This window comes from Nicotiana tabacum, chromosome 17 (genome assembly GCF_000715075.1).
Source record: "Nicotiana tabacum cultivar K326 chromosome 17, ASM71507v2, whole genome shotgun sequence".
NCBI classification, from domain to species: Eukaryota; Viridiplantae; Streptophyta; class Magnoliopsida; order Solanales; family Solanaceae; genus Nicotiana; species Nicotiana tabacum.
The window spans coordinates 97,309,223-97,381,311 of NC_134096.1; the positions used below are offsets into that span (position 1 = coordinate 97,309,223).

The window sequence follows — 72,089 nt, forward strand, 5'->3', positions numbered from 1 at the left end:
TATGGAGCCGAGACCCCGAAAGCCATATTTGGAGAGTAGTATTGGCCATCATAAGCATGAGATGGTGGCTCGTTGATTGGCCTCGTCACAGGAGGTGGAGGCGGGATTGTGTATGCCGGTGCGCCAGACACGACTAGAGGAGTGTTCCTGACCGGTGCGACTGGAGGTCGCACATTAGAGGTACCAGGAGCAACGTGGAGGCTGTAGTTTGGCACATACCCTGGTGGTAGGATGTGGTCGCTCGTTGCATGGAGCGGTGGTTGAGTAGCCAGGGGTACAGTGGAAGTTCCCTCTGAGGGACCACGGGGTGGAGGCTGACCAGACACCCAAGCTTGATATACATCAGACAATTGTTGTCTCAATTTTCTTATTTCCTCCGACTCTTGTTCAACTGATTGACCCTGGGGGTCGTCACTGATCAGCTCGATCTCATCATCGTTGGCCATTACTACTGCTCCCTTAGATCTAGTGAAGTAATGGTGTATTGCCAGTTTCACCACAAACCAACCACCTTAAGCTTACTAAGGTAAGAGACAACAAACGTATTAGGGTTAAGCATTTTATAGATATGAATCACACATAATGTGCCATGCTCCTATCATTGTCACTATTTCTAACATGCTTTTGGAGGCTTCATGTTTCATTCTGGCTTATGAGGTTGCTTCTTATTGACGCTCTTATTTTCTTCTCTCTATTTTTTTTTTTTACTCACGCCTCATTTTGATCCCTCATCTTAGAATCATTAAAAAATATTTTGATCGAACCTTTTGTGGGATGCCTACGTATCATGTCGCCGCATGAATCAGATCATTACGTAATACAGGGGGATTGGGAATAGACAGACCCATTTGTCTTTTTCTTTTTTCTTTTTTTTTATATATAAAGATTTTTAAATATATTTTTGGAGTTTTTTTTCTTTTTATGAAATTTTGAATTGTTTTTTTTAAATGAAGGAATTCTAAAGAAGGAAGAAAATATTTTGGACTTTGATTTGAAGATTGTTTTAGTTCTTCTTCTTTTTTTCGAATGAAAGGCTTCGGAAAAGAAGGAAAATATTTTTGGATTTAATTTCTTTTTGGATTTTCTAAGGAAAGAATTCTAGAGAGGGAATCCAGGAAAGGGAAACTATTTTTGAATTTTTCTTTTTTTTTTAAAATTGGGGCCAGAACCGATGAGGTTTGCCTACGTATCTCATATCCGGTGAGAATCAGACCTGCGTAGTTCGGTTGATGAGAAATAAAATAGATAAACTAACTCTTTTTTTTCATATACAATTAATCCAACAAAATCTCCTAGCAAAGAAAATATTTTCAATTTTTGTTTTCGATTTTTTTTTTTTTTGGAATTGGTGAAAGAAAAACTTCTAAAGAAGAAAAAAAAGATTTTTTTTGAATTTTGATTTTTTTTAAAAAAAATTCGAAAGAAAGAAAATATTTCTTTTTGGATTTTGGGTGAAAGACTTTTTTTTTTTTTAAAAGGAAGAAAATATTTTTGGATTTTTGGTCTCAAAAAAAGAAATTTCTAAAGAAGCAATTAAAGAAAAATATCTTTTTGGATTTTTGAAAATTGGGGGCCGGAACCGATGAGGTTTGCCTACGTATCTCACATCCGGTGAGAATCAGACCCGCGTAGTTCGGTCAAAACCGACTATGTTCTTCTTTTTGTTTTTTGATTTTTATGAAAGTTAATCTTTAAAAATCATATGCACTAGACCACATTATTTTTTTTCTCTGTTCGTTCAAGCCTCTGAAATAATGCAACAAGTAGCACATAACATGACATAATGGTCTCAACAAGGTACCTGTCCTAAAACGGAACTCGGCCCCTGTGTCGAGCGCTTGCTAAGTCAAATACACATGATGCAAATAAAGCGTAGCCTACTAGGGATATTCATTGCTTGTGGCTTGTTCTTCTAAGTTGTCAAATCCTAAAGGAGATGGTATCTAGACCTGGCTTACCCGGGCGGACAACCTGAGTCGAGGAGCGTCAAGCGTCACCAGTAGTAGAATAACACTGGCTAGCTAACGGCTCTCCCGCCTAAACATGTGTGACTAAATCTTTCACCAGAAGCTGGTAGGCTAAGCTGGCTTTATCTCAAGACAGAAATTTTGTGATGCTGGTAGGCAAACACAACATAACTAACTATCAAAAGACTCAGAGGGAAGAAGGGTTTTGTAACAGTTCTATGTACAGTTCAAGCAATATCAAAGCGGCATTTAGCACATTAGGCTCAAATACGTAAAAAAATTAGATAATAAACAAAAGCCAGGTATAACAGTTATTCTAAGCTCGAATTCTGAACCCTGAACTAGAGATTCTGGGTTCTTGTCCACAGCAGAGTCGCCAAAGCTGTCACACCTCTTTTTTCCCAAAGGGATAGAGGAGTTTTTCCAATCAAAGTGACATTAATCGGAATGAGATAATTTAGGTATTCAGATTCGCCACTTAGGATAATTTATGGTGTCCCAAGTCACCGATTTATTTTAAATCCCAAATCGAAGAAATTTGACTCCGTTTAAAGTCCGCGAAACCAGAAGACCGGGTAAGAAATTCTGTTAACTCGGGAGAAGGTGTGAGGCACTCCCGAGTTCCGTGGTTTTAGCACGGTCGCTCAACTATTAATAATTGGCCTAATTATCTGATTTATTACATGTTTAAAACCTATTGTGTATTTTTAACTTTTATCACTTTTAATTATTTATTTAACCGCTTTTGTATTTATGGAATTTATTTGAACACGTCGCGATGTCGCGCACTCGTTGTTACTGTACATATTGCGAATCGCGTCACGTGAAACACACTCGCGACCTACAACATGTTGATTTTTATTATTAATTGATTTGGAGTTATGGTCGAGTCACGTGAAAGGTACACTCGAATTGGGATTTACGTATCGTGACCATACCACGGGAACTGTACCCATGACCACGATGATTTATTAATTGTGCCTAAAGCTATTTACTCTTCCTGTCTCAAGATATTAGTCACTTTATGCTAGTTCATCACATTTATATCCCAAATACCAGTCAGTTGCTCTTACCAACGTTTGGTACAAGTCCCGACACTAAGGTTTATACATATTTTACTCCTACACCGTACAATCATATCACCAACTCGTCAAAGTTAACACCACTTTTATTTGTGCTGCTTTGATTCTTCATATCAAATCAAGCAACAAAAGGTGTAGAATAAGATGTATAAATACAACATAGGTAAGACAAAAAGGTCAAATGCATTAGGTTTCCAACAGCAATAAGAACTAGAATCTAGGAATAAGCTACCCATTAGCAGATTTAAACAAAAATCAGCAACGAACTTCTCATAAACAAACACATATATTTAAATAAAAATCATCACCATTCATCCAAATCTTATAGCAAAAACTACACACGAATTTAAAAAGGAGCAAAATAACAGAGGAAGGATTGAGAATGCACCTCAATACGATATTTTCTTCAATTTATAATGAAACTTCACGTACAAAATCAATAGATATTAGCCATGCCTGTTTAGAACACATCAATACCAAACTTACATGATCGGAACCGTGAACCTCGAACAAGACCTCGATCGAACCGGAATCAACCTCGGCTCAAACGAAACTCCATCATTTGAGAAAAGCAGGAAAGAAAAAAAAAAAAAGGCCAGCAAATGCAACAAGGGTTCTCCAAAAGAGGAAAACAAATTCAATCCATTTATAACAACAAGAATTGGGACTCCTATGCTTGTAGTGGTAATATTTCTGCTTTTTTACCGAAAAAAAAAAGAAAGGAAACCAACGGCGAAGTGGAAAATGGATTGGTCCAATCTTGTTTTCCTAAATTCCTCCGTCGTTTTCTTGTTGTTCTTGTGTGTATGTGGTTCCTTTTATTCTTTTCTTGTGTAGATTTCGACCGATTTCTTTTGAAGGGAATGGGGGTCAGACGGCAGAAAAAGGGATGAGTGCTGGGCCGTTCTTTCTCTTTTTGGGAGGTGCGGCTCCTGTCTTTTGGAAATGAGAGTGAGCTCCTTTTGTAGGGAGTAGGAATTAGGTTAGGTCAAATGGGGAGTGGGTATGAGCTTGAGCGAGTTGGGCCTTTAGTAGCCAAGTTTGTGCTCAAAATTTGGGATTTTAACTCTTAAAGTGCAAACTATATGAAACTTTTTTTTTTTTTGTATTTTTCAATTTTTGAGCTTTAAAACTAGAATTAAAATTAATAATAAAGTGAAATCATATAGAAATAAACTTAAATAAATATTCTAAAAATACTAAGACTATTAAAGATAATTCTGATGTGCAGGTCAAAAATTACGTGCTTACAAGAGCATTCTGGATGATCCTGAATATATTAGTTGATATACTGTGGGCAATTTCAGCTAATTCCCCATTTGTTAAGTGAACTGAACCACCTTTACTTAATGAACTTGCATTGTGTAGTAAATCCAATCTTGGAGTCATATGATTGGATGCTACATATCTACAATCCAAACACCTTGATTCAAACAAGTCATTAAGGATGTAATAGCACCCGTTTCCAGCTCTGCTGCATTAGCTGCAACTTCTGTGGGCTTGCTGTTGAGCAATTGCAAGATTTGTTGGTATTGTCATGGTGTGAAAGTTGGTGCAGTGGGAGTGGAAGTGAAGGTTGTTGGTGTAGGTTGTTGAGTCACCAACTTAGTTGTTCCTTGAGAGTTGTATTTCTTCTTGAACTTATGGTCATTTGGATATCCTACTAGCTTGTAGCATGTATCCCTAGTAAGACCTTTTAATTTGCAGTAATCACAGTAGACATTATAGTTCTTCTTTGGCTTTTGCTGATTTCCAATCCTATTTGTCAACAAGGCAGCCATTTCACCAGCATTTAGATTAGCATAAGCATTTTTCATAGTCTTTTGGCTTTCACGTTCCATTAGCATAGAATACACCTTATTTACTGATGGTACTGAGACCATCATCAAGAGCTGACTCTGAGCCTATAAGTACGACTCATTTAGCCCCATCAGAAACTGTAGAAGCATTTGGGGCTCCATAAATTGAACGAGTTCGCGAGATTTGGCACAGCCATAGCCAGGTATTGGTGCCAAACTATACAATTCTGGCCAAATCACTCTCAATTTTGAGAAGTAAGTTGAAATTGAGCTAGTGACCTGACTAGCAAAGTTGAAGTTGAGCTAGTGCCCTGACTAGCATTAGCAATTTCTTTGTGGATCTAAAAAATCCTAGAACACTCCACCTTATCAAAATACTCTTTCAAATCATCCAATACCGCACTAGCATTTGAGGAATACACCATTTCACTCAGTAATTCCGGAGAAACACAGTTCATCAACCAAGACAATACAATCGCATTATAACGTTCCCAGAGGTCAACAAGATTCGTACTGTAATTCTCCCTTTTGCATGTGTCGTCTATGAAACTTAGCTTGTTTCGACCTAGGATTACAATCCTCTTCGCCAGGCTCCACACAGAGTAATTTTTCGGTCCTCTCAATTGTAACGAAATCAATATAACTCCGGAATTATCATTTGAATTCAGGAAGAGCGGATGATTGTGATTTAGTTTCTCCGGTTCGGTGTTATCGGCTGTCGCCATTGACGATCTTCCTTCCAAGCTTCGAGAAAATGAAAATTGAAGACAATATGACCATATTAATGGTCGTGTGGCTCTGATACGATGTTGAATTTAGCTATCCATGGACATCTGTCATGGTGATTGAGCTGAATTACTCTATTAGCCGGAGAAGGAGGAGGTCGTAGAGAATGAATCTTAGGGAATATTCTAGAAGAGGAGAGAGAATTGTAATATTTCATTCCAAATGTAAAATATATTTGTACATGTGTATATATAATGTGGGAAAACTAATCTAACTGTAGTTAGTACTAAAGCTAACTCAAGTTACTCTAACTCTAGTATAGTGTAAGTTAGTTATAACTAACTAATGGATAACTAACAAAGCTAACCACCACTAGCACTACAGGTCCATATCTATTCTTCAATCTTATATTTGTCTCTGGTCACTGGTGAACATATCGTGTATGTTACAGTAGAGAACAATTATTTTTCTCTCCAGAGACTAGAAGTATATAATAAGGATGAAATAGAAGGAATTGTTTGTTTTTGTTGTTATTAGCATACATAAACTTCTTGACACTCAAAAGTTGATGTTTGGTTAGTTTAGAAGAATATTTTTGACTGGCTCAACTCTCATTGAAAAATTATGGGACTTTTATAGGACTACTAGGCGATGTAAACAATTAGCCACATATATACGTTTAGAGAATTCATCCATTAATAAATTACATAACACAATTTTATTCAATTCACATAATTATACTCTGAAGGTGTACAATAGTAAAAATAGTTGAATCACAGTGTTGTATACTATTAAGGTATACAACATGTGAATTGTATACTGCAAAACTATAGAACATACGTATTTCTTTTGGGTATTTTGTAAAAAGTTTTCTAGGTATGAATTATAATACTTTTTAAAACATATACTTTCGGATAATTAATTATTTTATCCTGAAAATTTAAACTAAAAATTTTAATTTTAGGACAATTTAGAACATTTATGTCCCAAAAAAGGTAAACTGAAAAACTAAAATTCATTACAGATTGGCTAATTCCTAAATAGCAACCTTTTAGAGTGGTTACCTTGTGTCATTTCTACTAACTTCTTGGACTACTTCAATGAATATGAAGCTTGGGCCAATGGGGCTTCAAGCTTTGGGCAGAAAAGGAAAAGGAAATGGAGCACACCTAACAAGCCCACGGGGCCCTTTTGTACAAGGCTCTAGATCTCCTGTATGAACTGCTGGCAATACCAATATTTTTTACGAAAAAGGTTCAAATATGTCCTTGTACTATACGAAATTGAGCACATTTGCCCTTCGTTAATACTTTAGCTCAAGAATGCCCTTATCGTCACATAGTTGGTCCATATATGTCCTTAGAGTCACACAGTTGGCTCATATATGCCCTTTTCGAAACGGAATCCACCCAAACTAATTATCTCTTTCGCTAATTGTATTAAAATATATTACAAACACTATTTCCTTTTTATTAGTACTTTTTTTCTTTACCTTTCTCTTTTCTTTCTTCTTTTTTCTTTTCTTCTCTTTTTTTCCCTTTTTCTTTCTCCCTTATCCGATTTCCTCCATTGCTGGATGACTTCTCCATTTTCGTCACCAATTTCACTTGACAAAACTCATGAATTCCAATTACTAAGAAAATTCTCCCAAAAAAATATTTTAATAGATCATATGTTTGTCAATTTTTTAATTTTACAGAACATATATTTAGTTATAAAAAATTTAACAAAGTAAGATTGAAATACTATTTATGTAACAAAAAACCCGAAAAATCTAACAAAATCGAACCATTGGTTTGGTTTGGTTTGATAAAATCGAACCAACCCCGTCTATATACACCTCTAATTTACATAGTTAATATAAAAATAGAAAAAAGATGAAAAAAGACTAACAACTCAAATTTATAACACTAGAACTTGACCTCTGGGCTTTTAATCATTAAATTATCATTCTGAAAATAATTTAAATATTTTGATCTTTTGAGTATTGTTAAAGGTTGAGATATTTTTATTATTTTAAAGTTTAAACCATAATTTTTGGAACAATTTTATTTTATTTAGAGGGCCAGTGATATTGGAATTTGATTACCATATGGGAGAATTTTCTTAGTAATTAAAATTCATGAGTTTTGTCAAGTGAAATTGGTGACGAAAATGGAGAAGACATCAGCAATGAAGGAAATCGAATAAGGGAGAAAGGAAAGGAAAAAAAAAAGAGAAGAAAAGGAAAAAGAAGAATAAAAGAGAAAGCTAAAGAAAAAACAAATACTAATAAAAAGAAAATAGTGTTTGTAATACGTTTTAATACAATTAACGAAATAGATAATTAGTTTGGGTGGATTCCGTTTCGAAAAGGACATATATGGGCCAACTATGTGACTCTAAGGGCATATATGGACTAACTATGTGACGGTAAGGGCATTCTTGAGCTAAACTATTAACGAAGAGCAAATGTGCTTAATTTCGTATAGTACAAGGGCATATTTGGACCTTTTCCGTATTTTTTATTTATTTTTGGCTTCTTTTTTTTTCTTTGGTCAAATGGTAAAAATAGTTACACTCTGCTGGAAAACAACACCATCAGACATTAGTAGAGGTAACACCTCATTTGAATTGGGCAAAATACAAACCTTGCAAATCACAACATTTGAATCTAAAACAATTTGATCCACATTATTTCCACCTAGTTTGTTCAACTTACTATGTTAATAAAATAAAAGAATGCAGCTTTTCCCTATGTTAATATTCCTCCCAATTTTTATTTTATTTTTTCAAATTCTGGCTCCATATTGAGCCAACATCAAACAGTTCTAATAGTTCTGTAAAAAAAACCAAAGGCTAACAATACCATACTCACTAACAAAACTATTCTGAGGATAATAAGTTAATAACCTATAGTCTTGCTCTTCTATTTATAAAGTTCATGGGTTCATTGAAATACAATATATATCGTCTCGTTAGGTTAACACTCCTCAATCTATGATCATTTTATTGATATTGTTCAATTTGTTTAGCTTCACTTTAAATGCTATAAAAGGGTCTGTTTTCGTAAAGTTAAAACTTGTGACATGATTTTCAGAATTACCCCAATGCATGATTAGAACTAAGCAATTCAGTTTACGAACTAGTGGTCGATGAACACTCTTTACTCAAATTATACCCCCTCTGTCTTCATCTTTATTGTTATGATGATAGTGAAGGATTTAAACTTCCTAGAAAATGAATGGTAACTCAACTAAATAACCATAGATGTAAAAACAAAAGCAAAAAAACCATAGATGTTCAAATTTGTTTTAACATTATATTAGAATCGACAATCTATTAAGGAACTCAATATTATAAGATTCCGCCAAAGTTTTACAAATCCTCAAGTCCTTACTCCATCCCTCACAGGTTCATTGGAGATTTAATGTTTGTACTCATTGTTTTGTAATATATTATTTTTTTAAAACATTTGAATAGATTGTATCACTTGATGTAGTTTAATAATATTTTGTTTCTTGATTTATTTGTATAGTATTGTACGATATCAAATAACTTTACTAATACCCTATTTAATACTTCTTAATTTATCACAAATTATGCCTCGTAAATAGTTTAAGATATTAAATTCACCAAAATCCTAACGAAATCAATCAAAGGCATAAAAAAGGGTTGGATAAAAAGGGGTCTTAGCATAAAAAAGGTAGGTGAGAATGCTAAAAGGGATAAATAAAAAAATGAAGCTGCAAACATACTAGATGTCTAATATTGATTAGTAGATTTAGATGTTATTTTGGTGATTTGATTGTGCGAGCAAGTTCGTATGATATTATTACACTTGTGTGCATGTTTGGTTTGGAGCCTTAGGTAAGGTGAAGTTAAACAGAAAAATAAAACTATGAAATAATAAGTAACATAGCTGGAAAAAAAAGAACGTAACAATAGAATCACACCAAATGAGTATTTTACATAAAATGGGTCTTTTCGTTATTACATACCAACAAATTTAACAATACAATACTAAAATAGCAGATTAACGAGAAATCATTTATGTCTTCAACAACTAGTATACATGACATATTCACATGCTTGCTTACCAAACACTAGAAAATATGAGAGAAACTCTCATTTTCCCATAGGAAACATTTTTTTGAAGATGTTTTTCTTCATACTAAACACACCCTACATGGCTACATCCCTTCAGGAAATGGGATGGATTCACAGCAATGGTAATAGCCATCGTCACCATACACATACATTTGTGAAAGATGAGCTTCACGTAAAAGACACTCTCCCCATTCTTCCGAGCCATACTGACCAAAAATTGCTCGTGCATCAAAGGAATCAGCATTTCCTGATCTATTTTTGCTACCAATTAGAGAACAGTAAGTCAGTGGCAACCATAACAACAAAGAGAGTTATGCAACCGGTAGCATCATGCTAGAGACTTTAAGCTGACTAATAAACAAGACTATGCAATGAAAGAATTAAAAATGGCACCTTCTCCTGTGTCCCGCATTCATTATAGTGGCATGTAACTGTATTAGAAGGGGCAGAAAAGGCTGATCAGGAACATTTCAAAACATAAAAATAGCCCCCCCAAAAAAAATCATGGATAAGCTATACAAGCATTCTGGTATCAAATCTAAAAAGGAAAAAGGCCACCAGAGACTATAGAATACATCTTGATAAGTAACAGTATCAAATGCAAGTCTAAAAACAGTTTTACGGGGACAAGCATAATGAGCATTTCTCGAAAGTAACCATAAAAGTGAAAATATAATTGAATAAGATGAAGCATAATGTTCAAGTATTTAATACTTGATGCCAGAGCAGAAAAAGAAACGAACACCACAAGAAAGCACCAGCAAGCAAAATGCAACTGAAGAAACAAGTTCCAGGCATATAAAGTTGGAATGCAGGAGGTGAGAAATGAGTTACGGTTCGAGAGTTCTGAATTCAGCCATATTGACTCTTGGTGGTGAATGAACTGCTTCCATTTCCAAAATAGGGTCGAACCATTTCTGGTTGTATTAAGAGATCCTCTACCGGGTGCCTTATGATTTTAGGCCCTTGCTTTTTAGGATAGCCAAGAAATCCCCGGGGGCCAAGTGGTGCAAAGTTCGAAAATCAGTAGATAATGAGCCCGCCCCTCAATCCTTCTCCGCTTAAATATCTGGCTTTTGTACCACTAGACCAAAGCCCTGGGGAGCCTTTAGACGCTTGCGATGAATAAATTGCTTTTATGAGAAAAGAAAGTGGAAGGGAGGAAAAGCAAGGAAGAAGCAGCACTAGATTGAATGGTCAAAGTATTTGAACACAGCATCAACAGAAATAGAGTCCTAATGGACAAACAATAAAGGCACTGCCAACCAAATCAACCAGACTACAGAATTAACACCTTGAAAGCTATACCTTTAACTTCCGGTTTGCATCTTTTTCAAGAACAAGACCAGCTTCAGTGAACGCATCAATGATGACCTCTAGAAAGGCTAAGGAATGACAATTGCAGGTAGTAATTTCCCTTAGAAATGACACATGCAGAGAAATTAAAATCAGTGGGTACAGTGAAGAAGATGCCAGAAATTGTGGATACGACAAGCACGTAAAAGTCGGGCTTCACCACCAATTACTTCCACAGGAGCATATACAACATAAGCTTTTGCCGGAGACCCTCTCATGCACTCCTGCAGAGTAAGAACAAATCTGAGTTCCGGCCAAGAAAAATTGAGACCTTGTGAAATCTCATTAGAAGCGACAGCCCAGAAACATCCAGCATCTAAAATCTATATGATATGTAGTCTCTCACTCTCACTCTCTCTGACACACACATACACAAACCAACAATTGAAGAAGCAAAAAGAAAAAGAGATTGGTGTCGCATGAAAAGGTAAATGAATTCTCTAGATACAATATAAGTGGGTCAACATTGCTACCAGTGGCACAGTTGAAGGCTCTAATACACATTTACCAATTGTTTAGTTTGGAGTTAAAAAATTACAGAAGTCTATTTGCTAATTCACATTTCCACTCTCATGCGTTGTCTATTTTTTTTTTTTTTTTGTAATACTTTTAACTTTTAAGCATATAAACTCAAGGCAGGCCTGATCTATGTTTCTTCATCAATTCGCACTGTTTCGCTACAAAATATTACTACAACTGTAATATCACTACTAATTCTTGTATCCTGTTTGGAGATGTTTTCTTTCTTGTTTTAGTGTTTCCCCAAGCCATTAACTTATTAGCCCATGAGAGAAAATCATCAAACCACAAGAAAATATTCCAAACTAGCAAACTGCTATAGCACAACAAATAGACATCAGAATCCATAAAATAAAATCTGAGTGGACCGTATGCATTTTTTTGATAAACACATACTGCAAGCCCGGCAATTACTCTCCAAAAAGGAAAAAGCCAAAGAAAAAGTCACTAGCGAAGTACAACTAAATTGATTAAGTTAACTCGTGTTATTTTACTTTGCACAACAAAATATCGAAATTTTGTGGTGCATGGAAAAATTACATCACATTCAACACATGTATAGTTATAAAAGGAAAAAAGGAACAAACACGTCAGGTGGCAACTTAAATTTATTCGAAACTTATAGTTGGACATTTCAAGTATCTCTAGTATGAGATCTATCATTTTGTTTTTGAAGTAAAAGATAAAGTGCAAGTTAAATTCAGATAATATTTAATACTGAAAAAACAAAATATAGATGATCTACATGCATATGAACCTAAACAATATAAGAACATTAGTTTCTGTAATACAATATGAAAATTTCCAATTTGACAGTTGCAATAATCTTAGGCTCAAGATGCTAAAAGTTGTGAATACTGAAAGGTGACTAGCTCTTAGATGTCTTCCCTCAATGTTCATTCGAGAACTTTGAGCCGAGTGATCCTTTCCTACTTTGCTCTTTTGGTGACTTAAACCAACAATCTTACGGTAGGTGGAGATTCCTCACCACTAGTCTATCCATCCATTGTTTCCTTTCACTCCTCTCTTACTTTGTTCAATGAATCCTAGATCCTTTGCTGCATCAAGATAGCCATTAATAGTGAAGTGCATTTGCTACAGCAAGAAAACCATTAATCACCTTCTGCTCAATCTACAACATCTTTCCATGTTTCTTCGTTATTGGACACTACTTACATGAGATGGGATGAGTGGTGGCAGACGGTGTTTTGATCATTTTTCTTACGGAAAAGGGCCAAAACTACCCCTATTGCTTGGTAAATGGTCTGAAATTACCCTCCATCCATCTTTTGGTCCATAAATACACACGATGTTATTTCTAGGCTTAAAATTACCCCTCCCGGTAATGGTGCAATATGTGTGGACCCATTTAATGCGTTGGCAACATATTAATAGGCCACGTGGCTATTTATTGTAGTCATTACATCCGGGTGTAATATACCCGCCCCATTATTTAACCCGCCCCAATAATAGGTTATCCACTTCTTGTGCGTTAACCTATACCTTTTTATGCAGACGATTAGCAACAGATGATTCACCCAAAGATTGATTGCAAGTAGATAAGCAAATACGAACTCCACGGATAAATTTCAAAGGAAAGGGTTATGATGCCAGTTAAATTGTGTTAACTAAACCAGCTGTGTACAAAAAAAGAATTAGCTTTAATAAGGAGATGATATAACTTACGCGGATAAGAATTAACATGTAATGATTATCAACTATAGCAGCCTGAAGTGCATAATTGTATAACTTGGATAAATACTTACCAAACCCTTCAGTCTTATAGACACAGGTCGGTTCTCCAAAGCATCAAGTACTTTTGGTGAGACACTCTGGTTTATTTTGAGAAGTTAGACAGAAAAAGATATTACAAAGGGACAAAATAGCCATTCAAGTAGAAATGTTTACCCGCAAAACCTGAGCAGCAGCTTCAAAACGGTCCTTATTCCAAAGCTTCAGTATGAGCACAGTCAAGTGGAATGTTTCTGGATTAATAAAGATGGACTTCTCAATTCCCAACTCTGTTTGAGTGGAAAAACATTGGTGAATTTTGTCAGAGATTAAGAACTAGAAGCACCGAGTCCCCATGCTAGGTTGAAAGATAGGGATAGATATTATAATAAACATAAGGAAATGAAGAGAGAACAATTTTCATCTTTTACAACAACATTAGAACATGAATCCTTTCAGAATACCTAATAACCCATAAACTTGGCACGAATTATTAGTAGCACATCTGAACTATTCGTAATCTTAATTACTCCTCGACTTGGCTATTTGATAGTCCTTATCCCCTAAGATGCTGACATGGCAAACAGCTTAGGTGCGTGCAAGTGACTAGAAATTGAAGAATCAGCTAGAGGTGGGGTATTTTCCACCCGTTACTTGACAGTCATATACAATGGTTTATTTATTCCAATTGTTTAATTCCCCTAAGATGCTGACATGCAAGAGCGTAGCAAGAGCATGTATGTCACTTCCTGGAGATGAGATCATCCAGGGGTTAAATGCTGTCAAATATCCAAGTGCATAGGGTAATTTATACTATGTGCAACTAATAACCCGTGCCAAGTTTACGGGGATTTTAGCTAACCTGTCCTTAAGAAAAGAAACACAGTACGTAGATCTTATACCAAATAGTTCTGAAGCCTTTGATTCTGAGGTAGGGGACTTAGACACTTCAGTAATTCCAAGAACTGAGTTCTGAAAGTTGATGAGTTTGTTTACCAGTTCAGGATATATGGCTAATGGAAGCGATACAAAGTGAGAGTAGTCCGGATATTGGCTTTCAACTGCCTACAGGAAACAAAGAGGCACAAATAAGACTTGGAGGACTAACTCAACTTTAATCCTGAAAGAGTTCCTCGACAAAAAACAGAAGTCAAATAAAGTGGCCTTATTTAGACGTAATGCTATATTTTAAACAAATTACTGGCTAAAATATGGCTGTTTAGTCAAAATTTTATCCTTAATAGAATCAATGGAAGCAAAATAGACAGAATAGCCTTAGTAAAGACTCAGTTGATTAATAACTTTGCAGCACTGAATGTTCAAGCAGAAATGAGATCAACTATAGAGATATAAGAGCAATTCAGGCAGCATAGACATGAGATTATTCCTAACTGCAAAGCGGAGACCTATAAATCAGTATATGCACTTTCAATAAATTAGGCGTCTGGGCATATGCTTCTGCTGCCGCAGATCCTACTTCCGGGTGCTTTTTCTACATAAAAAAGTACTACGAACTATAAAATCCAGATGAAAAGATGCAAAGAATTCACTCCAAACCTACCCCCTCCTATGAACGCCGCAGCTCTTGTATTCTTATGAAAAGGGAACCCTAAGTATTTATCGACTACTCTTGGTTGGGAAGGATGGTCTAATTCCATTTACCGAAAAAGAAAATGGGCCTGAATGATCAACGAACATAATATATACCATTTTTTCACAGGCTGTCGATCCATTTGATGGATAGGACCTATAAAAGCAGAACAGTGAATATCAGAATCACAAATCCAATGTAAAAATAAAACATTTAGGAGCCATATTCAAAAGAATCCAAAAATAAAATAAAAACACGGTCTGAACCAAAAAACAGTGTTTGCAATAGGCACTCCAAAACCTCAAACTATGCCAACACAGGATCAAGGTCGTGGAGAACAATAGAGAAATGATCAAATGGACATTTATAAGGAGTCGAAAACTTCCAAACGCCACGTATAAAGGGACTTCAGATCAAGTTGATTTAAAATTCTTGTACTTATGCAGACATAAAATGTAAAAACAACCATGTAAGGGTATGAGTTAATACCAGAAGACTGAGAAGGACTAGAGCCTGAAGGTGCACCCCTAGAACGAACATTTGATGCTCCTGATCTACTCGGTTCCACATCCCGTTGCAGCTGGTTTCCACAGCCGCCGCCACCACCATGTTGCTGAGGCTGCTGTGGCGGTGCCCGTATCCAAGCAGTACCACTGCCGCTACTAACATCTTGTTGTCGCTGCTTCGGTGGTGGTCGCGTCCAAGCAGTACCACCGCCACTACTACCATGTTGCTGTGGCTGCTGCTGCGGTGGTGGCCGGGGCCAAGCAGTACCACCGCCACCACGACTGACCCAAGCAGTACCACCACGACCCGGATTCTGACCAGCTGTATGGTGCTGACCCGTACCCTGCTGATTATAAGGAGCCCCACGACCCTGATATTGACCCGGACCAGATGCCCTTGGCTGGTTACCCCATTGTTGTGGAGGCTGAAATGGTGGCTGCTCATTGTATGAACCCATCCTGGGGCCCACCCCTTCCGCCTCCACAGCCTTGCTCCTGTTCGGAGTTACCACCGCCACGGCCTCGGCCTCGGCCACGACCACGGTTACCTCCACCGCCACCACGTCGGTAATTTCCACGGTCCATTTTCCAACTTCACTAAATAAAACAACTGTATCTTTTCAAAAAACAAATTATATACTCCTTTTTAGTTGTCATATTTTGCTTCGAGTGTGAAAGTAAAGTTTGATCAAACATTTAAACTTTTTGACATAATAAAAATTATATTTTTAGTATTTTTATTAGAATTTTTAAGAATGTAAATTTTAATTTTATCTCTAATTTTACTTTAAAAATTAATTAAATTAACTCTCGAGAAGAAAATATTACAACAATTTTAAACTTGAGAGAGTAGAAATGACGCAAAAGAAAAAGCTCATAATGATTTGCAACTGCGAGGATCTAGTTGTGTACTTGTGGAGAGTAAAAGACTAAATATGGTATATAGAGTAGAAACAAAGGAATATTAAATGGAATAAGGCCGAATAGCTTAGTAGACTGAGCTCCTCTACTTATTTCAATTAGACATCTTGCCCTCGTACATCACTTGTTTTCGTCCAGACAATTCTACTTTATAAAAAACTTATTGTCTTAATTCAAGTTATGTGATATTTATTTTGTTGAATGAGATAATGTGTGTGGCTCCATGCTTTTAAAAGAGAGTTAATGCAATAATTTTGATTAAAAAATATTAAAATCAAAAGAAAACTAACAAAGAAAAGCAAAAGGAAATAATTTAAAATATTCCCCTAACTTTTTCGCACCTACATCTTCTTTCCCGAAGCTTCGCCCTTCCGAACCAACCAACCCCCTAAACCCCGGGGTTCTACTCTACTCTATTACATTTGGCTCCAATAAACATCAATACACTTGCAGATTGATGCCACGTGTTCATATAATTATGAAGGGCTGAGATTGCTTTTAATTTATTCTTATATTTTTTGTTATTCTCCATCTTTTGCGAACCGAAACAAGAACAGTAATAGTTCCAATTGACTATTACTTTGAGTATGACAAAACATGTACCTAATGCACTGATTTTTTATTTTATAATTAATGGCATTAATTACTGATTTTCTACATATAAAAAGCTAACCAAATTTTATTCTATTAAACAATTAATTCATATATATAAATTTTTATAAGAATACAATACATTCGGTAACCTTTTGTTTTGTGGCACACTTTGCTATGTTTGTGCTTTCATGGAAGGGAATGATTGGTTGGGTATTGGCATGAGATAAGTACATTAGAAGGATAAAAATTTTGACGCCGACAAGTTCCTTCTTGTTCCGGTCCGCAAAAGATGGAGAATGACCAAAAATACAAGAATAAATTATAAAGCAATCTCAACCCTTCATAGTTATATAGACACGTGTCATCCATCTACAGGTGTATTGATATTTATTGGAGCCAAAAGTAATGGAGCAGAGCTGAACCCCAAACTCAGCTTCTTCTTTCCCTCCCCTCCCTCCTCTGGTCACGAACCCTCAACCTTCCAACCTAGCTCCGCAATGGTAAAGAAGAATCAAAAGAATATAGATGAGTAGGAATGGCGATTGGGTAGGATAGGGCAAGGTGTGTGACCTGCTAAGCTTTTGATCTGCCCTATCCTGTCCTATTTAATATTTTTCAAGTTGTTGTCGTGCCTTGCCCGCCCTATTAGATCCTGCCTTGCCCTATTTAGACTTTCCTTTATTTTTTAACTTTTTTCATTTTGTAAGAATTATTCAAGTTTTTATAACTTTTGACCTTTTTAATAAAGCTAAAACTCCTTACATATCATGTCTTTCCCTATTCAAAATTTTCTTAAAAAGTGTTTTGACCTGCCTTTATCCTGCCTTGTCCCGTTTAAGTATTGCCATGCCCTATTGCCATCCAATACATGAGGTTTAACAAATATACCTAAAATTTAACAAACAAAAATACCGAAGTCTTCTCTTTAATTTCTCTCTAAGATGAATTAGTACCAAATAAAGAGTGAGTGGAGGTGCGTTTATCTGTATTTTATGAGCTTCTAAGACGAGTTCTATGCCATTGGAAAAATACCAAGTTAAGAAGATTTTTTTGGCAAAGACCATGATCTGATTCAGTAATTTTAATTTGTACACACTCTCTCAACCATCAAATTGGGCTGGTGCCTCTTTTGATTGGTACTAGTTATTTTCTTTAGGCAAAAATCTCAAGAACAGCCAGATCAAATTGGGTCGTGACACTCACAATCACCAATTGCATGTACACAAACTCATACAGTAATCAAGATTCTCTTCTTTAATTAATCTAGAAAATAAAAAAATCAAAGAGCTTGCAATCAAATGCACACACCATATATAAATAGTCATATTTTAAAACGTGGAAAATTTGAGAGTGTAGTGCAATATATAATAGGATGATTATCCCAAGGCACAAGCATCAGAAGTCCAATTAAGGGCTAACGATCAAGTGAATGGTGGCCCATTTTAATTCTACAGAGCCAACTTAACTTTTATTTCATAATATCTCAAAATTCTAAACCTGAGAAGCTAGAATAAGCGTACTCGTATAAACTTTAAGAAACAATTAACATCCGAATACTTACCTGCAAGTATAAGGTCAAATATTGAAGAGAGATCACGAACAGGAAACCCTACGTTCTCGGATGAAAGACAAAAGTGAGAGTAAAGTGGCTATTCGTTTGTGTGAAAATGGTCATGCATAATTTTCTTATTTATTGTCTCGCTGGTATGAGATCAAATATCACATATAAGCAGTTGTCCCGCTATTTTTTAACCTTATTTACCCTGCTAAAATCAATGTTCAAGAACCGATTCAGAAAAGCAATAGTAATGAAGGAATGAATTTAACTTTTATATATTGATAACGTGATTTATTTGTTAGCCATGTTAGTGATATTTCACCTATAATGCATAAATTGTACAGTGCTAAATTATGAGGGCGTTTGGACATAAGAATTGTAAAATTCTAAAATAGGGAGAAAATAAATTTCAAGTGAAAATGGTATTTGAAATTTAGAGTTGTGTTTGGATATGAATATAATTTTGGGTTGTTTTTAAAGTTTTGTGAGTGATTTGAGTGAAAATTTTAAAAAATAACTTTTTGGAGTTTTTCAAATTTCCGAAAATTTTCAAAATACATATTCAAGTGAAAATTGAAAATTTTATGAACAAATACTGATTTCGAAAAAAAGTGATTTGTTTTTGGAAAAAAGAAAATATTTCTTATGTCCAAATGAGACGTATCATATTTTTTAGGTTACTCATACTTCCACTTATTATAATAAGGCAAAATATATAAGTTGACAACCGAACTATGGACTAAATCCCTGTTACGCATTTTTTGTGGGCGAAAATAATATTACACACTCAACCTTTTAAAAGTGTGTCTAAGATACGCCGCTTTTTTCTTGACCACTTCACCTAAATATGGGTAATGTCACGCACCTATAAGTCGTGACATTTGTCATTAACATAAATAAAAAAAAATATAAAATTACACATATACCCCCATCTTCTTGAACCCAGTCTCTTCCACCTCCATCTCCATCTCCTCCTCCATGGACCACCCAAAAAATTAGAACACACAATTCAACACAATAATTAGGATCCCAAGTGATTTAATACCAGAAAGAAATAAAAGCATCAAAAGCCAATAAGCCATGGCTCACACAACCGTATCATCTCCACAACAAGGCAATTGTTAAAAGAAAAATGCAACAATGGCAAGGGTAGATCGAAAATAGAATAAGAACGACCTTCTCTCTATAACTCCTTGGGTACCATATCTACTGAAACTTATTTGCATCAACAAAGATATAAACTGGCTATTTTTATTTATAGCTCTCTTCCAAAATTTTGTTTGTCATTCCCATGGCTGCCGTCATCACCACAAACTTTCAGAATAAAAAATCCAGCCTTCTCTTCAACTTCAGATGCTAAGAATCCTAAATTTGAGATAGATAACCGCAAAATCAAAGGAAAAAGTAAATGCACACGATAGATGTAGCCGAAATTACTCACAGGAAAAAAAAGCTATATTAATTAAAAATTTTGCGATGATGGCAAAAATTTATTAAGTGGGAATGAAATCAACCATATAAAAAAGGAGGCTAGAGAATGAAAGATATTGGAAGCTTGAGATTAATGCAAAATATTTATATTTAAGAGGGTAGTGATTTTGAGAAAGAAAAAGAAAAGAAGGGATTTTGGGGTGGGGTGGCTGGTGGAAGAGAGAGACATAGGAAGGGTGGAGAAGATGAGGGAATTGCTGACACGTGGCATTAAATAAATAATTATACAGTATTTTTATTGGTAGATGCACTTCTATCGTAGTGTTTTACACATGCTGAGTCCTGGTCAAAGAAGGTATGTATTAGACACACTTTTAAAAGTTTGAGTGTGTAATATTATTTTCGCTCACACAAAGTGTGTAACATGAATTTGGTGCATTGTTCAGGTGCCAACTTATATATTTTGTCTTATAATAACAATAACAACATACCCACTTTATTCTCATACTTGGGGTCTGGGGAGTGTGTACGGAGACCGGTGTGTACGGAGACCTTACCCCTACCTAGTGAAGGTAGAGAGATAGTTTTTAATAGACCTTTGGCTTAGAAAAGTAGGGAGGAGAGGAAGAATAATAATAAGAAAAAACAGATGGAGAGAGGGAAGAAGAAAAGAAAAAAGAGATGGGAGAAAAGGAGGGGGAGGGGGAGAACAGAGTAACTAGCACCAAAATAGTGAGAATAGAGTAAGTAAAACCAAAAGAATACTATAACTAAAATCTGAGAGATAGGAGAGTACATGCGTGCTACTAGAACTATCGGTAAGAAAAGAAAAAACTCTCAACTACCTGCTAATCTTCTACCCTAATTCTCGACTTCCACTTATTATAATATGATTGTATAGTAATTCTCTCACTGTCGGAGGGGTTAAATTCTAAAGAAATACTATTAAGTGTCTTTCTTATAGTTTCATTTAGTGGTACCGACGGTACAACAATACTTGAAAAAAAAAAAAGAGCAAGAGTACATTATTTTTTTATTAGCCGGTCGTTTCGAGAGTTATAGCCTTGTTTCCCCTATTTTTATTTCTTTTGAGCTTTACAACTGTATTATATCCTACCGGGTTGGTTGGTTCAGGTCCGGAGTGGTTTCAGAGTGAATTGAGACACTTAGTCTCTTAATTGGAAGCTTAAGTTGAAAAAGACGACTGGATGTCGACTTGTAGGAAAACGACATCGGATTTGAATTTTTATGATTCTGTTAGCCCCGTTAGGTGATTGTGGACTTAGGAGCGTGTCCGAAATTTGATTTGGAGGTCCGTAGTAGAATTAGGCTTGAATTGGCTAAAGTTGGAATTTTGGCGATTTTGACCGGTAGTGAAAATTTTGATATTGGGTTGGATTTACAAAAGTTGTAATAGGTTCGTGGTGTCATTTTTGACTTGTGTGTAAAATTTAAGGTCAATCGGACATGGTTTGGTAGGTTTCAGCGTCGTTTGTGGAATTAAGAAGTTTAGAAGTTCTATAGGCTTGAATCCGGATGTAATTTGGTGTTTTGGTGTTGATTGGAGTGATTCGAATATTCGACTAAGTTCGCATTAGGTTTCATGACTTGGTAGTATGATCGGTTGAAGTCCTGGAGGCCTCGGGGTGATTTCGGGTGGTTAACGGCTTGATGTGAGTTAAGGAAATGCAGCTCGAGCTGCTGCTACGGGTGTAACCGCACCTACGGAGTGGGAATCGCAGGTGCGGGTCCACAGAAGCAAAGAAGGAGTCACAGATACGGACAAGAAAGAGCTGGGCATGAACTGCAGGTGCGAAGATTTCCCCGCACCTGCGAGGGTCGCAGATGCGGGTAGTTGGGCATAGGTGCGAAGGATGGCCGCAAGTGCGATGGATTCCCGCACCTGCGATAGGCGCATATACGGTCTCGGGGCCGCATGAGCGAGATCAAGATTTTTAAGTGAAATTCGCACCTGCGATAGAATTTCCGTAGATGTGGCATCGTAAAAGCGACACGAGGACAGCATGTGCGGTATTTCTGGGCAGAAAAATGCCAGCTCGAGGGTTGGACTTTCATTTTCGATTTTGGACTTGAGAAGCTTAGGAGAGAGGCGATTGTTCGAGGATTTTCAAGGAAAATGTTGGGGGTAAGTAATTCTAACCCGGATTGGTCTAAATTTCGTGAATCTGTGGCTTTCTCCATCATCTAATTAGGGATTTATGTTATAAATTTGGGGGGAAATGGTGGAAACTTCATAGGCTAAAATTTTGAGTTTTGGAAGTTGATTCGAGGTTGGATTCGAGTAATTCTTGTATGGTTGGACTCGTGAGTGGATGGGTGTTCAGAACCAGATTTCAAACAATTAGTTACCTCAAATGCGCAAAAATCCTACTCCGCAATGCCTTTGCCCCTCGAATCAATCTCCAAACACTCTTTTTGAAATCTGGTTTTGAGAGTATGAAACCCCGAGGATTGGTATGATGTGAGTGTTTGGAGGTGACGCACATGCTAGGTGACAGGCGTGTGAGCGTGCACCGTGAGGGATTGTGACTTGGTTCGTCTCGTGAGACTGTAAAGTCGAATAGCCATTGTTATTACTTGTTTTTCCTTGCCTTTGAACAATTGACTGCCTTTCATGTTAGAAACCAAGCTTATGCCTTATGATATCACTGTTGGGACCCATAACAGTCGTATACTTGTTGAATTGACTGCTAATAGATATCTTGTACTCAGTCATAGTCTTACTTGTGTGTTATATCTCTGTTCCCTCTCATTTCTTGTTGATACTTGTTGTATTCTCTGTTTGGGCCGATTATTATGATATATTGTGAGCCCGGAGGGCTGGAGAGGTTAGTGACTAAGATAGAACCTGAGTGCCGAGCTGTGAACTATGTGAGGATATATGAATCGGGTTGCACGCTGCAACGAGCCTTATAGCTATTTATGGACTGTGGATCGGGTTGTACACTGCAAACGAGCCTTATGGCTACTTATATGATTGGGTCGGGCTGCATGCCGCAATGATATAGCGCTTGGGCTGGAAGGAGTCTCTTCGGAGTCTGTACACCCCTAGTGAGCGGAGGTACCTATTGAGAGTGTGTATTGAGGGCTGAGAGTCGAGAGTATGAGTTGATGAGATGAGTTGAGTGACTACTGCCTTGAGAGGTTGTACTTGCTTTTATTTATTGTTGCACTTATTTGCTATCTGATGTTGTTGTGAAAATTCTGGAAGATTCATATCTCTCTTACTTGGGCTCGAACTGATTTGACTTATACCATCGGATTTGAAAGCATGTTCACTCTTTACTGAAAACTTTTGAAATGATCTGTATTATTATAGCTCGTCACTGCTTCTCAGTTTCTTATTTAATTCTGTTACTTGCTGAGTTGGTTGTACTCATGCTACACCCTGCACTTACGAGGTAGCTGCCGGCATTTATCGGTTCTGGCAGTCGCTGAGTTCGTGCGCGAGCTGTTTATCGGAGACTTATGAGGTAGCTGCCGGCGTTCGCAGTACTTGTTTCTCCGTTATTATTATCTTTTCTCTCTTGTATTGGCGTTTGGCACAGACTGTAGTAAACTCTGTTTCTAGATTGGTTATTAGATGCTCATGACTTAGTGATACCTCGATGTCGGTCTATGTTTCTGCACTTATGTTTTATTTGGGTTTTACCCCCCTTTTTATGAAAACTCTGGTTATTTTAAATGTCTTAATTAATTTTTGTTAAAATTTTAAGGTGTTTTTGGGAAGGTCGGCTTGCCTAGTATCACGATAGGCGCCATCACGACGGGTTAGGTTTTGGGTTGTGACAAGTTTGTATCAGAGCCTAGGTTACATAGGTCTCTCAAGTCATGAGAGGGTTTAGTAGAGTCTTGCGGATCGGTACGGAGACATCTGTACTTATCTTCGAGAGGTTGCAAAACCCTTAGGAAACTTCACATTCTTGAATTCTTGTCATGCAAATCTGTTGATTCAAGTAACTAAACATTTGTTGTTTCATTCTCTCACAGATGGTGAGGACTCGTACTACCGGGCATGATGGACAACCACCAGTACCCCCAGCCAGTGTCGCGAGAGGCCAAAGTCTTGGTAGGGGAAGAGGTGCAGCCCGCACAGCAGCTGGGGTAGTACTTGCAGATCCACCAGTTACCCCAGATCAGGACCAGATTCTAGTTGTTGATGCACCAGCTCAGGCACCACCTGTGCCTATTGTGATTCCAGGCCTTCAGGAGGCCTTAACTCAGATTTTGATCGCGTGTACCAGTCTTGCTCAGGCGGTCTCTGTTCCGGCCGCAACAGCCACTTCTCAGGCCAGGGGAAGTGCTCAGACTCCCGCTGCCCGCACACCAGAGCATGTGGTACATGGATTCTAGACACCGGGGGCACCACCAGCCCAGTCGGTTGCAGCTGCTCAGGACTATGTGGTTCCTGCTATGCCTGGGGATGAGCAACATAGATTGGAGAGGTTTGGGAGACTCCAGCCTCCATCTTTCAGTGGTGCATAGGGAGAGGATGCACAGGGTTTCTTGGGCATCCTCTGTACAACAGGTATTCTAGAGGCCAGTAGGGTCTCGTTCACTACTTTTCAGTATTTTGGGGATGCCTTCAGTTGGTAGGAGGCTTACGAGAGGTGTAGGCCGGTCGGCTCAGCTCCCCTTACATAGCAGAAGTTCTCCGGTCTATTCCTGGAGAAGTTTGTGCCACAGTCCCACAGAGAGGAGCTGCGCAGACAGTTTGAGCAGCTTCGTCAGGGTGATATGTCTGTGACGTAGTATAAGATGCGATTCTTAGAGTTGGCCCGTCATGCTATCTGGTTAGTTCCCACAGACAGGGAGAGGATCAGGAGGTTTATATAAGGCCTCACTTTTTAGCTGCGATTTCTTATGACCAGAGAGAGAGTGTCCGGTGCTACTTTTGATGAGGTTATTGACATTACGCGTCAGATTGAGATGGTTCGTAGTCAGGAGAGGGTTGAGAGGGAGGCCAAGATGCCTCGTGGATAGGGTGGATTTAGCGGTGTTTGTTTCGGGGGTAGTTCCACCATGGTAGGGGTCGTCCTTTCAGACATGCTCCGATGGCTCACCCAATCCACCGTGGTGCATCATCTGGACATGGTTCACATAGTTATCAGCAGGGCCATTCATCTCTCAGTTCCCTCCCAGCTTAGAGTTTATCTCGTGCTTCATCGGTTCAGGGCTCGTCTATGCCAGGTCCTTCTACCAGTCATCCCGGTGCTCGGGGCTCCCTTCAGTCCCTAGCACCAGCACTGGGGAGTTACTATGAGTGTGGGGACTTTGGCCACATTAGGAGACATTGTCTCCGCCTTACGGGAAGCTCGACTCAGCGGAGGATCCAGTCTACGACATGAGCACCAGTCTCTTCACCACCCGCTCAGCCAGCTCGGGTGGAGCCCAGTCAGTTAGGCGTCGCCCAAGAGGGGAAGGCAGATCAGGGGGTGTCCGGGCCCGTTTCTATGCCCTCCCTGCCAGACCATATATCATTGCTTCAGATGTTGTGATTACAGGTATTGTCTTAGTTTGCCACAGAGATGCCTCTGTATTATTTGACCCTGGTTCCACTTATTCATATGTTTCCTTGTATTTTGCTAATTTTTGGATATGCCCCATGAGTCTTTAGTTTCATATGTTCATGTATCTACTCCTGTGGGTGATACTATTATTGTGGACCGCGTATATTGGTCATGTGTGGTGACTATTGGGGTTTGGAGGCCAGAGTGGATCTTTTGCTGTTCAGTATGGTCGATTTTGATGTGATATTGGGTATGGATTGGTTGTCTCCATGTCATACTGTTCTAGATTGTCACGCTAAGAATGTAACGTTAGCGATGCTGGGGTTGCCGAGAGTTGAGTGGAGATATTCTATAGACTATGTTCCCAGTAGAGTATGGCACCGGCTGAGTTGAAGGATTTGAAGGAGCAGCTTCAGGAACTCCTCGATATGGGGTTTATTCGGCCTAGCATGTCACCTTGGGGTGCACCAGTTCTATTTGTGAAGAAGAAGGATGGTACAATGAGAATGTGCATTGATTACAGACAGTTGAAAAATGTCACAGTCAAGAACAAACATCCTTTGCCACGTATTGATGATCTATTTGACCAACTTCAGGGGGCGACGATGTTCTCCAAGATTGATTTGAGGTTAGGGTATCACCAGCTGAAGATTCGGAATTCGGATATTCTTACGACAGCTTTTAGGACCCGATATGGCCATCATGAGTTCCTTGTGATGTCTTTTGAGCTGACCAACGTACCAACATCATTCATGCATTTGATGAATAGTGTGTTTCAGCCTTATTTGGACTCATTCGTTATTGTATTCATTGATGATATCCTGGTGTACTATCATAGCCAGAAGGAGCATGCCCCGCATCTGAGGATTGTGTTACAGAGATTGAGGGAGGAGAAGCTTTATGCAAAGTTCTCCAAGTATGAGTTTTGGCTCGGTTCAATGGCGTTCTTGGGGCACATGGTATTTGGCAAGGGTATTCAGGTGGACTCGAAGAAGATAGAGGCAGTGCAGAGTTGGCCCAGACTGTCCTCAGCCACGAAGATTAAGAGCTTTCTAGGTTTGGCGGGCTATTACCGTCATTTTGTGGAGGGTTTTTCATCTATTGCATCACCCTTGACCAAATTGACCTAAAAGGGTGCTCCATTCAGGTTGTCGGATGAGTGCGAGGAGAGCTTTCATAAGCTCAAGACTGCTTTGACCACGACTCCAGTTCTAGTTCTTCCATCAGCTTCTGGTTCTTACACAGTGTATTGTGATGCCTCGCGGATCGGTATTTAGTGTGTTCTGATGCAGGAGGGTAGAGTGATTGCTTATGCTTCGCGCCAGTTGAAGACCCATGAGAAGAACTATCATGTCCACGACCTTAAGTTAGCAGCTATTATTCACGCCTTGAAGATTTGGCGGCATTATTTGTACGGTGTCCATTGTGAGATTTACACTGATCATCGGAGTTTGCAGCATTTGTTCAAACAGAAGGATCTTAACTTGCGTCAGCGGAGGTGGTTGGAGTTTCTTAAGGACTATGATATCACCATTTTGTACCATCTCGGGAAGGCCAATATGGTGGCCGATGCCTTGAGTCGCCGGGCGGAGAGTTAGGGGAGTTTAGCATATCTTCTAGCAATATAGAGACCCTTGGCATTGGATGTTCATGCCTTAGCTAGCCAGCTTGTCATATTGGATATTTCGAAGCCGAGTCGGGTATTGGCTTGTGTGGTCTCTAGATCTTCTCTTTATCATCGTATCAGGGAGCGTCAATATGATGACCCCCATCTGCTCGTCCTCCAGGACATGGTTCGGCGAGGTGATGATAGAGATGTGACTATTTGTGATGATGGCGTATTGCGGATGTAGGGCCGGATATGTGTGCCCAATGTGGATGGGCTTCAGGAGTTGATTCTTGAGGAGACCCACAGCTCGCGGTATTCCATTCATCCAAGTGCCGCGAAGATGTACCAGGATTTGAGACAACACTATTGGTGGAGGAGGATGAAGAAGGATATAGTTGGGTTTATGGCTCGGTGTCTCAACTGTCAGCAGGTTAAGTATGAGCATCAGAGACCGGGTGGCTTGCTTCAGAGGTTAGAGATCCCAGAGTGGAAGTGGGAGCGGATCACCATGGATTTCGTAGTTGGGCTCCCATGGACTTCGAGGAAGTTCGATGCTATTTGGGTGATTGTGGATTTGTTGACCAAGTCCGCGCACTTCATTCGAGTTGGTACTACTTACTCTTCAGAGCGGTTGGCTGAGATTTACATCTGAGAGATTGTTCGCCTTCATGGTGTCCCAGTTTCCATCATTTCGAATAGAGGCACAAAGTTTACATCACAGTTTTGGAGGGCCGTGCAACAAGAGTTGGGTACTCAGGTTGAGTTGAGCACAACTTTTCACCCTCAGACGGACAGACAATCCGAGCGCACTATCCAGATATTGGAGGACATGTTACACGCTCGTGTCATTGATTTTGGGGGTTCATGGGACCAGTTTCTACCGCTCATGGAGTTTGCATATAACAATAGTTATCAGTCGAGCATTCAGATGGCTCCGTATGAGGCTTTATATGGGAGGTGGTATAGATCTCCGGTGGGATGGTTTGAGCCGGGTGAGGCTAGGCTCTTGGGTTCAGACTTGGTCCACGATGCATTAGACAAGGTGAAATTGATTCAGGAGCGGCTTCGCACGGCGTAGTCTAGGCAGAAGAGCTATGCTAATAGTAAGGTCTGTGATGTGTCTTTCATGGTCGGGGAAAAGGTTCTGCTGAAACTATCACTCATAGAGGGTGTTATGAGGTTTGGGAAGAGGGGCAAGTTGAGCCCCCGGTTCATTGGGCATTTTGAGGTACTTCAGAGGATAGGGGAGGTGGCTTACAAGCTTGCCTTGCCACCTAGCTTGTCGAGTGTGCATCCAATATTTCATGTTTCTATGCTCTGGAAGTATATCGGTGATGCATCCCATGTTTTGGATTTCAGCATGATTCAGTTAGATTGTGATATGACTTATGATGTGGAACCGGTGGCCAATTTGGAGCGGCATGTTCGGAAGTTGAGGTCAAAGGATATAGCTTCAGTGAAGGTGCAGTGGAGAGGTCAGCCTATGGAGGACGCAACTTGGGAGACCGAGCGGGAGATCCGGAGCAGATAACCACACCTATTTTAGACTCCAGGTATGTTTCAAGACTCGTTCGAGGATGAACGTTTGTTTAAGATGGGGAAGATGTAACGACCTGGCCGGTCATTTCAAGAGTTATAGCCCCGTTTCCCCCATTTCTGCTTCTTTTGTGCTTTACAACTGTATTATGTCCTACCGGGTTGGTTGGTTCGGGTCTGGAGTGGTTTCGAAGTGAATTAAGATACTTAGTCTCTTAATTGAAAGCTTAAGTTGGAAAACATGACCGACTGTCGACTTGTGGGAAAACGACCTCGGATTTGAATTTTTATGGTTCTGTTAGCCCCGTTAGGTGATTTTGGACTTAGGAGCGTGTCTGAAATGTGATTTGGAGGCCCGTAGTAGAATTAGGCTTGAATTGGCGAAAGTTGAAATTTTGGCAATTTTGGCCGGCAATGGAAATTTTGATATCGGGGTCGGATTAAATTTTCGAAAGTTGGAATAGGTTCGTGGTGTCATTTTTGACGTGTGTGTAAAATTTGAGGTCAATCGGACGTGGTTTGGTAGATTTCGGCATCGTTTGTGGCATTCAAAAGTTTAGAAGTTCTTCAGGCTTGAATCCAGGTGTAATTTGGTGTTTTGGTGTTGATTGGAGTGATTCGAATATTCGACTAAGTTTGCATGGGGTTTCATGACTTATTGGTATGATCAGTTGAGGTCCCGGAGGCCTCGGGGTGATTTCGGGTGGTAAACGGCTTGATGAGAGTTACGGATATGCAGCTGGAGCTGCTGCTACTGGTGTAACCGCACCTGTGGAGTGGGAATCGCAGGTGCAAGTCTGCAGAAGCGAAGAAGGAGCCGCAGATGCAGCCAAGAAGGAGTTGGGCAGGAGCCGCAAGTGCGAAGAATTTTCTGCACATGCGAGGGTCGCAGATGCGAGCAGCTGGGCGTAGGTGCGAAGGATGGCCGCATGCGCGATGGATTCCCACACCTGCAATAGGCGCATATGCGGTCTCGGGGCCGCATGAGCGAGATCAAGATTTTTAAGTGAAATTCGCATCTGCGATAGAATTTTCGTGGGTGCGGCATCGCAAAAGCGACACGAGGACCGCATGTGCGGTATTTCTGGGCAGAAAAATACCAGCTCGAGGGTTGGTCTTTCATTTTTGATTTTGGACTTGAGAAGCTTAGGAGAGAGGCGATTGTTCGAGGATTTTTAAGGAAAATATTGGGGGTAAGTAATTCTAACCCGGATTGGTCTAAATTTCGTGAACCTATGGCTTTCTCCATCATCTAATTAGGGATTTATGTTATAAATTTGGGGGGAAGTGGTGGAAACTTCATAGGCTAAAATTTTGAGTTTTGGAAGTTGATTCGAGGTTAGATTCGAGTAATTTTTGTATGGTTGGACTCGTGAGTGGATGGGTGTTCATATTTTTGTGACTTTTGTCGGATTTCGAGATGTGGGCCCGGGGGCCGATTTGAGCATATTTCGGATTTTTACTTATAATTTCGTGTTGCTCTTGTGGAATTGATTCTTTAAGCCAATATTGATTATCTCGTACTGCATATGGATAGATTTGGAGCGTTTGGAGATTGATTCGAGGGGCAAAGGCATTGCGGAGTAGGATTGTTGCGCGTTTGAGGTAAGTAACAGTTTAAATCTAGTTTTGAGGGTATGACACCCCGAGGATTGGTATGAAATGAGTGTTTGGAAGTGACGTACATGCTAGGTGACGGGCGTGTGAGCGTGCACCATGAGGGATTGTGACTCGATCCGTCCCGTGAGATTGTAAAGTCGAATAGCCATTGTTATTACTTGTTTTTCCTTGCCTTTGAGCAATTGACTGCCTTTCATGTTAGAAACCATGCTTAGGCCTTATGATATCATTGTTGGGACCCCTAACGGCCGTATACTTGTTGAATTGATTATTAATAGCTATCTTGTACTCAGTCACAGCCTTACTTGTGTGTTATATCTATGTTCCCTCTCATTTCTTGTTGATACTTGTTGTATTTTTTGTTTGGGCCGATTATTATGATATTCTGTGAGCCCGAGGGGCTGGAGAGGTTAGTGACTGAGATAGGGCCTGAGCGCCGAACTGTGAACTATGTGAGGGTATATGGATCGGGTTACACACCACAACGAGCCTTATGGCTATTTATGGACTGTGGATCAGGTTGCATGCCGCAACGAGCCTTATGACTACTTATATGATTGGGTATGGCTGCACGCCGTAGCGATATAGTGCTTGGGCTAGAAGGAGCCCCTCCGGAGTCTGTACACCCCAAGTGAGCGCAGGTATCTATTGAGAGTGTGTATTAAGGGCTGAGAGCCGAGAGTGTGGGCTGATGAGATGAGTTGAATGACTGCTGCCTTGAGAGGATGTACTTGCTTTTATTTATTGTTGTACTTAGTTGCTATCTGATGTTGTTGTGAAATTTCTGGAAGATTCATATCTGTCTTACTTGGGCTCGAACTGATTTGACTTATACCACCAGATTTGAAAGCATGTTCACTCTTTACTGAAAACTTTTGAAATGATTTGTATTACTATAGCTCGTTACTGCTTCTGAGTTCTTTATTTAATTCTGTTACTTGCTGAGTTGGTTGTACTCACGTTACACCCTGCACTTCATGTTTAGATCCATGCGTGTACGGTTCTTGCGGTCGCTGAGTTCGTGCGCGGGCTGATTATCGAGACTTACGAGGTAGTTGCCAGCGTTCGTAGTCCTTGTTTCTCCTTTCTTATTATCTCTTCTTTCTTGTATTGGCATTTGGCACAGACTGTAGTAGACTCTGTTTCTAGATTGTTTATTAGATGATCATGACTTAGTGACACCCCGATGTCGGGCTATTTTTCTGTACTTATATTTTATTTGGATTTTACCCCTATTTTTATGAAAACTCCGGTTAATTAAAATGTCTTAATTCATTTCTGTTAAAATTTTAAAGTATTTTTGGGAAGGTCGGCTTGCCTAGTATCATGATAGGCGCCATCATGACTGGTTAGGTTTTGGATCGTGAGTCGTGACAATGTACCTCTTCAACAGTTGCTCAAGTTATGTATAGAAAATAATTTATTTATATTAGGTTCACGTCTATTGTTAAATAGTTCGTCTTTCTTTGTTAATGGACATTCACAAACTTCTTGCCGCTCAAAAAGTTGATGTTTGGTTAGTTAAATAAATAATTTTTATTGGATCAACTCTCTGTAAAGTTGATTGAATTTTGTTTCTCTATTATACTAGTGACTTCTATTGTACTACTTCAATGAATACTGAAATTGGGCCATTTAGCTTCTAGTTTTGGGCACAAGGAAGAGCGCAATGAGCAACCTAATAAGCCCACAAGACCCGTTTCTATAACAAAAATTGCATAAATATGACACATTTTTGGATGGTGTTTATTTTTGACCCCGGCTTGTCCCATGGACAGAATTTTAAGATAAAAAATTAAAATTGTTGCTCATGAGGCAAACAAGGGGCAATATTTGTTATACTTGAAGTTATGTCAATGAGGCAAACAAGGGGCAATATTTGTTATATTTGAAGTTATGTCGATGAGGCAAACAAGGGACAAAAATTCAAGATCATCCACTTTAAGGGCTATTTGTGTACATCACCCATTGTACAAGGCCTCTAAAGCTCTTAAAAAATAAACGAAAACAAAGGAGCTACTAGTAAGGGCTAGCCACTTTTCAGCCCTGTAGTTGAAAAATAATCACTCATGGAATTTCAAATTCCACATGTGAAACTCCATGACAGTGGTTATTTCAATTATGGGGGCTAAAGAGTGGCTATTTGTCTACTATGTTAATCGAACAAAGGGTGCCACTCTTTTTCTCTGATTTCTCCCACTTTTTTGTTCAAATTTCGGGACCACAATGAGACAACATTACAACTCCAAATTCTTAAATTTGGAAGATGATGATTATCGACTTTCTCCGTTGACAAAATGGTAACTCAAACTAACAACAATAGATGTTTCAAATTTGTTTTAACATATTATTAGAATCAATACTCTATTAAGCAACTTCAATACTAAACCTCCAAATTTTATAAATTCTGAAGTCCGTCGTTCGTCCAAAAACTTACAAATTTATGTAAAGTCGTATATAATGCCTTCAACATCGATTTACTATAAGAATACATGACATGTATGAACAATGTATTGAAAGGTGTTCATAATCTCCTCGAAATTCATCAGATGCGTGTTTCGATCTTCGTTCATCTTCCCTCTGAAAACGCAGTTGTTTTGAATGGTTTGAAGCAAACCTCACTTCAGCTCCAAATTATTGGCTGCAATTGGAGGTGGTCTAACACTTGACAATCCTTGATTGTAGACTGGTCTGGCGTAGTCACCCAATGCTCTACCAAACCTTGGTACCGCATTCTAGAACTTGTCTTCAATCAAGGGTCGATTTAGATTGAATCTTCGACCCTTATTGTCTTCGACAGTTTCCTCAACAACTCTATGGGCTGCCTCAACAGCTATCCTTGCAGCTGCCCCAAGAACCTTACGGTAAACTCTTTCTCCTTCCTCAGTTGCCGCATGTGTTTTTCCAATTCCGGGTTGTATGCTATTGCTTCTTTACAAGAAGATGGTTTATACACTACAGACTTTACTTGTTGCCCTGCACACGGAGGAGAAACCCGTGAAGAACAAAATAAAAGATAAAATAAAATAAATTCCTCAATTAGCACTACAAACTATTTAAAATATTATTAATTGCCAATCTCCGGCAACAGAGCCAAATTTGACGAGCGCAAAACACACACTTAAATAGTGCTCGCTAGTCAAAGATAGTATAGTATAATATCGTGTCCACATGGATTGGATTTAAATAGTATTTTCGTAGTTTCTAGCTTTATTGCTATCCAGGAGGATAAACAGTTGAGATTTATATGATTAATAATAAAATTTAACTAAGAATCTTAAATCTACAGCTATTGACTAATGAAAATCGAAGCAAGCCTAAGCAAATGAAGATATCAGTAGGAGAAAATGGGGTTTTGATAGGATAGGTGCAAGATAATTGTCTAGGATTTAACTCTAGATAATTCACTTCTAATGTTCAAGTGAGTCTCTCGAATTCACTTAATTATTAGTACAATTATTTAGTAGAAACTCCTCTCTCGATTAAGTCTCAACCGCTCAATATGAACCAATTTAAGCTCTGTGAAGATATGCAAGAATGCATAATGGATCGGTCTTTAGGAAAATCTCTTTCGATTATTCTCCTAATTAGGTTTAATCAATAATTCAACTAGCCTCTTTCGATTACTTAGAAGAATCTATGACCTCAACCAATAATAAAAAGCAAAGATATCACAAGTTATGCCTCTTTCGATTACAAGAATAAGTGAATATAGATGCAACAATTAAATCTTCCAAAAATGATTCAAATACATAAAAATAGAGTTATAATCCACAAAAATCATCAATACACCAAATCCATTAAAACCCAAAAGGATCTACTCCATAGACTTGGAGAAGTTCTTCACAAATGTAACGAAAGTATAGGAAAACATAAATTCAATCCAAACCCGGATCTTGAGTGAGGAAGGAATAATGAAATCCTTGTGCTTGTGTTCTTCCAACTCCTTCTTAGCCTCCTTGGCCTCCTTAGGTCGAAATTGTATCAAAGTCCCGAAAATGGTATTTTACCGTGTATTTAAGCCATCCCCCAATAAACTACGGATGCAAATACCCTTTTTAGCAGAAATGGGAACATACTCTAACATTTTTACACTACCGCACTGCATGAGCCACGCTTGTGGATAATTCTAGTACGAATTGCAAATCACTTTATGGGCATATATTACACAGTCGTGATTCGTTTTTTCCAATTTTTGACATCCGCACTTGGTACTCGACCACCGAATGCGATCCCGGTTTAATCCCTTGGGCTTCTACTCAGATTTCAAAGCTCCAAATAGCTAGAATTTGTTCCGGAATATCTAAATAACTCGGAATCAGTCTTACACGGCATAAAACACACAATAAGAGCAAAACACGACTAATTAAAGCTCAACATAAGTAAATTAAAGTGAATTAGAGTGCAATAAGCGATTAAAACACGAGATTATAGCCTACCATCAAGCTTCCAAAGATACTCCACTCTTAGAAGCTAGTAGTACTCACATTGTTTCCATTTTTACGGAAAGATTGGTGTTGATGTTGCTCCTCTTATTCTAATTATGTATCAAATATTGTTGATATTTCCTAATTCCTATATGATTCATGATGACGAATTACCTCTAATAACGTATACGGAGGTTACCGACCTTACATCACGCCGAAAGGTTTAGAACGTGAACCCATGAGTCCAGGAAGCATTATATATATGTATCTATTTTACTCTACCGAGTCGCGCTATAGTCGTCCGAGTACGACACCTATTGTGCAACCACTTATTAGTGGGGTTTTATCAAGATCCACGTGGCTGGGTATGATTATACCGAGCTTTTTGATGGCCTGGTATGTTTTTACCCAATCCTCTTCGAGGCCAGGTACGATATGATGATGATTTTGCCCATAGAGGCGTATGTGTGTGTGTGTTTTTGCCCACATAGGCGTATGTTTTTAAAGGTATATGTATCAGGCATTTCATGTCAGTCGCCCTCAGAAGCACTCAGATGTTACACGTTGTATACTCTCTATCCCTCTTTACATTACTATTCTTATTTATGCTTCTTGCGTTACATACTCAGTACTTGATTCGTACTGACGTCCTTTTTATTTGTGGATGATGCATGTCGTCCTACAGGTCCTGATAGACAGGTAGACGAAGTTCCCCCTCCACAATAGGCTGTCCAATTTAGTGTTTATTGGCCAGATCCCTTCTCCGGACTTGCCGTGGTCTTGGTATGCATTTTTGTTATAGACATCATGGGTATGTAGGGGCCCTAATCCGGCAATATTGCATCACTTATGTTCCTTTAGAGGCTCATAGACAAGTGTCGACTTATGTATGGTTTGGATAGCCTTGGCGGCTGATTTTTATTGTACAGTCTCTCATGGCAGCTTGTCGGCTCGTACCTTATATATAGCTTCATGACAGCCTTGTTGGTCCATGTTATATATTTTTATGCCATTATCTGTCATTGTTAGTTGTTCATGATTCGTGTCTACCATTTATGTTGATCTCGATGACACTTATAGATAATAAGAAAGGTTAGATAAAATGTATGTTGGTGCTCGGCAGGTATGGCCTGAGTGCCAGTCATGGCCCTCCAGTTTGGGTCGTGACAGTTGTGGTGTGCGCAAGTGCAGATGACAACATTCTTGGTGATCCTGAATATATTAGTTGATCTACTGTGGGCAATTTCAGCTAATTCCCCATTTGTTAAGTGAACTTAACCACCTTTACTTAATGAACTTGCATTGTGCAGTAAATCGAATCTTGGAGTCATATGATTAGATTCTCCATATCTACAATCCAAACACCTTGATTCAAATAAGTCATTAAGGATGTAATAATACCTGTTTCCAGCTCTGCTACATTAGCTGCAACTTCTGTGGGATTGCTGTTGAGCAATTGCAGGATTTGTTGGTATTGTTATGGTGTGAAAGTTGGTGCAGTGGGAGTGGAAGTGAAGGTTGCTGGTGTAGGTTGTTCAATCACCAACTTAGTTGTTCCTCGAGAGATGTATTTCTTCTTGAACTTATGATCATTTGGATATCCTACTAGCTTTTAGCATGTATCCTTAATATTACCTTTTAATTTGCAGTAATCACAGCAGAGATTATAGTTCTTCTTTGGCTTTTGCTGATTTCCAACCCTATTTTTCAACAAGGCAGCCCTTTAACTAGAATCTAGATTAGCATAAGCATTTGCAGTCTTTTGGCTTTCACGTTCCATTAGTATAGAATAAGACTTATTCACTGATGATACGGGGACCATCATCAAGAGCTGACTATAAACCTGTTAGTACGACTCATTTAGCCTCATCAAAAATTGTAGAAGCTTTTAGCGCTCCATAAACTAAACAAATTAACAAGATTTGGCACAGTCATAGCCAGGAATTGGTGTCAAACTATAAAATTCTGGCCAAAGCACTCTCAATTTTGAGAAGTAAGTTGAAATTGAGCTAGTGTCCTATCTAGCATTAGCAATTTCTTTGTGGATCTGAAAAATCCTAGAACAATCCACCTTATCAAAACGCTCTTTCAAATCATCCCATACCGCACAAGAATTTGAGGAATACACCATTCCACTCAGTAATTCCGGAGAAACAGAGTTCATTAACCAAGACAGTACAATCGCATTACAACGTTCCCAGAGGTCAATGAGATTCGTACCGTAATTCTCCCTTTTGCATGTGTCGTCTATGAAACCTAGCTTGTTTCGACCAAGGATTACAATCCTCATCGCCAGGCTCCACACGGAGTAATTTTTTGGTCCTCTCAATTGTAACGAAATCAATATAGCTCGTGAATTATCATTTGAATTCAGGAAGAATGGATGATTGTGACTTAGTTTCTCCAGTTCGGTGTTATCGACTTCTGCCATTGACGATCTTCCTTCAAAGCTTCGAGAAAAAAAAAATTGAAGAAAATAGGACCATATTAATGGTCATGTGGCTCTGGTACGATGTTGAATTCAGTTATCCATGGAGCTCTACCATGGTGATTGAGCTGGATTACTCTATTAGCTGGAGAAGAAGGAGGTCGCAGAGAATGAATCTTAGGGAATATTCTAGAAGAGGAGAGAGAATTGTAATATTTCATTCCAAATATAAAATATATTTGTACATATGTATATATAATGTGGGAAAACTAATCTAACTGTAGTTAGTACTAAAGCTAAATCTAGTTACTCTAACCCTAGTATAGTGTAAGTTAGTTATAACTAACTAATGGATAACTAACAAAGCTAACCACAACTAGCACTACAAGTCCACATCTATTCTTCAATCTTATATTTGCCTTTGGTCACTGGTGAACATATCGTGTATGTTACACTAGAGAATAATTATTTTTTCTCGAGAGACTAGAAATATATAATAAGGATGAAATGGAAGGAATTGTTCGATTTCGTTGTTATTAGCATACATAAATTTCTTGACACTCAAAAGTTGATGTTTGGTTAGTTTAGAAGAATATTTTTGACTGGCTCAACTCTCATTGAAAAATTATGGGACTTTACAGGACTATCAGGCGATGTAAACAATTAGCCACTTATATACGTTTAGAGAATTCGTCCATTAATAAATTATATAACACAATTTTATTCAATTCACATAATTATACTCTGAAGGTGTACAATAGTAAAAATAGTTGAATCACATTGTTGTATACTATTAAAGTATACAATACGTGAATTGTATACCGCAAAACTATAGAACATACATATTTCTTTTGGGTATTTTATAAAACGTTTTCTACTAACTTCTTAGACTACTTCAATGAATATGGAGCTTGGGTCATTGGGGCTTCAAGCTTTGGGCAAAAAAGGAAAAGGAAAAGGAAAATGAGCACACCTAATAAGCTCACAGGGCCCTTTTGTACAAGGCTCTAGATCTCTTATATGAACTGTTGCCAATACCAATATTTTTTATTTATTTTTGGTTTCTTTTTTTTCTTTGGTCAAATGGTAAAAATAGTTACACTCTACTGAAAAACAACACCATCAGACATTAGTAGAGCTAACACCATCAGCATTCAAATTTAAAACAGTTTGATCCACATTATTTTCACCTGGTTTGTTCAACTTACTATGTTAATAGAATAAAAGAGTGTAGCTTTTCCCTATGTTAATATTCCTCCCAATTTTTTTTATTTTTTTCCAGATTCTGGCACCATATTGAGCCAACATCTGACAGTTCTAATAGTTCTGTAAAAAAAAAATAAGGCTAACAATACCAAACTCACTAACAAAATTATTTTGAGGATAATAAGTTAATAACCTATAGTCTTGCTCTTCTATTTATAAAGTTCATGGGTTCATTGAAATACAATATATATCTTCTCATTAGGTTAACACTCCTCAATTTATGATCATTTTATTGATATTGTTCAATTTGTTTAGCTTCACTTTAAATGCTATAAAAGGGTGCGTTTTCGTAAAGTTAAAACTTGGCATAATTTCCAGAATTACCCCAATGCATGATCAGAACTTAGCAATTCAGTTTACGAACTAGTAGTCGATGAACACTCTTTCCTCAAATTCTACTCCCCTCTGTCTTCATCTTTATTGTTAAGATGATAGTGAAGGATTAAATTTCCTAGAAAATGAATGCAGTTCATATTTTTTTAACATCTTCAAATTTTGAAATTTAATGATGATGCACAGTGTTTTATTGATTTTTTCCTTGATAAAATGGTAACTCAACTAAATAGCCATATATGTAAAAAAGAAAAAAAAACATAGATGTTCAAATTTGTTTTAACATACTTAAGGAACTCAATATTATAAGATTCCGCCAAGTTTTACAAATCCTCAAGTCTGTAACGACCTGACCGGTTGTTTTGTGCTCCAGCGCTTCGTTCGGTGGTTTGAGGCCTTGAATAGTTTTACTTCAGGTATTATGACTTGTAAGCGTGGTCGGAATTTAATTTTGGGAAGTTCGGAGTTGATTTGGAAAGGAAATTCTCATTTCGAAAGCCTTAAGTTGAAAGAATTGACTAGGATTGGATTTTAGAGTAAACGGCCTCAGAATCGTAATTTGAAGATTCCAGCAGGTTCGTATGATGATTTCGGACTTGGGCGTATGTTCGGATCGAGTTTTGGATGCCCCAGGAGCGTTTTGGTACCTATTGTGGAAGTTAACATTTTGGAAGAATTCCATAAATTTGGGTTGAAGTGTATTTCGATGTAACCGATGTCGGATTGGAATTTTGAGTCTGGGAATAGCTCTATATGGTGATTTCTGAATTGGGAGCGCGTCCAGAAGTGGATTAGGAGGTATGTAGGTCATTTTGGAGTCATTTGGCTAAAGTTAGAAATTTGAAGGTTTTTGAGAAGTTTGACCGGGAGTGGACTTTTTTGATATTCGGGTCGGATTCTAATTTCGTAAATTGGAGTAGGTCCGTAATATCAATTATAACTTGTGTGCAAAATTTGAGGTCAATAGGACGCGGTTTGATAGGTTTCGGCATCGAATGTAGAAGTTTAAAATTCTAAAGTTCATTAGGCTTGGAATGGGGTGCGATTCATGAATTCGACGTTGTTTGATGTGATTTGAAGGCTCGACTAAGTTCGTAATGTGTTTTGGGACGTGTTGGTATAATTGGTTAAGGTCCCAAAGGCCCCGAATGGATTCTGGGTGGTTAACGGATCGAATTTGGAATTTGAAGAAGAGTTGAGGCAGCTGATATCTGGTGTGATCGCACATGCGCAAAAAGGGCCGCGGGTGCGAAGCCGCAGGTGCGAAAAATCCATCACGGGCGTGGACACCGCAGGCGCGAAGAATTTTGCCGCCGGTGCGGAGCCGCAAGTGCGAGAAATCCATCGCATGCGCGGACACCGCATGCGCGAAGGATTTTACCGCGGGCGCGATGATCGCTGGGCAGTGAGTGTTTAAAGCGGGAATTTGAGCATTTTTGCTCATTTCTTCATTCTTGGACGATCTTTGAAGCTTCTTGAGAGGAGCATTCACCTAGCAACTTGGAGGTAAGTTAATTCCCACCTATTGCAAGTTAAATACATGATTTATATATGAATTTAGACATGGAAATTAGTAAAAATTGTGGGGGTTTGTTAGAAAACCTAGAATTTGATATTTTTGGATTTTTATCACGAATTTGAGCATGGGATTGGACATAAGTCATATATTTGAGTTCATAAGGTTATGGGTAAAGTTTATTTTTGAAATTTTTCGGAATCCGGGCACGTGGGTCCGAGGGTGATTTTTATCGACTTTTAGAATGGAATTGGAATTTGTTATAAATTGGATTATAAGGAGTATTAGAGTATATACTCATGGATTGCACATTTATTTACTAGTTTTGGAGCATTGAGCATCGGTTGGAGTTATTGGGAAGGCTCGGGAGTCGGAGAAGGAACTTCGGAGCGAGGTAAGTCTTCTTTCTAACCTTGTAAGAGGGAATTAACCCCATAGGTGAATTAAATAAATGTTTGTACCTAGTTGTGGGGGATACGTACGTACGAGGTGACGAGAGTCCGTACGTAGCTACTATTATTGTAATGACCCGACTTGTCGTTTTAAGAATTAACGCCTCGTTCAGTGACTTAAGGTCTCGAGCAACTTCGTAATAATTATTATGACCCGCGGGTGTGGTCGAGTTTGATTTTCGGAAGATTCAGAATTTAATTAAAAGAATAATTCTTATTTAGAAATTTAAATGGAAAGAGTTGACCGGAGAGTTGACTTTTGAGCAAACGACCGGAATAGAATTTCGATGATGAGAATAACTCCATTACATCAATTATGACTTGTGTGCAAAATTTGAAGTCATTTCGAATTGATTTGATACGTTTCAGCGCAAAATATAGAAGTTGAAAGATCTGAAAACTCATAATTCGATTGGAGACACGATTCGTAATTCAGACATTTGTTTGACGTGATTTGAAGCCTCCACTAAGTTCGTATTATATTTTGGACCGTGTTGGTATATTTGGTTGAGGTCCCGAGGGGTTTGGGTGTATATTTTGGAGATTAGTAAAGTTAAGAAATTTGGGAGTTTGATCATGGTCAATATCAGGTCAAGACGACCTCTTTTCAATATTTTGAGTGCGCGAGCAGGTCCGTAGCGTGTTTTATGATTGAAATTCATATATGGTTTGTGTCCGGGAGATTCCGGATGAGTTTCGGGAGTGCTGAGGCAAACGGGAAGTGCGGACCTCGGGGGAATTGTGCGGACCGCACAATTTTGGTGTGGCCGCACTTAAGTCCGCAGTGGAGTGTGCGGGCCGCACAATTTTGTGTGCGGCCGCACTCAAGAACTCTCAGATTCGCTCGTCCGATTTCGGAAGCCTATATCTTTTGATCTACGAGGAATTTTGAGATGATTTAAAAATGAAAGTTGTAGCTCTTCGTATCTAGTTTCCAGAAAGATAAAGAAGTCATCATTTGGACATCTTTAGAGAAACTTATGTCCAAAAAAATAAAGCATGGCAGTGCGACCGTACCATTTTTGTGCGACCGCAGGAGCTGGGATGTGCGGCCGTACTTGTAATTGTGCGGACCGCACATTGGAAGTTCAGAGGATGTACTATATATCTGAGGTTTAGGTTATTATTTTTCAAGAAATTCATCGAGGTAAGTAATTCTAACTCAGATTTGGTTAATATACATGAATATATCACTGATTTCATCATTTAATTAGTACTTTGAGATGAAAATTTGGGGGGAAATGTAGAAACTTCATAAACCACAAATTTAAGATTTGAAGGTCGATTTGTTATTGGAATTCGATAAAATTAGTATGGTTGAACTCGTATCGGAATGGGTATTCGGATTTCGTGAAAATTTTGTCGGGTTCCGAGAAGCTAGCCCCGCGTTGACCTTTGTTGACTTTTTGGAATAAATATTTAAGTTGACGTTTTATTATCCGGAATTGTTTCCGATGAATTTTAATGAAGTTATATAACTGATTTGAATAGATTTGTGCGGTCCGGATGTCAATTCAAGCAAGAAGGCGATTTTGGAATATCGGCATAATTTCAAAAAGGTAAGTGTCTTGCTTAACCTCGAGTGGGGGAATTACCCCTTAGGCATCGAGTCTTATGTGCCATTTATGAAATGTGAAAAGCCGTGTACGCAAGGTAACAAGTACGTACTCGGGCTTATATGTACAAATTTTATTGGATTAAAGTCTTAGGCATTATTGTGGAGTAAATTGGGTAATTGTAGAAATTTATTAAATTATCTGTTTGCCATGCCTAAATCCTTGTTGTTGAATTTATTTTTATATGACAATTTGATGTGATTGTTACTTGAAATATTTATGAAATTTCGTGAGTATTGTTGGGTTAATATTTCTTGGAAATTAATTTCAATATGAATTTTTCCTATGCAAATAATTAATTAAGCAAGTTTTAAAAGAAGTGTTAATATAATTATCTAAATTTGGATTAATGAAGGCTTTGCCTTATGCTGAGTAATTTCTATCTCTGTTGATGGTTTTTGGTGTGTTATACACATTGTGTGGAGCCTTCGGCTATTTGTTGTGAAATTAATTGATTTGGTTGCATCTTTGGAATTTTGGTTGTGGTCATTGGACAAATTGTGATATGAATTGATTTTGTTATGTTGCCGTGATAATTTTCCGTGTAAATTGTTGTGTTGTATGAGTTATTATTTTGAGGAGATAAGGTGGCATTTCACCATTGATATTATGTGGGTATAAGGGTGGCATTTCACTGTTGTTGTGTTTGTTGGAATATTGTCTGGGCGGAGCGATAAGGGCGGCTATAGGAGCGATAAGGGTGACAATATGAGCGATAAGGGTGACTATTGATATTGTCAGGGCGGAGGGATAAGAGTGGATATAGGAGAGATAAGGGTGGCTATTGTTAGGGACGACATGTGATGATGTGGAATTGTGGTGTTTGTGATTTTTATGTGATGTTGTGATATTCTTGTGTTTATTTTTATACTTTGTGCAATTTGTCTTGTTGTTGGTAAATTGATAACAATCTGATTTATGTTGAAATTGAGAGTTTGTGGCTATTGCCAGGCGGATTATAAAATGAAATGTGGGCACGAGGTGCCGTGAGTAAATAATGAGAATATTGGCACGAGAACTGTCCATGCGATTGTGATATGAAATGTGAGCACGAAGTGCTGTGAGTAAATGATAATGATATTTGGCACGTGAATTGTCCGTGCAGTTGTGATATGAAATGAGGGCACGAGGTGCCGGAAAAATATGATGATTTAATTATGGGCATGAAGTGCCATGAAAATATATAAAAATGAGCTGAGACCCGCATTTTTAAGATTATGAAATGAGGTGTCATAGGGTGACTTTTTAATTGAAAGAATTATATTTAAAATATTTATTTGGAAGGACTTTTATTTAGAAAATATTATATGAAAGAATTGTATTTGAAAGATATTTATTTGAGGAAATTATATTTGAAGATATTTAGTGAAAGAAGTTTTTATTCGAAAGATATTTATTTAAGGAAATTATATTTGAAAAAGAATTTTATTCGTAAGAATTATATGTGAAAGATATTTAATTAAAGAACTTGATTTATCTGAGTGTAATTGTATTTATCAGTTGTTGAGCGATATTAATGGTGATTTTATTGTCTTACTATGCATATCACTGGTTGTTTTATGTTGCCTTTATTGTTATTTGCTTTCTATTATTTTTGTATATTAGATTGCACATGCTATTAGACTAGTGAGTGTCTTGACTGTACCTCGTCTCTATTCCACTGAGGCTAGTCTTGATACTTACTGGGTACCGACTGTGGTGTACTCATACTACACTTCTGCATATTTTTGTGCAGAGCCAGGTATTGAAGATATCGGACTTGAGCAGAGTTAAAGCGGGATCGTAAGGATTCAAGGTAGAGCTGCTTGGTCGTCGCAGTCCCTTGGAGTCTTTTCATTTTATTGTACTGTTAATTTTTAATCAAACAGTATTATATATTCGATCCTCGTGATCATTCCATGTATTCAGTTAGAGTTCGTGACTCGGTACTACCAGTCTTGGGAGGTTGTAGATTCATATTTGTTCCGTTGGTAGTTTTGAATATTTATTTAATTCAAATAAAAAAATGGCTTCAAAACGTAATTGAAATCGGCTTAGCTAGTCTTAAAGACTAGGTGTCATCACGATGCCTGTGGTGGGATTTTGGGTCGTGATAATTGTGCTATTGTCCGGGTAGTTTAGGACCCATATCATGCTATACTTGGAATGTTTGTGCCCTTACTTGCTAATATAATCACTTAGTCATGATAGAAATTGATAAAAGAATTGTGTGAGATTAAATTCACTTACTTGAAGGTTTGTATGAGATACTTGACTGTAAATGAGAAACTTATGTTTTCTTAAAAATAATTGTTATTTGTGGATCGGGCCGAGCGCCTCGGTAGTAAATAGATGCATATATGGTTCGCGCCATTCGACCCTCTGGCAGTGCACAATTTAAATAATTATTGGATCAGGCCGTACGACCTCGGCGTGATTTGCGCATGCTTGTATTGCTTGCCTTGAAATTTATAAATAACGATATTGCCTCCCTGGTCTGAGATAAATTGATAATTTGATATGGCCTCATTGGCCGGAGATATAAATTGTTAAAAGATGAAAATAAATTTGAAAATCCACTATTGACAAGAGAATTAATTACCTGTCTCATGTTATTGTGTTTATCGTTGCCTCATGAAAATCCATAATGTACCATATCATTGGTATATTGATTATAGCCCATAGTAAGTGTCCGAGTCGATCCCTCGTCACTACTTCTTTGAGGTTAGGCGGGATACTTACTGGGTACGCGTTGATTTACGTACTCATGCTACACTTGCTGCACATATTTGTGCAGGTACACATGTTTAACAGCCTTGTGGGCGCAGAGGCGCGATTATGGCGGGGACTTAGGTGAGCTGCATTCTATACGACGTTCCGCAGCCAACAGAGTCTCCTTCAGAGTACTTACATTTTTCCTGTCCAATTGTATTTCGGACAGTTGTTGTATTTTATTTTACATTCTTAGTAAATGCTCATGTAGTTGTGACACCGGGTTTTGGGATGATTATGGGTTGCACTGTATTGGAAATTCTTTTAAAGATAGTATTACGTATTTTGTAAACTCCATCTTCTGCTATTTAATTGAGGGGAATAACTATGAATTCAAAATATTAAAATGAGAATTTATTAATTATTGATGTTGGCTTGCCTGACAGTAGTGTCCGGTGCCATCACGACCTTTCAAAGATTTTGGGTCGTGACAAAATCATTACTCCATCCCTCACAGGGTCATTGGATATTCGATGTTTGTACTCATTGTTTAATAGATTGTATCGCTTGATGTAGTTTAATAATATTTTGTTTCTTGATTTAATTGTATAGTATTGTATGATAACGAATAAGTTTACTAATACCCTAATTACTACAAGTATTAAATTTATCAACAATTACAAAATAATTTAAGATATCTCAATTTCTTAATTTATCACCAATTATGCCTCGTAAATATTTTAAGATATTAAATTCACCAAAACCAATAAAAAGGGTCTTAGCATAAAAAAGGTAGGTGAGAATGCTAAAAGGGATAAATAGAAAAATGAAGCGCCAAACAAACTAGATGTCTAATATTGATTCGTAGATTTAGATGTTATTTTGGTGATTTAATTGCCCAAGCAAGTTCATATGATATTATTACACTTGTGTTCATGTTTGCTTTGGAGCCCGATGTAAGATGAAGTTAAACAGAAAGATAGAACAATGAAATAACAAGTAACATAACTGGGAAAAAAAAGAACGTAACAATCGAATCACACCAAATGAGTCTGTTACATAAAATGGGTCTTTTCGTTATTACATACCAACGAATTTAACAATACAATACAATAGAATTTTAGTAACAACTAAAATTGTTACTAAAATAGCAGATTAACGAGAAATCATATATAATGTCTTCACCAACTAGTATACATGACACATGCTTGCTTACCAAACACAAGAAAATATGAGAGAAACACACTCATTTTCCCATAGGAAACATTTTTTTGAAGATGTTTTTCTTCATACCAAACACACCCTACATGGCTACATCCCTTCAGGAAATGGGATGGATTCACAGCAATGGTAATAGCCATTGTCACCATACACAAACCTTTGTGAAAGATGAGCTTCACGTAAAAGACACTCTCCCCATTCTTCCGAGCCATACTGACCAAAAATTGCTCGTGCATCAAAGGAATCAGCATTTCCTGATCTATTTTTGCTACCAATTAGAGAACAGTAAGTCAGTGGCAACCATAACAACAAAGAGAGTTATGCAACCGGTAGCATCATGCTAGAGACTTAAAGCCGACTAATAAACAAGACTATGCAATGAAAGAATTAAAAATGGCACCTTCTGCTGTGTCGCGCATTCATTATAGTGGCATGTAACTGTATTAGAAGGGGCAGAAAAGGCTTATCAGGAACTTTTCAAAACATGAAAATAGCCACACAAAAAAAAAAGAATATTAATTTTAGTAATTTTTATCACGACAATTTCATGGATAAGCTATACTAGCATTCTGGTATCAAATCAAAAAAGGAAAAAGGCCACCAGAGACTATAGAATACATCTTGATAAGTAACTGTATCAAGTGCAAGTCTAAAAACAGTTTTAGGGGGACAAGCATAATGAGCATTTCTCAAAAGTAACCATAAAAGTGAGAATATAATTGAATAAGATGAAGCATAAGTATTTAATACTTGATGCCAGAGCAGAAAAAGAAATGAACACCACACGAAAGCACCAGCAAGAAAAATGCAACTGAAGAAACAAGTTCCAGGCATATAAATTTGGAATGCAGGAGGTGAGAAATGAGTTACGGTTCGAGAGTTCTGAATTCAAAGAGGTGTCAGAATTAAAATGGATGCAGCCATATTGACTCTTGGTAGTGAATTAACTGCTTCCATTTCCAAAATAGGGTCGAACCATTTCTGGTTGTATTAAGAGATCCTCTACCGGGTGCCTTATGATTTTAGGCCCTTGCTTTTTTAGGATAGCCAAGAAATCCCCGGGGGCCAAGTGGTGCAAAGTTCGGAACTCGGTAGATAATGAGCCCGCCCCTCAATCCTTCTCCGCTTAAATATCTAGCTTTTGTACCACTAGACCAAAGCCCTGGGGCGCTTTTAGACGCTTGCAATGAATAAATTGCTTTTATGAGAAAAGAAAGTGGAAGGGTCGGTGGGGGAGGAAGAGCAAGGAAGAAGCAGCACTAGATTGAATGGTCAAAGTATTTGAACACAGCATCAACAGAAATAGAGTCCTAATGGACAAACAATAAAGGCACTGCCAACCAATTAACCAGAATACAGAATTAACACCTTGAAAGCTATACCTTTAACTTCCGGTTTGCATCTTTTTCAAGAACAAGACCAGCTTCAGTGAACGCATCAATGATGACCTCTAGAAAGACTAAGGAATGACAAATGCAGGTAGTAATTTCCCTTAGAAATGACACATGCAGAGAAATTAAAATCAGTGGGTACAGTGAAGAAGATGCCAGAAATTGTGGATACGACAAGCACGTAAAAGTCGGGCTTCACCACCAATTACTTCCACAGGAGCATATACGACATAAGCTTTTGCCGGAGACCCTCTCATGCACTCCTGCAGGGTAAGAACAAATCTGAGTTCCGGCCAAGAAAAATTGAGACCTTGTGAAATCTCATTAGAAGCGACAGCCCAGAAACATCCAGCATCTAAAATCTATATGATATGTAGTCTCTCACTCTCACTCTCTCTGACACACACATACACAGACCAACAATTGAAGAAGCAAAAAGAAAAAGAGATTGGTGTCGCATGAAAAGGTAAATGAATTCTCTAGATACAATATAAGTGGGTCAACATTGCTACCAGTGGCACAGTTGAAGGCTCTAATACACATTTACCAATTGTTTGGTTCGGAGTTAAAAAATTACAGAAGTCTATTTGCTAATTCACATTTCCACTCTCATGCGTTAGTCTTTTTTTTTTTGGTAATACTTTTAACTTTTAAGCATATAAACTCAAGGCAGGCCTGATCTATGTTTCTTCATCAATTCGCACTGTTTCGCTACAAAATATTACTACAACTGTAATATCACTACTAATTCTTGTATCCTGTTTGGAGAGGTTTTCTTTCTTGTTTTAGTGTTTCCCCAAGCCATTAACTTATTAGCCCATAAGAGAAAATCATCAAACCACAAGAAAATATTCCAAACTAGCAAACTGCTATAGCACAACAAATAGACATCAGAATCCATAAAATAAAATCTGAGTGGACCGTATGCATTTTTTTGATAAACACATACTGCAAGCCCGGCAATTACTCTCCAAAAAGGAAAAAGCCAAAGAAAAAGTCACTAGCGAAGTACAACTAAATTGATTAAGTTAACTCGCGTTATTTTACTTTGCACAACAAAATATTGAAATTTTGTGGTGCATGGAAAAATTACATCACATTCAACACATGTATAGTTATAAAAGGAAAAAAGGAACAAACACGTCAGGTGGCAACTTAAATTTATTCGAACCTTATAGTTGGACATTTCAAGTATCTCTAGTATGAGATCTATCATTTTGTTTTTGAAGTAAAAGATAAAGTGCAAGTTAAATTCAGACAATATTTAATACTGAAAAAACAAAATATAGATGATCTTCATGCATATGAACCTAAACAATATAAAAACATTAGTTTCTGTAATACAATATGAAAATTTCCAATTTGACAATTGCTAAAATTTGTGAATACTGAAAGGTGACTTGCTCTTAGATGTCTTCCCTCGATGTTCATTCGAGAACTTTGAGCCGAGGAGTGATCCTTTCCTACTTTGCTCTTTTGGTGACTTAAACCAATAATCTTACGGTAGGTGGAGATTCCTCACCACTAGTCTATCCTTTCATTGTTTCCTTTCACTCCTCTGTTACTTTGTTCAATGAATCCCAGATCCTTTGCTGCATCAAGATAGCCATTAATGGTGAAGTGCATTTGCTACAGCAAGAAAACCATTAATCACCTTCTGCTCAATCTACAACATTTTTCCATGTTTCTTCGTTATTGGACTCTACTACATGAGATGGGATGAGTAGTGGCAGGCGGTGTTTTGATCATTTTTCTTACGGAAAAGGGCCAAAACTACCCCTATTGCTTGGTAAATGGTCTAAAATTACCTTGCATCCACCTTTTGGTCCATAAATACACACGATGTTATTTCTAGGCTTAAAATTACCCCTCCCGCTAATGGCGCAATAGGTGTGGTCCCATTTAATGCGTTGGCAACATATTACTAGGCCACGTGGCTATTTATTGTAGTCATTACATCCGGGTATAATATACACGCCCTATTATTTGACCCTTCCCAATAATAGGTTATCCACTTCTTGTGCGTTAACCTATACCTTTTTATGCAGACGATTAGCAACAGATGATTCACCCAAAGATTGATTACAAGCAGATAAGCAAATACGAACTCCACGGATAAATTTCAAAGGAAAGGGTTATAATGCCACTTAAATTGTCATAACTAAACCAGCTGTGTACAAAAAAAATTAGCTTCAATAAGGAGATGATATAACTTACGCGGATAAGAATTAACATGTAATGGTTATCAACTATAGCAGCCCGAAGTGCATAATTGTATAACTTGGATAAATACTTACCAAACCCTTCAGTCTTATAGACACAGGTCGGCTCTCCAAAGCATCAAGTACTTTTGGTGAGACACTCTGGTTTATTTTGAGAAGTTAGACACAGAAAAAGATATTACAAAGGGACAAAATAGCCATACAAGTAGAAATGTTTACCCGCAAAACCTGAGCAGCTGCTTCAAAATCGTCCTTATTCCAAAGCTTCAGCATGAGCACAGTCAAGTGGAATGTTTTTGGATTAATAAAGATGGACTTCTCAATTCCCAACTCTGTTTGAGTGGAAAAACATTGGTGAATTTTGTCAGAGATTAAGAAATAGAAGCACTGAGTCCCCATGCTAGGTTGAAAGATAGGGATAGATATTATAATAAACATAAGGAAATGAAGAGAGAACAATTTTCATCTTTTACAACAACATTAGTACATGAATCATTTTTCTCTTTTCATCTTTTAATCAAGGCAGAATACCTAATAACCCATAAACTTGGCACGAATTATTAGTAGCACATCTGAACTATTCGTAATATTAATTACTCCTCGACTTGGCTATTTGATAGTCCTTATCCCCTAAGATGCTGACATGGCAAAGAGTTTAGGTGCGTGCAAGTGACGAGAAATTGAAGAATCAGCTAGAGGTGGGGTATTTTCCACCTGTTACTTGACAGTCATATACAATGGTTTATTTATTCCAATTGTTTAATTCCCCTAAGATGCTGACATGCAAAGAGCGTAGCAAGAGCATGTATGTCACTTCCAAGAGATGAGATCATCCAGGGGTAAAATGCTGTCAAATATCCAAGTGCATAGGATAATTAATACTATGTGCAACTAATAACCCATGCCAAGTTTACGGGGATTTTAGCTAACCTGTCCTTAAGAAAAGTAACACAGTACGTAGATCTTATACCTAATAGTTCGAAGCCTTTGATTCTGAGGTAGGGGACTTGGACACTTCAGTAATTCCAAGAACTGAGTTCTGAAAGTTGATGAGTTTGTTTACCAGTTCAGGATATATGGCTAATGGAAGCGATACAAAGTGAGAGTAGTCCGGATTTTGGCTTTCAACTGCCTACAGGAAACAAAGAGGCAAAAATAAGACTTGGAGGACTAACTCAACTTTAATCCTGAAAGAGTTCCTCGACAAAAAACAGAAGTCAAATAAAGTGGCCTTATTTAGACGTCATGCTATATTTTAAACAAATTACTGGCTAAAATATGGCTGTTTAGTCAAAATTTTATCCTTAATAGAATCAATGGAAGCAAAATAGACAGAATAGCCTTAGTAAAGACTTTGTTGATTAATAACTTTGCAGCACTGAATGTTCAAGCAGAAATGAGATCAATTATAAGAGATATAAGAGCAATTCAGGCAGCGTAGACATGAGATTATTCCTAACTGCAAAGCGGAGACCTATAAATCAGTATATGCACTTTCAATAAACTAGGCGTCTGGGCATATGCTTCTGCTGCCACAGATCCTACTTCCGGGTGCAGTTTTCTACATAAAAAAGTACTACGAACTATAAAATCCAGATGAAAAGATGCAAAGAATTCACTCCAAAACCTATCCCCTCCTATGAACGCCGCAGCTCTTGTATTCTTATGAAAAGGGAACCCTAAGTATTTATCGACTACTCTTGGTTGGGTAGGATGGTCTAATTCCATTTACCGAAAAAGAAAATGGGCCTGAATGATCAACGAATATAATATATACCATTTGTTTCACAGGCTGTCGATCCATTTGATGGATTGGACCTATAAAAGCAGAACAGTGAATATTAGAATCACAAATCCAATGTAAGATAAAACATTTAGGAGCCATATTCAAAAGAATCCAAAGATAAAATAAAAGCACGGTCTGAACCAAAAAACAGTGTTTGCAATAGGGCACTCCAAAACATCAAACTATGCCAACACAGGATCAAGGTCATGGAGAACAATAGAGAAATGATCAAATGGACACTTATAAAAAGTCGAAAACTTCCAAACGCCAGGTATAAAGGGACTTCAGATCAAGTTGATTTAAAATTCTTGTACTTATGCAGACATAAAATGTAAAAACAACCATGTAAGGGTATGAGTTAATACCAGAAGACTGAGAAGGACTAGAGCCTGAAGGTGCACCCCTAGAACGAACATTTGAGGCTCCTGATCTACTCGGTTCCACATCCCGTTGCAGCTGGTTTCCACAGCCGCCGCCACCACCATGTTGCTGAGGCTGCTGTGGCGGTGCCCGTATCCAAGCAGTACCACTGCCGCTACTAACATCTTGTTGTCGCTGCTTCGGTGGTGGTCGCGCCCAAGCAGTACCACCGCCACTACTACCATGTTGCTGTGGCTGCTGCTGCGGTGGTGGCCGGGGCCAAGCAGTACCACCGCCACCACGCCGGGGCCAAGCAGTACCACCACGACCCGGATTCTGACCAGCTGTAAGGTGCTGACCCGTACCCTGCTGATTATAAGGAGCCCCACGACCCTGATATTGACCCGGACCAGATGCCCTTGGCTGGTTATCCCATTGTTGCGGAGGCTGAAATGGTGGCTGCTGATTGTATGAACCCATCTGGGACCCACCCCTTCCGCCTCCACGGCCTTGCTCCTGTTCGGAGTTACCACCACCACGGCCTCGGCCACGACCACGGTTACCTCCACCGCCACCACGTCGGTAATTTCCACGGTCCATTTTCCAACTTCACTAAATAAAACAACTGTAACTTTTCAAAACAAAAAGTATATATGTGCTCCTTTTTAGTTGTCATATCTTGCTTATAGAGTGAAAGTAAACTTAGATCGACATTTAAACTTTTTGTCGTAAGAAAAATTATAATTTTTAGTATTTTTATTATAATTTTTAAGAATGTAAATTTTAATTTTATCTCTAATTTAACTTTAAAAATTAATTAAATTAACTTTCGAAAAGTAAATATTACAACAATTTAAAACGAGAGAAAGTAGAAATGACTCAAAAGAAAAAGCTCATATATGCAACTGCAGAGGAACTAGTTGTGTACTTGTGGAGAGTAAAAGACTAAATATGGTATATAGAATAGAAACAAAGGAATATTAAATGGAGCAAAGCCGAATAGCTTAATAGACTCCTCTAATTATTTCAATTTGACATCTCGCCTCTTACATCACTTGTTTTCATCTAAACAATTCTACTTAATAAAAAACTTATTTTCTTAAATCCCCTTGATCGTTAATTAAAGTTATGTGGTATTTATTTTGTTGAGTCAGATAAAGTGTGTGGCTCCACGCTTCTAAAAGAGACAGAATGCAATAATTTTGATTAAAAAGTATTATAATCAAAAGAAAACTAACAACGTAAAGAAAAGGAAAATAATTTAAAATATTCCCCAACTCCTCCGCACCTACATCTTCTTTCCCGAAGCTTCGCCCTTCCGAACCCCCCACCCCAAACCCAGTTTCTTTCCCTCCCCTCCCTCCTCTAGTCATGAACCCTCAACCCTCCAACCTAGCTCTGCAATGGTAAAGAAGAATGGAAAGAATATAGATGAGTAGGGATGGCAATTGGGTAGGGCAGGGCAAACTGTATGACATGCTAAGCTTTTGATCTGCCATATCCTGTCCTATTTAACATTTTTCAAGTTGTTGTCCTGCCCTGCCCTTCCCACCCTATTAGATCATGTCTTGCCATGTTTAGACTCTCTTTTATTTTTTAATTTTTTTCATTTTGTAAGAATTATTTAAATTTTTATACCTTTTGACCTTTTTAATAAAGCTAAAACTCCTTACCTATCATGTCCTTCCCTGTTCAAAATTTTCTTACAACGTGTTTTGACCTGCCTTATCTTACCATGCCCCGTTTAAGTATTGCCATGCCCTATTGCCATCCCAATACATGAGGTTTAACAAATATACCCAAAATTTAACAAACAAAAATACCGAAGCCTTCTCTTTAATTTCTCTCTAAGATGAATTAGTACCAAATAAAGAGGGAGTGGAGATGCGTTTATTTGTATTTTATGAGCTTCCAAAATGAGTTCTATGCCACTGGAAAAATAGCAAGTTAAGAAGATTTTTTTTGGCAAAAACCATGATCTGATTCACTGCATTTTGATTTATACACTCTCTCAACCATCATATTGGGCTGGTGCCTCTTTTGATTTGTACTAGCTATTATTTTGGGCAAAAACCTCAAGAGCAGGCAGATCGAATTGAGTCCTGACACCCACAACCACCAATTACATGTACACAAACTCATACAGTAATCAAGATTCTCTTCTTTAATTAATCTAGAAAATGGAGAAATCAAAGAGCTTGCAATCAAATGCACACACCATATATAAATAGTCATATCTTAAAACGTGAAGAATTTGAAAGTGTACTACAATATATAATAGGATGATTATCCCAAGGCACAAGCATCAAAAGTCCGATTAAGGGCTAACGATCAAGTGAATGGCAGCCCATTTTAATTCTATAGAGCCAACTTAACTTTTATTTCCTAATATCCCAAAATTCTAAATCTGAGAAGCTAGAATAAGCGTACTCGTATAAACTTTAAGAAACAGTTAACATATGAATACTTACCTGCAAGCATAAGGTCAAATATTGGAGAGAAATCACGAACAGGAAACCCTACGTTCTCGGATGAAAGACGAAAGTGAGAGTAAAGTAGCTATTCGTTTGTGTAAAAATAGTCATGTATAATTTTCTTATTTATTGTCCCGCTGGTTTGAGATCAAATACCACATATAAGCAGTTGTCCCTTTGTTTTTAACCTTATTTAACCTGATGAAATCAATGTTCAAGAACCGATTCAGAAGAGCAAATAGTAATGAATAAATGAATTTAACTTTTTTATATTGACAACGAGATTTTTTTAGCCCTGTCAGCGATATTTCACCTATAAAGCATAAATTGTACAATGCTAAATTATGTGGGCGTTTGGACATAAGAATTATAAAATTTCAAAATGGGGGGGGGGAATTTCAAGTGAAAATGGAATTTGAAATTTAGAGTTGTGTTTGGACATGAATATAATTGGGGTTATTTTTAAAGTTTTGTGAGTGATTTGAGTGAAAATTTTGAAAAACTTTTTGGAGTTTTTCAAATTTTCGATAATTTTCAAAATGCATCTTCAAGTGAAAATTAAAAATTTTATAAACAAACGTTGATTTCGAAAAAAGTAATTTTTTTTGGAAAAAGGGAAAAACTTTCTTATGTCCAAATGGGACGTATCATATTTTTTAGGTTACTCATACTTTCAGTTATTATAATTAGGCAAAATATATAAGTTGGCAACCGAACTATGGACCAAATTCATGTTAAGCACTTTTTGTGGGCGAAAATAATATTACACACTCAACTTTTTAAAAGTGTGTCTAAGACAAATCGTTTTTTCTTGACCACTTTACCTAAACATGGGTAATGTAATGCACCAATAAGGTCGTGACACTTGTCATTAACATAAATAAATAAAAATTATAAAATTACACATATACCCTCATCTTTTTCAACCCCGTCTTGTAACAACCCGACCGGTCGTTTTGAGTTCTAGCGCGTCATTCAGCGGTTTGAGACTCTGAGCAGTTTCACTTCAGGTATTATAACTTGTACGCGTGGTCGAAATTTAATTTCGGAAAGTTCGGAGTTGATTTGGAAAGAAAAATTTCAATTCCGGGAGCCTTAAGTTGGAGAAATTGACTAAGTATGATTTTTGATTAGACGACCTCGGAATCGAGATTTGAAGGTTCCAACAGGTTCGTATGATAATTTTAGACTTAGGCGTACGTCCGAATCGGGATTTGGATTACCCGGGAGCGTCTCGGCGCCTATTGTGGAAGGTTGGTATTTTAGAAGAATTTTATAAATTTGAGTTGAAGTGCATTTCAATGATATCAATATCTGTTTTGGATTCCGAGTCTGGGAATAGCTCCGTATGATGATTCCGGTCTTAGGAGCGCGTCTGAAATTGGATTTGGAGGTCCGTAAGTCATTTTGTGGTCATTTGGGCGAAAGTTGGAAATTTGGATAATTTTAAAAAGTTTGACCGGGAGTGAATTTTTTGATATCGGGGTCGGATTCCGATTCCGGAAGTTGGAGTAGGTCTGTAATGTCAATTATAACTTGTGTGCAAAATTTGAGGTCGATCGGACGTGATTTGATAGGTTTCGGCATCGATTGTAGAAGTTTGGAATTTCAAAGTTCATTAAGTTTGAATTGGAGGGTGATTCGTGATTTCGATATTGTTTGATGTGATTTGAGGCCTCGAACAGGTTCGTGTTATGCTATTTGACTGGTTAGTGTGATTGAACGGAGTCCCGGGGGCCTCAGGTGAGTTTAGGATGCTTAACGGATCGATATTTGGACTAAAGAAAATGCTGAGGCAGTTGATACCTGGTGCAATCATACTTGCGTGAAAAGGGCCGCAGGTGCGGGCTCGCAGGTGCGACCCACGAGCTACAGAAGCAAGAAACGGAGGGCAGCCCAGAATCCGCAGATGCCGAAGATTGGGCGCACCTGCGTGAGCGCATGTGCGAGAGACATGGTCGCAGGTGCGGCTAGGCTCGCAGAAGCGGCCCTCCTTGTCCACAGATGCAGAGCCCGGCCAGGTGATGGAAATGCGCACCTACGAGGCATTTGCCGCAGGTGCGGTACCGCAGATGCGGCCCAAAGCACCGCATGTGCGAAAGTCGCTAGGCAGTGAGATTTTATAAAATGGGCTTTGGTTTTATTTTCACTTCATTTCGTCCATGGGAGCCGATTTTGGAGTACTTTGGAGTGCCATCTTCATCAACTATAATGGGGCAAGTGATTTCTTTACATTTTGAGTTTAATACATGGTTTTTACATGGATTCAAGCATAAAAATTTGTAAAAATTTAAGATTTTGAAGAAATCCTAGAAATTGTTATTCTTGAAATTTGATCACGATTTTAGACATGAAATTGAGAATAAATTATATATTTGAGTTCATAGTGCTATGGGTAAGGTTTATCTTTAAAATTTTTTGAAATCCAGGCACGTGTGCCCGAAGGTGATTTTTATCGACTTTTCAAGCGGAGTTAGAAATTGTTATAAATTGGATTATAATAAGTATTAGAGTGTATATTTATGAATTTGCACGTTTATTGACTAGTTTTGGAGCGTTGAATATCGATTTGAGTTATTGGAAGGGCTTGAGAGCCGGTGATGGAACTTCGGAGCGAGGTAAGTCTCTTTTCTAACCTTGTAAGAGTGAATTAACCCCATAAGTGAATTAAGTTATATGTGCTATTATTTATGGGGGCTACGTACGCACGAAGTGACGAGAGTCCGTACGTAGCTACTATTCCTATTTATGTCCGGGTAGTTTTAGGTTTACACCATACTTTGTGGACACCGTTATTTGATTATATTTGTTAATTGTATCAAATGAAACTAAGTCGAGGATTTAAAGAATTTAAAAGCTTCAAGTTGAATTGTCTTTATTTTGAAAATAATCAAGAAAGAGTTATGATTTATTGATAATTTATATTTGGCCGCGTCGCAAGTATGATCCGTGAGCGGGGTAATTCTTTCTACTACTCTCATGGGAGCGGGCCTTTTTGCCTCGGCAGGTTAATAGATGCATCTATGGTTCGTGTCGTTTGACCCTCGACAGTGCACAATTACATTTATGTTGGATCGGGCCGAACGTCCTCGGTGGAATTTTGTGCGTGATAATAGAACTGGAAGTCCCTTTTATAATTGGTATAAATTCATTATTTGAAAGATTATTTGTTTTAAACGAAGGAAATGATTTAGGTTCTTAAATATGGTGATGAATTGTTCATTTATTTCTTGTTCTGAGTTTTATTGTTATATATATCATGCTTAATTAGAATTTCATATTATCATATTGTTGGCCCTTAATAAGTGCCGAAGTCGACCCATCGTCACTACTTCTTCAAAGTTAGGCGGGATACTTATTGGGTACGTGTTGATTTACGTACTCATACTACACTTGCTGCACATTTTTGTGCAGGTGCATATATGTCTAGTGGCCTTGTGGGCGCAGAGTCGCGGTTATTACGGGAACTTAGATGAGTTGCATTCCACGTTACGAGTCCGCATCCAGCAGAGTCTCATTCAGAGTATTTATGTTTTTCTACCCAATTTGTATTCCGGATAGATGTTGTATTTTATTTTATATTCCTAATTGATACTCATGCACTTGTGACACCGAGTTTTGGCCGATTATGGGTTGCATTGTATTGAAATTTTTAAAGATATTATTATTTATTTTGTAAACTCCATCCTTTACTATTTAATTGAAGGAAATATGATTTCAGAAATATTAAAAATAAGAACCAAATTAAGTATTTATTTTTGGCTTGCCTGACAGTGGTGTCCGACGCCATCACGACCTTTAATGGATTTTGGGTCGTGACACGTCTCTTCCACCTCCATCTCTCCTCCATGGACCACCCGAAAAATTAGAACACACAATTCAACCCCAAAAATTAGGAGCCCAAGTGATTTAATACCAGAAAGAAATAAAAGTATCAAAAGCCAATAAGCCATGGCTCACACCGCCGTATCATCACCACAACAAGGCTGTTGTTAAAACAAAATGCAAAAATAGAAAAGGTAGATCGAAAATAGAATAAGAATGGCCTTTTTATCTATAACTCCTTGGGTACCATATCTACTGAAACTTATTTACATCAACAAATATATAAATTGGCTATTTTCATTTATAGCTCTCTTTCAAAATTTTGTTTGTCATTCCCATGGTTGCCGTCATCACCACAAACTTTTAGAATAAGACATCCAGCCTTCTCTTCAACGTCAGAAGTTAAGAATCCTAAATCTGAGATAGAAAATCACAAAATCAAAGGAAAAAGAAAATGCACGCGATAGATGTAGCCGAAATTACTCATAGGAAAAAAAGCCATATTAATTGAAATATTTGCGATGATGGCAAATTTTTATTAAGTGGGAATGAAATCAAACATATAAAAAAGGAGGCTAGAGAATGAAAGATATCGGAAGCTTGATATTAATGCAAAATATTTATATTTAAGAGAGTAGTGATTTTTAGAAAGAAAAAGAAAAGAAGGGATTTGGGGGTGGGGTGGCTGGTGGAAGAGAGAGACAGGGGAAGGGTGGGGAAGATGAGAAAATTGCTGATACGTGGCATTAAAGAAATAATTATACAGTACTTTTATTGGTAGACGCGTTTCTATCGTGGTGTTTTACACATGCTGGGTCCTGGTCAAAGAAGGTGTGTGTTAGACATACTTTTAAAAGGTTGAGTGTGTAATATTATTTTCGCTCACAGAAAGTGTGTAACAGGGATTTGGTGCATTGTTCAGGTGCCAACTTATGTATTTTGCCTTATAATAACAACAACAACATACCCCATATATTCTCATACTTGGGGTATGGGGAGTGTGTACGCAGACCAGTGTGTACGCAAATCTTATCCCTGCCCAGTGAAGGTAGAGAGACTGTTTCCAATAGACCTTCGACTCAGAAAAGTATGGAGGAGAGGAAGAAGAAGAATAAGAAGAAGAAGAAGAGGGAGATAAGGAAGAAGAAAAGAAAAAAGAGATGGGAGAAAAGGAGGGGGGGAGGGGGAGAACAGAGTAACTAACACCAAAATAGTGAGAATAGAGTAAGTAACACCAAAAGAATACCATAACTGAAATTTTAGAGATAGGGAAGTACATGCGTGCTACTAGTACTACTGGTAAGAAAAGGAAAAACTCTCAACTACGTGTTAATCTTCTACCCTAATTCTCAACTTTCACTTATTATAATATGACGGTATTGTAATTCTCTCACTATCGGAGGGGTTAAATTCTAAAGAAATATTATTAAGTGTCTTTCTTATAGTTTCATTTAGTGGTACCGACGGTACAACAGTACTTGGAAAACAAAGAGAGCAAGAGTACAATATTTTTTTTATTAGCCGTATTTATGGATGGAACATTAAGATAGCTAAGAGGAAAATTAAAGGAATCTATTAGTAATTCTATAGGATAAATAAATGTTAATAAAGTATGAAATGATACTTAAAACAGTGAAGGTCAAGGGTATGTACCTCTTCAACAATTGCTCAAGTTATGTATAGAAAATAATTTATTTATATTAGGTCCACGTCTATTGTTAAATAGTTCATCTTTCTTTGTTAATGTCCATTCACAAACTTCTTGCCGCTCGAAAATTTGATGTTTGGTTAGTTAAATAAATAATTTCGATTGGCTCAACTCTCTGTAAAGTTGATTGAAATTTTTTTCTCTACTATACCAGTGACTTCTATTGTACTACTTCAATGAATACTGAATTTGGGCCATTTAGCTTCTAGTTTTGGGCACAAGGAAGAGCGCAATTGTCACGATCCAATTTCAGCTATAGATCGTGATGACGCCCAACATCACAACTAGGCAAACCAACTAGTATTTAAATATATAATTATTTGTTTAAAAATTATCCGAGTAATTAAACTTGTCGTACTTGCAAAAATTAAGACAATATGAGAAATAAGATAAATTAAAATCCAAGTAAAATAATTAAATCCAAAAATTCTACCAGTGTGTGCCAAGAATACAAAAATTCTAAATATTGTCTGAAATAAAATAGACAAAATACAAATACAAGAGGAGACTCAAGGGCTGCAGAACGACTCAAGAAGCAACTCACCACTAAGTCCCAGGGTAGCTTGGGTATGCTTCGGTAGGTCCTCCGATAGTACCTGTCTCACGCCCTGCACAAAAAGTGCAACAAGTGTAGCATGAGTACGTAAACAACGTGTACCCAGTAAGTATCAAGCCTAATCTCGAAGAAGTGGTGACGAGAGGTCGACTTTGACACTCACTATGGGTCAATAATATTACAATATAAATATTTAATTAAACATGATTTTTAGGTGAACAACAATAATTTTCTTAACAAGCAGAAATAATTATTTGCTTACATTTCAAAAAAATTCAATTTATCAATTAACTTCACAAGCAGCAATTAAAATATCAAGGTATCGTGTAATTATTATTATTAGGCATGATTTCTGCCGAGGTCGTACGACCCGATCTAGAGTGTCGTGTACACTGTCGAGAGACGTGCGGAGCGATCCATAGATGCATCTATACTGTCGAGGCGTTCGGCCCGCTCCACAAGACAGGAGGATATTTTCTTATGAACCTCCAGAATGAGAAGTTATTATAGAAATTAACACATAGGATGTTTAATTTCTATTAACAATTAAATAATTTATACAAACTTCAAGTATATGAAGTTTCAATCTTTTACTATTTTCTCTAATAATTTACAATATAATTCCAATAATTTAATTAAATAAAATATGCAATTATCACAAGTAATTCATGATTTGAGTCCTAAACTACCCGGACATAGCATAATTAGTAGCTACGCACGAACTCTCGTCACCTCGTGCGTACGTAGCTCCCACAATTAGCAACAATTATTAATTTAAATCACCTATGGGGTAAATTCCCTCTTACGAGGTTAGGCAAGAGACTTACCTTATCTCAAAGCCCACTTCCCGATCACAAATCGCGTAAAATCTCAATTCGACGCCGAAAAATTCGAAACTATCCAAAAGTTATATAAAATAATTAATACATGCTCAATAATTTAAAATTAGACTATTAAATTAATTATCCAACCCAAAATGGTAAAATTCTCAAAATTCACCCCGGGTCTACGTACTCGGATTCCGAAAATTTACGGAGAAAATCGTTACCCATAATCTTAAAAACTCAAATATACAATTTCCATCTAATTCCATAACCATTTCATGGTTAAAATATTATTTTTATACAAATCTAGGTTTTTCACCTAAACCCTTGATTTCCACAATTACAGTTTATAATCTACCCATAATCTATATATTTAACTAAAAGTGTATAGAATTAGCTTACCTTCACGTTGCTAGTTGAAATCCCCTCTCAAAAAGCTTCAAGATCGCCCAAGAATGGAGAAAATGGGTTCAAACATGGCTGAGCCCCGATTTTAACACATTCTGCCAAGTAGTCTTTTCGCATATGCGGCTCCGCATCAGCGAAAAATGCGTCGCAGATGCGGATTCCCCCCTAAGCCGGCCTCGTCCGCTTCTACGGCTTGTATATCGCACCTGCGATGCGCTTCTGTGGTTGTACATGCGCATATGCGCCCAATCCGCTTCTGCGGTGCTTTTCACGCACCTGCGGCTGGCCAAGCGCAAGTGCGGTTGTAGCAGAAGCTGGAAGCTTCAGCTGCTGCTACAAGGTCCAAAATTGATCCGAGCCGGTTAACACTTGAGGCCCCCGGGGCCAAGCCCGAACATACCAACAAGTTTGAAATCATAAAACGGACTCGCTCGAACCCTCGGAACATGTAAAACAACATCAAAACTAAGAATCATATCTCAAACCAAATCGGTTCAACTTAGAAATTTTAAATTCTTCAAACTTACTCCGAACGCGCCGAAACAAACTTATACTGCTCGGAATGACACCAAATTTTGCGTGCGAGTCTTAAATCACCATACAGAGTTATTCTCAGGCTCGAAATTCCAAACGGACTTCAATTACTCCAAAACCTACCCTAAACCAAATTTAAAGAACATTAAACTTTCAAATAGTTAATTTTTACTATTAAGCACTGAAATACTCCTGGGTTGTCCAAAACCCGATTCGAACATACGCCCAAGTCCAAATCATCATACGAACCTATTGGAACCGTCAAATCCCGATTCTGGGGTTATTTTCTCAAAATATTGACCGAAGTCAAACTTAACATTTTAAGGCCAACTTAAGGAACCAAGTGTTCCGATTTCAACCGAAACACTTCCAAATCCCGAACCAACCATCCCCGTAAGTCATAAATTAATAAAAGCACATATGGGGAGTTTTATTTAGGGGAACGAGGTTCTAAAAGTCAAAATGACTGGTTGGGTCATTACAACAATGAGGAACCTAATAAGCCCACAAGACCCGTTTGTACAACAAAAAATTACAAAAATATGACACGTTTTGGGATGGTCTTTATTGTTGACCACGGCTTGTCCCATGGGCAGAATCTTAAGATAAAAAAATTAAAAATGTTGCTCATGAGGCAAAAAAGGGGCAATACTTGTTAAACTTGAAGTTTTATCGATGAAGAAAACAAGGGACAAAAATTCAAGACCATCCACTTTAAGGGCTATTTGTGTACTTCACCCATTGTACAAAGCCTCTAAAGCTCTTAAAAATAAACGAAAACAAAGCAGCTACTAGTAAGGGCTAGCCACTTTTCAGCCTGTAGTTGAATATTAATCACTCATGGAATTTCAAATTTCATACGTGAAACTCCATGACAATGGTTATTTCAATTATGCGGGCTAAAAAGTGGCTATTTGTCTACTATGTTAATCAAACAAAGGGTGCCGCTTTTTTTCTCTGATTCCTCCCTTTTTTTTTCCAGATTTTGGGACCACACTGAGCCAACATTACAACTTCAAATTCTTAAATTTGGAAGATGATGCGTAAAGCTTTATCGACTTTCTCCGTTAACAAAATGGTAACTCAAACTAACAACAAATAGATGTTTCAAATTTGTTTTAACATATTATTAGAATCGATACTCTATTAAGCAACTTCAATACTAAAACTCCAAATTTTATAAATCCTGAAGTCCGTCGTCCATCCAAAAACTTACAAATTTATGTAAAGTCGTATATAATGTCTTCAACACCGATTTACTATAAGCATACATGACTTGTATGAACAATGTATTGAAAGGTATTCATAATCTCCTCGAAGTTCATCGGATGCGTGTTTGGAACTTCGTTCATCTTCCCTATGAAAACGCAACTGTTTTGAATGGTTTGAAGTAAACCTTGCTTCAGCTCGAAATTACTGGCTGCAATTGGAAGTGGTATAACACTTGACAATCCTTGATTGTATACTGGTCTGGCGTAGTCACTCAATGCTATACCAAGCCTTGGTACCGCATTCTCGAACTTGTCTTCAATCAAGGGTCGATTTAGATTGAATCTTCGACCCCTATTGTCTTCGACGGTTTCCTCAGCAACTCTATGGGCTGCCTCAACTAGGGGTGGGCATAAAATCTGAAAAATCGAACCGAACCGAACCGAACCGAATTGAATTAATTTGGTATTTCGGTTTCGGTTTTTTCGGTATTTCGGTATTTCGGTTTATTTCGATACATAAATTACGGTATTTCGGTATGGTATACGGTATTGGGTTTTTGATATTTCGGTACCGAAATAGTTTAGTCCAAGCCTAACTTTATTTTTATTTTTTAGCAAAATAACCTTAAAACCCACACCCCAAAAATCCAAAACCAGTAATTCCCTAATCCCTTACCCTTACAAATTTAAGTCAGGATTTAAGTGAGGATCACCCATCTCACGAGGTGGAATTTCAGGACATTCTAAAGAACAAGAACTTGAATTGCAGCTACTCCCAATATTTTTCCCTAAGCTTAAAAGGTTATGTGTTCCATTGATATTTAGAGGACCATACTGTGAATCAAATGATGGAGTTGAATGTGAAATCTTGAAGGGATGAATATCTATTGAGCTCTGCATTAAAGCAGAGGATGAGCCTTGTATCTTCTGAAGAAGTCGAGGTATCCAGAGATGGCGAATCATGTGTTGAAATGCTGCACTATTGGAGTCAGTCTTCAAATGCCTAGCTTGTTTCTGCACCCTTGTTCTCCAGTAATTCTTTATTTCATTATATGTTCTGGTAGATATTGCGCAATATTTAACCATCTATACCATTGTCAAGGAGAATCACACCAGTTATTATGGTGAATATGTATTAAACCGAAACCGTACCGAAATACTTTGGTATGATATTTGGTATACACAATTGATACACCGAATATCGAAATACCGAATCGAAATTCTTAAATACCGTACCGAAGTACCGAATGTCCACCCCTAGCCTCAACAGCTATCCTTGTTGTTGCCTCTACCTCATTGTTATCTTTATTAGCCATGTGTTCTTGGTTTGAAAATTGCCCCAAGAACATTACGGTAAACTCTTTCTCCTTCCTCAGTTGTCGCGTGTGTTTTTTCAATTTCGGGTTATATGGTATTACTTCTTTACAAGAAGATCGTGTCATACACTACGGACTTAACCTGTTGCCCTGCACACGGAGGAGAAACCCGTGAAGAACAAAATAAAAGTAAAAAATAATAATCCTCAATTAGCACTACAAACTATTTCAAACACTATTAATTGCCAATCCCCGACAACAGAGCCAAAATTTGACGAGCGCAAAACACACACTTAAATTGTGCTCGCTAGTCAAAGATAGTATAGTATAATATCGTGTCCACATGGATTGGATTTAAATAGTATTCTCGTAGTTTTTAGCTTGATTGCTATTCAGGAGGATAAACAGTTGAGATTTATATGATTAATAATAAAATTTAACTAAGAATCTAAAATCTACACCTATTGACTAATGATAATCGAAGTAAGGACTAAACAAGGGAAGATGTCAATGTGAGAAAATAGGGTTTTGATAGGATAGGTGCAAGATAATTGTCTGGGATTTAACTCTAGATAATTCACTTCTAATGTTCAAGTGAGTCTCTCGAATTCACTTAATTATCAGTACAATTGTTTAGTAGAAACTCCTCTCTCGATTAAGTCTCAACCTCTCAATATGAATCAATTTAATCTTTGTGAAGATATGCAAGAATGCGTAATGGATCAGTCTTTAGGAAAATCCCTTTCGATTGTTCTCCTAACTAGGTTTAATTAAGGATTCAACTAGCATCTTTCGATTACTTAGAAGAATCTATGAATTCAACCACAATATAATGCAAAGATATCATAAGTTATGCCTCTTTCGATTACAAGAATAAGTGAATATAGATGCAACAATTAAATCTTCCAAAACATGATTCAAATACATAAAAATAGAATTATAATCCACAAACAATCATCAATACACCAAATCCATCAAAACCCAAAAGGATCTACTCCATAGACATGGAGAAGTTCTTCACAAATGTAATGAAAGTATAGAAAAACATAAATTCAATCCAAACCCAGATCTTGAGTGAGGAAGGAATGATGAAATCCTTGTGCTTGTGTTCTTCCAACTCCTTCTTAGCCTTCTTGGCATCCTTAGGTCAAAATTGTACAAAAGTCCTGAAAATGGTATTTTCCCGTGTATTTAATCCATCCCTCAATAAACCCCGAACGGATATATCCTTTTTAGCGGAAATGGGAACATACTCTAACGTTTTTGCACTACCGCGCCGCATGTCGCGTCGCGACATGCCAGTACGAATTGCAAATTACTTTATGGGCATATATTACATAGCCGTGATTCGTTTTTTTTCCAATTTTTTTACATCCGCACTTGATACTCGACGCCCGAACGCGATCCCGGTTTAATCCCTTAGGCTTCTACTCAGATTTCAAAGCTCCAAATAGCTCGAATTTGTTCTATAACATCTAAATAACTTGCCATCACTCCTACACGGCATAAAATACATAATAAGAGCAAAACACGACTAATTAAAGCTCAACATAAGCAAATTACAGTAAATTAGATTGCAATAAGCGACTAAAACATGGGATTATAGCCTACCATGAACCTTTCAAAGATATTCCACTCTTAGAAGCTAGCAGTACTCACATTGTTTCCCTTCTTATGGAAAGATTGATGTTGATGTTGCTCATCTTATTCTTATAATGTATCAAATGTTGTTGGTATTTCCTAATTCCTATAAGATTCATGATGGCGAATTAGCTCTAATAACGTATACGGAGGTTACCGACCATACGCCACGCCGAAAGGTTTAGAAGGTGAACCCATGAGTTCAATATGCATTATATATATGTATCTATTTTACTCTATCGAGATGCGTTATAGTCGGCCGGGTATGACACCTATTGTGCAACCACTTATCAGTGGGGTTTTATCGAGCTCCACGTGGTTAGGTATGATTCTACCGAGTTTTATGATGGCCTGGTATGTTTTTACCCAATCCTCTTCGAGGTCGGGTATGATATGATGATAACCTTTTCCCATATCCCATATGCATATATATATATATATATATATATATATATATATATATATGCATGTGTATATATATATATATATGTATATGCATTTTATGTCAGTCACCCTCAGAGGCACTCAAATGTTACACATTGTATACTCTCTATCCCTCTTTATATTACTATTCTTATTTATGATTCTTGCCTTACATACTAAGTACTTTATTCGTACTGATGTCCCTTTTATTTGTGGACTGTAATGATCCGACCGGTCGTTTTGCTTTCTAAAACCCCGTTCCCCTAAATAAGACTCCCCGTATGTGCTTTTACTGTTTTATGACTTGTTGGTTAGTTTGAGATTCGAAAGGGTGCAGGTTGAAATCGGGACAATTGGTTCCCTGAGTTGTCCTTAAAAGGCCAAGTTTGACTTCAGCCATTATTTTTAGTAAACGACATAGGAATCGGGATTTGACGGTCCCAATAGGTTTGTATGATGATTTTGGACTTGGGCGTATGCTCGGACCGGGTTTTGGATGACCTGAGAGCGTTTCGGCGCCTAATAGTGAAGGTTGGTTCTTTGGAGGTTTAGAAGTTCTTTAAATTTGGTTTGGAGCGGGTTTTGGTGATATCGAGGTCCAAATGGAATTCCGAGACCGGTAATAGTTCCATAATGTCATTTCAGACTTGCACGCAAAATTTGGCATCAATCCGGGTAGTTTAGGTACGTTTCTGCGCATTTGGAGTAAATTGAAGAACTTGAAATTTATAAGTTTGATCCAATGAGTTTGGGGGTACGATTCTTAGTTTTAATGTTGTTTCGGGCGTTCCGAGAGTTCGAACGAGTCCGTTTTATGATTTCAAACTTGATGGTACGAGGCTCGGGTCAAGTTGAGACCTTAGAGGCACAACTGAAGCTCCCAGATCTGTCATAATCGCACTTACGCTTGGCCAGCCGCAGGTGCGAGACACGAGCCGCAGAAGCGAAATATCGAGGGCAGCCCAGGAACCGCAGATGCGGAAGATTGGGCGCACCTGCGTGACCGCATGTGCGAGAGCTGTGGTCGCAGGTGCGTCTAGGCTCGCAGAAGTGTCCCCTTCTGTCTGCAGATGCGGAGTAAGGCCAGGTGAGGAAAAAACTCACCTGCGAGGCAATTGCCGCAGGTGCAAGACCGCAGATGCGGCCAAGGCACCGTAGGTACGAAAATCGCTCGGCAATGAGGGTTCATTTAATACGGGACTTAAGCCATTTTTATCACATATTTCTTTCACTCTTGGGCGATTTAAGAGCTTTTAAGGAGGGAATTTCACCTAGCACTTGGAGGTAAGTGATTTCTACTAATCTTGAGTTAAATACATAGATTAAGGGTAGCTAATAGCATGTAAATTAGTGAAAAAAATCACGGGTTTAAGTAAAAACCTAGGTTTTTGATAAAATGAGATTTAACCACGAAAATGGTTATGGAACTTAGTAAAAATCATATATTTATGTTCCTAAGGGTATGGGTAACGACTTTCTTCGAACAATTTCGGAATCCGGGCACGTGGGCCCGGGGTGAATTTTAGGAATCTTACATTTAGAGTTGGATAATCGCTTTAATAGTTGGGATATGAACTTTTGAGCATAAATTGATTAATTTATATAATATTTGACTAGTTTCGAGTCGTTTGGCACCGAATTTGGAGGTTTGAGCACGACCTTGGACCGGAAAGTTGGCCTTGAGACGAGGTAAGTCTCTTTTCTAACCTTGTAAGAGGAAATTAACCCCATAGGTGAACTTAATCAATATGCACTTTCATTTGTGGGGGGCTACGTACGCACGATGTGATGAGAGTCTGTGCGTAGCTACTATTTATGCTTATGTCCGGGTATATTTAGGCTTACACCATATTTTGTTGATATCATTGCTTGTTTATGCTTACTAGTTGTTGGATTAAAGTGGAAGTTGAGGATTTCAATATTTAAAGATCTAAGTTGAATTTCTTGTTTTTAGAAAGGAATTGAGAAATAGTACGATGAATTGAAAAATTATATGTTCAACCGCTTCGCAAATATATTCCGCGAGCGGGGTAAACCTCCACTACTCTCATGGGAGCGGGTTATTCGCCTCGGCATGACTTATTGATATATTATATGGTTCGGGTCGTTCAACCCTCGGTAGTGCACAATATATTATTATGTATATTTGGATCAGGCCGTACGTCCTCGGCAAACTCGTGCGTAGTGATACCGACATCCCTTTTATTATTTAATAATGTTTCACGGACTTGAAAAGTGAAAGGAATAAATGAGAGAAATGGTTTGATTCTTACTTGAAAGAAGGATTTGCTTACTTACTTCTTGTTTTGAGCGTTGTTATCATTGTATATTTACATGTTTAATTAGAACTTCACATTATTATGTTTTTCGCCCTTAGTAAGTGTCGAAGTCGACCCCTCGTCACTACTTCTTCGAGGTTAGACTAGATACTTACTGGGTACATGTTGTTTATGTACTCACGCTATACTTCTGTACTTGATGTGCAGGATCTGAGTCAGGTGCATATGGTTACCTGTAACGACGCGCATGCTTGACTTCTAGCTCGAGACTACACGGTGAGCTGCCCTTCCGAGCCGTTCAGCAACAGCCAGAGTCTCTCTTTTGGATTTATATTTTTGTCTATTTTCCTTGAGACAGTAAACTAGTATTCTTTTATATATTCTGCTAGTAGCCCACACACTTGTGACATCAGGTCCCAGCACACACTAGTAGACTTATAATTTTAGATTTATTATCATGACTTCGATTTGCTCTCAGTTGCTTTTGTTTAATTACTTTACAGCAGTAAATTTCTAAAACTTTTATCAATGAGGAAAGCTTTTCACTTTGCAAACATATTAAAATTGGAAACCAATAAATTTATCAGTGTTGGCTTGCCTAACGACAGTGTTGGGCGCCATCACGGCGTATGATGAAATTGGGTCGTGATATGGACGCTACATGTCGTGTTGCAGGTCCTGATAGACAGGTAGACGAAGCTCCCCCGCCACAGTAGGCTGTCCAGTTCAGCGGTTATTGGCGAGATCCCTTCTCCGGACTTGTCGTGGTCTTGGTATGCATTTTTGTTATAGACATTATGGGTATGTCGGGGCCCTGTTCCGGCAATGTTGTAGCACTTATGTTCTTTTAGAGGCTCATAGACAGGTGTCGACTCATGTATGGTTTGGAATGCCTTGTCGGCTGATTTTTGTTGTATAGTCTTTCATGGCACCATGGTAGCTCGTACCTTATATATAGTTTCTTGACAGCCTTGTCGTCCCATGTTACGTATGTTCATGACATTATCTTTCATTGTTGGATGTTCATGATCCAAGTCTTTCATTTATATTGGTCTTGTCGGCCCTTAAAGATAATAAGGAAGGTTAGATAAAATGTACGTTGGTGCTCGGCAAGTATGGCCCGGGTGCTAGTCATGACCCTCCAGTTGGGTCGTGACAAACTTGGTATCCTGAATACATTAGTTGATCTACTGTGGGCAATTTCAGCTAATTCTCCATTTGTTAAGTGAACTGAACCACCTTTACTTAATGAACTTGCATTGTGAAGTAAATCCAATCTTTGAGTCATATGATTGGATGCTCCATATCTACGATCCAAACACCTTGATTCAAACAAGTCAGTAAGGATGTAATAGTACTTGTTTCCAGCTCTGCTGCATTAGCTGCAACTTCTGTGGGCTTGCTGTTGAGCAATTGTAGGATTTGTTGGTATGAAATTTGGTGCAGTGGGAGTGAAAGTGAAGGTTGTTGGTGTAGGTTGTTCGGTCACCAACTTAGTTGTTCCTTGAGAGATGTATTTCTTCTTGAACTTATGATCATTTGGATATCCTACTAGCTTGTAGCATGTATCTCTAATATTATCTTTTAATTTGGAGTAATCAAAGTGGAGATTATAGTTCTTCTATGGCTTTTGCTGATTTCTAACAGTATTTGTCAACAAGGCAGCCATTTCACCAGCATCTAGATTAGCATAAGCATTTTCCATAGTCTTTTGGCTTTCACATTCCATTAGCATAGAATACGCCTTATTCACTGATGATACTGGGACCATCATCAAGAGTTGACTCTTAGCCTATTAGTACGACTCATTTAGCCCCATTAGAAACTGTAGAAGTTTTGGCACTCCATAAACTGAACGAATTCACGAGATTTGGCACAGTTATAGCTAGGAATTGGTACCAAACTATAAAATTCTGGCCAAAGCACTCTCAATTTTGAGAAGTAAGTTGAAATTAAGCTAGTGTCCTATCTAGCATTAGCAATTTCTTTGTGGATCTGAAAAATTCTAGAACAATCCACCTTATCAAAACGCTCTTTCAAATCATCCCATACCGCACTAGCATTCGAGGAATACACCATTTCACTCAGTAAATCCGGAGAAACACAGTTCATCAACCAAGACAGTACAATCGCATTACAACGTTCCCAGCGGTCAACGAGATTCGTATCGTAATTCTCCCTTTTGCATGTATCGTCTATGAAACCTAGCTTGTTTCGACCTAGGATTACAATCCTCATCGCTAGGCTCCACACGGAGTAATTTTTCGGTCCTCTCAATTGTAACGAAATCAATATAGCTCCTAAATTATCATTTGAATTCAAGAAGAGCAGATGATTGTGACTTAGTTTCTCCAGTTCGGTATTATCGACTGTCGCCATTGACGATCCTCCTTTCAAGCTTCGAGAAAATGAAAATTGAAGACAATAGGACCATATTAATGGTGGTGTGGCTCTGGTACGATGTTAAACTCAGCTATCCATGGAGCTCTGCCATGGTGATTGAGCTGAATTACTCTATTAGCTAGAGAAGAATGAGGTCGCATAGAATGAATCTAAGGGAATATTCTAGAAGAGGTGAGAGAATTGTAATACTTCATTCCAAATGTAAAATATATATCTGTACATGTGTATATATAATGTGGGAAAACTAATCTAACTTTAGTTAGTACTAAAGCTAACTCTAATTACTCTAACTCTAGTACAATGTAAGTTAGTTATAACTAACTAATGGATAACTAACAAACCTAACCACCACTAGCACTACAGGTCCACATCTATTCTTCAATCTTATATTTGCCTCTGGTCACTGGTGAACATATCGTGTATGTTACAGTAGAGAACAATTTTTTTTAAGGATGAAATGGAAGGAATTGTTCGGTTTCGTTGTTATTAGCATACATAAACTTCTTGACACTCAAAAGTTGATGTTTGATTAGTTTAGAAGAATATTTTTGACTGGCTCAACTCTCATTGAAAAATTATGGGACTTTTACAAGACTACCGGGCGATGTAAAC

The 72,089-nt window shown here is 37.9% G+C and overlaps 3 protein-coding genes across 9 annotated transcripts; all 3 read right to left on the reverse strand.

Moving 5' to 3' along the window:
- Positions 1-4,584: 4,584 nt before the first annotated feature.
- On the reverse strand, positions 4,585-5,573 carry LOC142171990 (uncharacterized). The gene is made up of 2 exons (XM_075235738.1): positions 5,214-5,573; positions 4,585-4,953 (listed from the first exon to the last, which is right to left on the reverse strand). The coding sequence occupies exons 1-2, from the start codon at positions 5,571-5,573 to the stop codon at positions 4,585-4,587; spliced, it is 729 nt and encodes a 242-aa protein (XP_075091839.1).
- Positions 5,574-9,482: 3,909 nt separating this feature from the next.
- Positions 9,483-16,143, reverse strand: LOC107780071 (uncharacterized). 7 transcript variants are annotated; one of them, XM_075234702.1, is made up of 9 exons: positions 15,350-16,143; positions 14,977-15,016; positions 14,172-14,334; positions 13,447-13,559; positions 13,305-13,370; positions 11,153-11,243; positions 10,972-11,039; positions 10,057-10,094; positions 9,483-9,924 (listed from the first exon to the last, which is right to left on the reverse strand). In XM_075234702.1, the coding sequence occupies exons 2-9, from the start codon at positions 14,977-14,979 to the stop codon at positions 9,747-9,749; spliced, it is 720 nt and encodes a 239-aa protein (XP_075090803.1). In that variant the 5' UTR covers positions 14,980-15,016; positions 15,350-16,143; the 3' UTR covers positions 9,483-9,746. The 7 variants fall into 7 exon arrangements, with proteins under 7 accessions (XP_075090803.1, XP_075090804.1, XP_075090800.1 ...); XM_075234703.1 differs by having other exon boundaries at positions 13,447-13,523; positions 15,350-16,129; XM_075234699.1 differs by lacking the exon at positions 14,977-15,016 and having other exon boundaries at positions 13,447-13,523; positions 15,350-16,129.
- A 29,778-nt stretch (positions 16,144-45,921) lies between these two features.
- LOC107817119 (uncharacterized) lies at positions 45,922-52,564 on the reverse strand. The gene is made up of 9 exons (XM_075235739.1): positions 51,881-52,564; positions 51,507-51,547; positions 50,704-50,861; positions 49,949-50,129; positions 49,805-49,870; positions 47,680-47,770; positions 47,499-47,566; positions 46,517-46,554; positions 45,922-46,384 (listed from the first exon to the last, which is right to left on the reverse strand). Exons 1-9 carry the CDS (start codon positions 52,473-52,475, stop codon positions 46,207-46,209), a joined length of 1,416 nt encoding a protein of 471 aa, XP_075091840.1. The 5' UTR covers positions 52,476-52,564; the 3' UTR covers positions 45,922-46,206.
- Between the last annotated feature and the right edge of the window lie 19,525 nt (positions 52,565-72,089).

Excerpts from the sequence above, each read along its gene's own strand:
- LOC142171990 (XM_075235738.1), bottom strand. The coding sequence starts at position 5,573 with ATGGCGACAGCCGATAACACCGAACCGGAGAAACTAAATCACAATCAT. Across the intron at positions 4,954-5,213 it reads TGAAAGAGTATTTTGATAAG|GCTCAGAGTCAGCTCTTGAT; the intron begins GTGGAGTGTTCT and ends TCGTACTTATAG.
- LOC107780071 (XM_075234697.1), bottom strand. The coding sequence starts at position 15,811 with ATGAGCAGCCACCATTTCAGCCTCCACAACAATGGGGTAACCAGCCAA. Across the intron at positions 13,560-14,171 it reads AAAGGCTTCAGAACTATTTG|AGTTGGGAATTGAGAAGTCC; the intron begins GTATAAGATCTA and ends CCACTCAAACAG. Across the intron at positions 13,371-13,446 it reads CTGCTGCTCAGGTTTTGCGG|AGTGTCTCACCAAAAGTACT; the intron begins GTAAACATTTCT and ends AAAATAAACCAG.
- LOC107817119 (XM_075235739.1), bottom strand. The coding sequence starts at position 52,475 with ATGGACCGTGGAAATTACCGACGTGGTGGCGGTGGAGGTAACCGTGGT. Across the intron at positions 51,548-51,880 it reads TAGTCCTTCTCAGTCTTCTG|GTCCAATCCATCAAATGGAT; the intron begins GTATTAACTCAT and ends CTGCTTTTATAG. Across the intron at positions 49,871-49,948 it reads CAGCTGCTCAGGTTTTGCGG|AGTGTCTCACCAAAAGTACT; the intron begins GTAAACATTTCT and ends AAAATAAACCAG.